We start from the raw sequence: 71,403 nt of genomic DNA, 5'->3' as shown, positions 1-71,403 counted from the left end.
TGCAGACAGACCCCTCTCGTCCTTTGAGGGTAGAGAGAGCGTGAGATGCCCAGGAGAAGAAAACCCACAGCTGAAAAAGACAGACCTGCAGTGCCTCAGCGTCCTAAACGATCTGGCCCGGTCCTGCTGGCTCTGCCAGGGCGCTCCTGCTTCTCCCGGAGCTCGCTAGAATGGTGGCATCTCACCCTCCACCCCAGACCGGCTGAATCCTGATTTTCATTTTAATAAAATTCCCAGGTGATACCCTGCACATTAAAGTCTGAGAAACGTCGCTCTAGAAAATCCATATGGCCAAACGCCTTGCCCAGAGAATTATGAATACGTACAGCAAAACCCTATTATCGTCAATTCCAAGGGGCAAAGAAATAATCCATCTTTAAGTGGGGAAAATAGCACAGGATGTCAGCCCTGAAACTGGGTCGCCTTTGTGGGGACTTTGAGACTTGAATTCTGCAAGGAGGGATCGGGGAAGGTAGACGCAGTAGAACTTGCTCTGTACGTGCGTGTGCCTGTTCCCTGGACCCTGAGCCGCCTCTCCAGTGCGAGTTACGGCCCACAGCACCGTCTCAAGCCCGCGGGGACCCGTGAGGGAGCCCGAGGCCGGGCTGGGCCGCCGACCGCACACGCAGACGAGCCCCGTCCCCCGGGGAGCACAGCTGTTTTTGAGGACTCCCCCAAACAAGGCCCCTTACCGGACACTGTGGAAGGGCTGTGGCCGCCGCGTAGCTGTAGGAAGACCCTGTTTCCGGCGGGTGAGTCCTGAAGCCCTAGCTTTGTAGCTGCCGTTCCTCCCGGCCCCAGGTGCCCGGGCCGCGGGCAAGCAGGACACGGTCGTGCAGGGAGGGGCAGCAGGCTGGAGCAAGGCCCCGAGCGCAGGATGGGTGTGATGTGCCCTGGAAACAGGACTGCAGGGGTCAGAAGGACCAGCTCGAGGAAGAAAGGCCTGGAATGCAGGGGCGTCCAGGGAGCCGTGCGGGTCCTGCTCAGCTCGAGGGCAGGCCCCAGGGGCCACCGGGGTCGGGGAGGAGGGAGACCGCCGCAACGTAGAGGAAGTCTGGGGGAGCCCAGGCTGAGGAGGGGGAGCCGCTGCGGGCGCCGGGGGTCTGGATGAGACGGGCGGGGAGAGCACTGTTCTGCCGCTTGCAGACGTGGCCACGGAGAGCGGAGCTGCTGCCCAGGCCTGACACGGGCTGGACCTCCCCGGGGTCCTACGGCTGTCCCCTGGCCACCCCGACCCTGGAGGCCAAGAGCACAGTTCACAGGACACGGCGCTCACCTCTCCCCCAGCAGGCTATGAACAAGCCTGGTGTTGTCTTCCCAGATGCAGGGGTGGTGTCGGGGGGGTGGGGGTTGGGACGGGGGAGCAGGGCTGCCTCCACTGTCAGGTCTCCACAGGGAGTGCCCTGCTTCCGAGGCATCTGGGGAGCCTGTCAGTTAAGTGTCTGACTTTTTTTTTTAAAGATTTTATGTATTTATTTGACAGAGAGAGATCACAAGTAGGCAGAGAGAGAGGAGGAAGCAGGCTCCCGGCCGAGCAGAGAGTCCGATGCGGGGCTCCATCCCAGGACCCCTGGAATCACGACCGGAGCTGAAGGCAGAGGCTTTAACCACTGAGCCACCCAGGAGCCCAGGTGTCTGACTTTTGGTTTCGGCTCAGGTCGTGATCTCAGGGTGGTGAGATCCAGCCCCACATCGGGCTCTCTGCTCAGCGGGGAGCCTGCTTCCCCCTCTCTCTCTGCCTGCCTCTCTGCCTACTTGTGATCTCTGTCTGTCAAATAAATAAATTTTAAAAATTTTTAAAAATAAAATAAAAGACAAGAAGGAAAGCCCCCTGCTTCGCCGCAGAGCAGGGCGAGCACCGCAGGAGCCAAGCGTGGGGAAACCAGCCTCTTGCCATGCCTTGCAGTGCCACACATGCTCGCAAGGGCACAGGGAGACACAGACACAGGCGCAGACACACACGTGGGTACGTCCCTCACACGGCATGGCGACTCTGCTCGCAGCCCGGCCCCAGCCCTCCCTAGCACCGACCTGGGACATTTGACCTTCCAGAAAAAATCAGAGAACTCCAGTCTGACGGCCAGCCATGCAGACGGGTGGGGCATGCGGGGACGGGGGAGGCCACCAGGAGCTCCCAGAGCATCCGAAATCCTCAGGGCAGCACCACATCTGTTCGTCTGTGGGTCTCAAAATACAAGACTGAGCTGGTTTAGTGCCCCAGTCCGGAGGAAAGAGGAAATCCAACTTCACTCCGCTAGAGCAAGGGCCCGGTGGGACCAGACCCCATGGAGCCCAGGAGGCATGAGGTGGGTGGTCAGAGCGGCTGACGCTCTGGGCACCGGCAGACGGTGTCAGACCCAGGCCGTACTGGCGTGCCGCCCCTCGCAGATGCCGCCGCTCAGCACTTGTCGCTGAGGCTGGGGGAGCCTCGGCCCCGCGCGCCTACCACACGGCGGGACAGCAGCTGCCTCTCGGGGGGAGGGGACGAGTGAAAGCGCGATGCCACGCGGTCAGTGCTGCAATGGGGTCTCCTGATGGACCAGGGAGGGGTCCGTGGACCTGAGCACAGGGCGAGGAGGTCCCGGCAGGGAAATTCCAGAGCCTTCCCCAAGGAGGGGACGGTCCTATCTAAACCCCGGTCTTCCCGTCTCTGATTTCAAAAGGCCGAACCAAACGCCACGAGTTCTGTAAGGAGGAGTTCTTCCCACCGTAAGACACGATAGAATCACAACACTCCAATTATCTCTGCCTTCTCTGAGGGCACCAGGCGAGGGTTACCTCGGCATATGCTTTTATAGACCCTTCCTGGCCTTAGAAGAACAAAGATAATTTTAGCTGATTTTAATAAGGAAAGAAAAACATAACTAGCGTGGATTACTGCTGCTCCCTTTCACCTTTTGCCAAGATCGACTTGAACGCGCGCGAAAGAAACATGTTGCTGTTTGCAGGAAATGCGCCTTAGCTGCTTTCTCCTTGAAAATCTCTTTATCAGTTAAGAACGGGAAATGCCGAGACGACTGGAACTAAGGCTCTGAAAGGATCACGGGGTTCGCGGAGACCCTGATTGGCAGGAAGCAGCAACACAGACATAATTGGGTGCACCGGAGTTGGTGGCACTCGTAAATTTCGCGGTACTCCTCGCGCGGTGGCATTAAATGAAGTCGGGTTATGTGGGGCACGAGGCTTCGATCAGAGTCGTTGTCGCTGAACTAAAACCTTGTTTCCTGCCCCACCCCCGCTCTGTTCTCCTGAGGACGGCGTCCCCAACTCCCCAGGTACCCGAGCACTTGGCACCCTTAGTGCCGCTCTGGGCATGGGGAGGGGGACTTTGCAGGGGAAGGCGGGCCCCCCCCAGGCCATTCCCACCGTGAGCCTCCCAGGAACACCACTGCACGCATGAAGAAGGGGGCCACGAACCACATTTGGAACGGGTGAGTTTCTGAGGCAGCTGTGGTGCTAATTAGTCACAACGTGATGCTGGAATCTTAATTAACCAACCACTTGAGGCTACAAGCCCCCCCACGCCATCAGGACGGGAGCCACGGAGATGGGGACCTTGAAGCCTGGTGAGACTTCACTTCTTGAAGAAGAGAGAAATGCGTTTTGGTGGGGAGAAGGCCGGCTCCCTCGTATTGGGTTGCGCCAAGGAAATGCCCAACACATTGCACCGCTGCCTACTGGGGCTGTGCTCAGGGGAGACGCACACACGGAAAAAACAGAAACAAATATTCTTGGTAGGAAATCGGGAAAACACAGAGTCAAGTGTTGAAAACTGAACAAAACAAGAGATCTGGTTAATAACCATCGTGGGGGGTAGCGACTTCTGTTTTGTGTTTGTTTTTTGTTTTTTCTTCATTTCCCAGAGAGAACGTAGACCACAGCTTGGTTCTGCTAACATGTAGGTCGTTTTGTGGGGCTAATTTCAGCGGGCTATTAGCATTTCTAATTTTTCCGCATGCTTTACAATAATTTCACTGAGAGAACATAATCTCTGATTTTCTAACGTTCAGCTCCTTTTCTGGGCTCACGAAGGGACGGTTAAACCCAAGTGTGACCCTTACAAGAAAGGGAGCTCAGGGTCGCAGGGGCTGGGCGAGCAGCCCAGGAGGAACAGTTCAGGAGTGAAGAGATTTTCATGGAATCATGGACGTCAGAGCATTAATTTCCAGCTGGAGCGAGAACCCAGCAGCACCTGTTACAGCCCTTGGGATGGCAAGTGACCCACCCCGAACTCCAAGGCAATTTACTGGGAAGTCTCCACACCACTCGGGCTTGGCTCGGCGGGGCCGGGGTGCTCAGACTCCGGGGACTTCTTCAGGCTCCATGCCAAAACCCCCCGCCCATGGCTCTGGGCTTCCCACAGCAACACAGTGACACCCCACCCCTTCTCGGTGCTTCTCCCATGGGAGAGAGAAGCTCTCCCTTTGGGTCTTTCCAGCAGGTGTGGAGGACGCTTCCTCCCGAGCACCGCAGTGCCGGCTCCTGGCTTCTCCCAGCTCTTCCGTCGCCATCGCCACGGCTCAGGGTGGGCGTAGCTCTGCTCTCCCCGGAGGTGGGCTGTGCCCGTCCCTCCCAGACCCTCTCAACGCAAACTCTGGGTTTTGCTGCCGAGGAAGGAGGCACTGACACTGGAGGGTCCGCCCACAGAGCTCCCCGTCTTCAGAACACTTCAGGGGCACATACGTGAAACTCGCTTACTTTCGTTTTGGTCACTTGATTTCCTCCTCCACCTTCTCCTTCCAGACTCGGGAAGAAGGAAAGAGCGTGGGAGAGGTCCTGTGGCTCCCTGGATGGCCTCTGCCCGGCCGCCCTGGACCCCCCACCCCCGCCCCGGGGCAGGAAGTAAGCCCCGCCCAGTGAGGGAGGGAGGCCTGCGGAGGAAGCGGGAGCGCCTGGCCGCCACGCCCGGGCCCATGATGCCCTGGGGCACCCTTGTTCCCCGCCGGTGCTTCACGGTCCCCTCCAAGTTAGATCTGTGCTGGTCCTGAGGCTCGCAGAGCGGACGGTGAAGAGGACACGTCTGGTTGGCAGGCCCCACCCTGATGCTTGCGAGCTGGAAGGCCTGGTAAACTCACGCAAAGGCCCCGTGCCTCAGCTTCCCCACCTGTAAAGTGTGCTAACAATAGTGGCCTCTTCGTACTCTCTGCTTCAACCTGGCAGAGTGAGGTCTGTTGAACGTTGGCTCTCATGGGGATAGGGGTCCAGAAGTCCTGTGAGTCACAGGCAGTAGAAAATCTGATACTTCCTATAAAATCAGGTCCCCAGAACATACCTCTCACACCCGGCGGGCATCGAGGACTCAGGGATCCGAGGGCCTCCAGCCGTAGCTTCCCCCCACACCCTGGAAAGCAATACCAGTGTCCTAACTTAGGGAACGTCTTCTGTATGAGCGCCTAGACCACATCCAAGAAGAGACACCTGCCTTAAGTAACACAGCCGGCCTGCGAACCGCGCAGGGGTGAGGGGCGCGGACGGCCGTGCAGGCAAAAATCCATGTTAGTGGTTGGCCCGCTGCGGACCAGAAGCCTTACCGATAACAGAAACACAAAAGGCAGCTACCGAGTTTTGTAGGTTGTGTGCCGTTGCGGCTGTGTTCCTGCGATAGCGCGAGCTGGCGGGAAGAGAAGGGGACGAGGGTCACAGGAAGGAGACGACGCATGTCAGTGCTGTTCTGGAGCAGCTTGGCGCGCACGTGGACCCGCACAGTGAAAGCCCAGTCGTTCCAGCGTCACCGTGGCCGCCTGTGGAGGACAGGCTGGAAGGGCGGGAGCTGGAGGTCAGAGGCCGGGCGGGCGAGGAGGGGACACAGGACACCGCCACGGACGGACCAAGAACCCGCGTCTGACACACGGAAGAAGCCCAAGTGCAAACACGCCCACAAAGCGGCCAGCGGCAGAAGGGGCCTTCCGGAAGATGCAGACGGGACGCGGAGCGCAGGGCGGAAATGGCATCAGGGTCTCGTGTGTTTCCAGGAAGAGCAGCTTTTAGAAGAACCACCCGCCGCCCTGCACCCCATGGCGGCGAGAGACTTGCTCTGTCCGCGGGCACACCTGGCGGCTGCCTGTCCCCGGCGGGGTCCGGGCTGCAGAAGGACAAGTGGGCTGGGGGCGGGTCCCTCCTGGTACCATGAGGGTCAGGGGGGTGGGCATCTTAGGGCCACGCCAGTCCTCCTGCCCGGACGCCAAGCAGACCACGGACTTGGGGAGCAGCCCCAATGTCTGAGGGGGGCTGTGTGCGCAAGAGGGAGTCTGTGGCTCCCATACGGGGGGACCTGGGGCCCCACAGGAGGCTGAGCTCGTGGACTTCTGGGCCCAAACGACTGGGCCAGACCACCAACCCCAGAAGCAGGAGGGAGGGGTGTGGCCACGGCCGCTGGCCTGGCACGGACAGGTCGCTGCTGTCCAGGGCTGTAGTAGGACACCATTTCTCCGTAGATGTCACTTTTCAGTGGAGTCGTGCTCACCCCAGCTCAAGGAGAGATTTGTGCTGGGTGATGTGTTAAGGGCCAGATTTTAGGTAAATCTCTCTCACCCTTCCTAAGTCGGATGCCCACCTTAGCCCAACAAATGAACCCGAGAGCTTCTAATATCACCAAGGCAGCAGCAGGTGCTGAAATACAGAGTCAAAAAGCTTTGTATTTTTAGACATTAACTTGTCTTGGATCTGGAATCTGAACACCAGGAAATGAACATCATTCTAAGGCTTTACTAGCATGAAGTAAAAGATACTTAGCAACGGGCTCCTGCTGTTTCCTCTTGTTTGAGGGATTAAAAAGAGCGAGAAAAGTAATATGAACTGGAGAAAATCAGAGGGGGCTCTTCGAGATGGGGCAGAGGAGAGCCCAACATCTCTATTCCTACGATTTTTTTAAAAGTACCAGTGCATGAGGGGGACGGAGGGTCTGGAGGTGTTCGTGTAGGACTGTGAAAAGGAAAGAGAGAGAGAGGTCTTCCTTTGTCTGCTCTTGGAATGGTGAAGGTGAACCCACCTACGGGCCATACACCACATTTGTTGACTGCGTGAATGAAGTCAGGTCCCCCCCATCTAGCAGGAGACCAGTCTCCAAAGCCAGTGAGAGACCTAGTGAATCAGCGTATGCCGAGGCTAATTCACGCACTACAATCTAAGCATCCATGACCCCCTCCACCGCTTCCGGGGCTGCTCCTGGGCGCAAGTGACAGTCGCGGGAGTGGGAGGAGTGGCTCACCCGCTGGGTGCACACGGACACAGGTAAGGCAGGACGCAGGCCTTTCCCGATGGGACGTCCCAGCCTTTCTGCCTCAGTCCATTGCACTTTTTACAGAAGCGCAGCTTGTGATCTGCCAAACTGACCTCAGGCCCAGTAAAGGTCCACAGCCCCGTTTTGAAAGCAGAGCGACCGAGGAAGATCACAGCCCCCCTGGTGGCAAGCACGAGGGCTGGGGTCCCAGCGCTGTGCGGGACTCCAGCCGCCGTTCTCTGAAGCAGGGAGAGGGAAGGCATGGCAAGGGATGTGGGTTGAGAGTTCCTGCCCGGGGGAAGGCCGTGACCCTCCGGCCCTCGCTGCGTGTCCAGGCGCAGGTGACATTGCCACAGCCACTGGGTCGGAAGCCAGACCGGGCCCTGGAGGCCGCTGCCGCCTGCCTCCCCGGTCATCTCGGAGGGTGGCCTGAGTTACACCCCACCGGAGAGAGAATTCCCTCTCACCCGAGAGAGGACACCGTCACGTGGCCCTGTGTAGCCTCAGGAGCAGGTCTCAGGGAGGGTCGGGCAGGAGGAGGCTTTGGAAGGAGGTGGACTCTGGGGCAGTGGACAAGCTTGAGGAGGCAAGGCCTCTGGGGGACGAGAGCAGCCCTGTCGGGCCGGAGCCCGCCCGCCCCACCGGGCACACAGCAGGTGCTCCACAGTGGGACAAATGGGCAGGTTCTGCAGGGCTCAGTGGGGAGGGATGAGTACACTGCCGGACAGGTTCCCCCAGATCCCCGAGCCCTGGAGCTCTCTCTCTCACCCCTCCGCCCACACCCCCCCCCCCAGCCTGCATGCCCACTGCCCCAAGTGGCTGCTTCTCCTGCCTTTGAAGCCAAAGTGGGGAGCCCTGCAGGCCTGGCGGGGGCTGCAGCTTCAAAGGGCCTGGCACTCTGGGATTTCCCGGGAGTGTGAGGCCCAGGGGTGGGGGGCTGCTGGGGAAACTCCGGGGGACACGGGGGGTTCCCCGGGGCAGCTCCAGGCTTCCTCAGGCACCATCAGGCGGTGGCCCATCCCAGGGCCATCCCAGGAAGGCTGGGGCATAAGGAGCAGGACAGGCCCCCACGCCGCGGTCAGTCAGTCATTCCTGGAACCCACCGTCCCTTCTCCTGGCCCCTGACTGGGCCTCTCGGATACCCCCCCTCAGCCTCCACCATGTGTGGCTCCACATCACCTTCAGGAACAGAGAAGTCATGGTCGTGCTGAGGGTGGCCCGCGGCTAGGTGTTGGGGCAGCATCTCTGTCCCATGGCTCTGGGCTCATTGTCTCCATGGGCCCATCAAGCCTTGGGAAGCCATCGCAGAAGGTCACAGACTTATGTCCTGCTATGGGGGTTCGCTTCCTCCCGCAGCTGGCTTTGTGCCGGGGTCAGCCAGGAGAGCCAGGGGGTGAGCCTGCCAAGCCCAAAGGCCAAGGTTTAGGGACCCTGGGGTGACCCCTGTGTCCAGGGAACAGACCAAGGCACACTATGTCCACAGCACGACTCCGCGTCACACAGGTCTCGCAGGTGGGGAGGGCGTGGCCACCTTCAGCGAACTGTGTCCGGGCTCCGCTGAAAGTCCTCTGAACTCCGCCATCTCATAATGAAAGGCACCTCCCAGGACACAGGTGGCGTACAACAGAGGGCGTCTGAAACCAGAAGGTTCTGGGTCTGCTCTGTCTCCCTACCGTCTGAGCGATTCGGGCGTGTTCCCTGAGCCTCTGCTCTGTCCCCGCCCGCACTCCCCAGGTCATTTGGAGCCCAGATGGGATGTGGATAAGAAAGCATCCCTCGGCTTTGGAGGTTTGTCTACGAGGCAGGAGGACCTGGGTCATGGGAGCTTGAGAAGGCTGTGCCACGTCGGGGCCAGGCCTCAGTTGACCTGCTGAGTGTCAGGAATGGGGGCTCAAAGCCGGTTAAATGCAGGACCCAGAGAAGAGGACCATTCACGGCGAGCAGAGCCTCTCTCCTTGCCTGATATTCTCATCATTTCTTCTTTGCTGGCTGGAAATGGCTCCTCTTCAACAAGGAAGCAGAGCTGAGCTCCTTGGGGAAAGGAGGCATTTCTTGAGGGAAGGAGCCCGTCTGTCCTGGCCCTCAGCTCCCCTGGGCCTCATGGTGGTCCCCAGAGCCCACCCTCACGGGACAGAGCCCGGGGAGGCCACAGGGACAGGCCGGCAGGAGAAGACCCAGAAGAGAACCATTTGAAAAACCGGACGGGGCAAGTAGAGAAACAGGAGCAACGGGGGTCATGGCTCCAAACCGAGCACGGGGTCTGTGCCTCCTCCTGCCCAGCCCCTCTGCACAGCCCAAGCCACCTGAAGCATTGCCCACCATCCGCCTGTCCCAACGGTCACTGTCCAAGCCGGCAGAGCCATCCCTGATGCAGCCAGCCTCCCCTGCCCCATCCCTCCCCACCAGAAGCCTGGCCTGAAACCCCATGGACCCCTGCTCTCTGCCACCATCGTGTCTGTGGAGGGCACCCCGGGCATTCTGGGAGGCGGACCCCACAGCCACACGATATCTTGCCCACTGCAAGTGCCCAAGACAGCTTGGGAAACTAAGGTAAGAGAGGCCTCTGCTCAGTTTCTGCGGCATCGAGAGGGTTCCTGAGCCCTGGCTCCAGCCAAGGAGGGGCTGTGCTAAGCATTTCACACTCACTGTCCCACGGTGCTGTCGTCCCATTTCACAGACGAGCAGCTGAGGCCAGCTGGCAGGCAGGAGACTGGCATCCCCGCCGAGGCTGCCTCTGCTCTTGGGGGCCATCCTCACAGCCCTGAGCAAATGCCTGGAAAGCCCCACAGAATCAAGGAGGCTTGTGGATGGCCAGCACTTTTGTACCTGCTGTCCCCGGTGCTCCAGTGCATTGGAAGAGCGAAACATTGCGCTTCCCCGGTGTAACGAAATACGGCGTGAGCGCAGGGAGCAAAGACCACTGACAACGTGGGCAGAGGGTTTTAGAAATGTGAAATCCCGGTGTTGGGAAGGACAGAGAGAAACAGGTGAATAATTTTTATTCACAATCTGGAGACCAACTAACAGTATATATAAAATACTTAAAATATTTGTAAACAATGGTTCGACAGTTCCTCTTATAGAAACTCATCCAGGATCCTAACTAAACAGAGGTACGGTGACAGAGCTGTTCATTGCGATGTTGCTGACAATAGCAGAGCCCTGAGATCCTTAATCTCTCAACAGTGGGGGGAAAGTGAACTATCACATGCGCTGCTAAGAAGGGTTTGCGATGATCTAGAACACTTGATAATTTAAGAAACGGAGGTGAGAAAATGAAATCACAAGATTGCACTGGGATCTCATTTAAAGTAGAATTCCTACTACATGCATTGTCCAATGTGTTTCTTGGTCGTGGATTACAGGTTGATTTTACTTTTTTCTTCTTCGATTGCCTTTCTTTTAGTTTAATTTTAATTTGCTAACTTTTCCACAGTGAAACTGTTTCATCCATCCATCCACCCATCCATCCGTTCACCCATGTAATAAATTTCCATTGTGGGGAGATGTTGGTCAAGGAGTACAAAGTTTCAATTGGACAGAATGAATGAGTTCCCCAGCATCTAATGTATAACAATGTGGCTACAGTTAATAACATTGTAGCGTGTCCTTGAAATCTGCAGAGGACAGTTTAATTATCACCACCAAGAAAGGAAGGAAGGAAGGGAAAGAGAAAGACAGAGATAAAGGGAAGGGAAGAGAAGAGGCAACGGTAGCAAATGAAGAGATGGCTGTGAATCTGTTTTCTCTACACATTGAACACACATATCAAACCATCACACTGTGCACCTTTAATACATACACCATTTTTTGGAGCCTGAGCCCCAAAGCTCTGCCATTTTAAGGTTACTTTTCTCCAACCCCAGAAGGAGTGTGCACATTCGCTATGTACCCCGCACATAGCATTCGACATTGTCTCTGCAAGTCTATAAGCCTCCAGAGGGTGGTCTCCCCTAGCAAGACCAGACCCCTGCTCGCCCTGGCTGTGGTCTCTAGATCATCTTTAATTGTCAATTTAGCCTAACAAAGCTGGAAAAATAATAAATTTCCATTGTGACAAGCCACTGAGACATCGAGTTCTTTGCAAGAGCTGGCTAGTGGCGTCCTCATCAGCCACACGGGTCCACACTCACCACGGTGCCCATCACCGGACCGGCTCCGAGAGCCAGAGAAACAGACTCACCCGCTACATGTCATGCAATCGGAGTAGGACCCCGGCTCTCAGGCATTGTCGTGAACGCAGGAGCAAAATGACATGTCCAACCCCAGCTGGCTGGAAGTGTGGCTGGAACTAATAACCAGTAAAATCTATTAGGCTGGAAACGAGAACTCGGAGAAATAAATCAGGTGCTAATTATGGGCTGCCGAGAGCGGGGAGCAGAGCCTCCCCGGCGGGTGCGAGCCCCGCCTGGCTGCTCACCTTTGCGAGGAGCCCGCCCGTCCTACCTGTGGGTCCTGTCTTCCTCGTGACACCGTCATCTTAATTATGGAGAGAGGACTTGGAGTTTCCTTGAAATAGAAATGAATGTGTCCTATCTAATTATGAAACGCAAGAACGGTTCGACCCTTTCTCAAAACCATTAATACTCAGAGGGAGAAAGTGCTGCTGTCTTTTATTAATTCTGACTTCATTGGTGAAATTGGAGCCAAGTATCCGGACAAGGAGAGAGCAGTATTAATGCCAAACAGTATTAATGAAAGTCACTGAGACCGTCCCCAGCATCCCAGGTGAGGGCCAGCCCGGACTAAAATGACCGTGGCTTTTAGATCTGGACTCTCAAACTTAGTATCAATCCTGTGACTAAAAATAATAAAAAAGAATATTAAGAGCAACAGACAGCTTTTATTAAGTAATTCCTGTGCTGAACACAGTAGGCTAAGGATTCTGTGTGTTATCTGGTCTATGCTGAGGACCACCAGCAGGTGGGTTTCAGAATTCCCACGGTGCAGACCACGAACCCGAGTCGGCGAGGGGTTGAATAACTTGTCTAAACAGCGCAGCAGATGCAAGATGTGACCCAAGAGCTGTCTGATGCCAAGTGCGTTTTGAATCTGCAAGCAGAGGCGGGCTGTGCACATCCCCCTCGTGCGGTGGACGTGAGGACTGGGGCTGCTTTGCTGGCCATCCCAGCAGTGCCGTCTCCGTCCCCTTGCTGTGGACCTCAGGCAGCTCTCCCTGCTGCCCTGGCCCCTGGGTGGCCCCTTCTCCTGTGTGTCTCTTTCTGGCTCATCCACACCTTTCAGCAGAGACACAGACGTCAGAGGCCCCGCTCCCTGAAACAGGGGCACGAGGTGGCCTGTTTGCCTCCTACTAGCTCTGTGGTCCGTGTGTCTCCTCTAAACATCAGAGGCAGGAAACTGGTGCCCTGATCAGCCTCTGCCACTGGCTTTCTGGGTCTGAGGACAGTTTCTTGAGAGTCTCCAAACCAAGGGTCTCCTCAGGTCGGATGTATTAGGGTCTGCACCGAGCCCCGGCCCTCTTCCACATAGACCACAAGTTTTCATTCTAGAACGAAACTACTAGTGTTCCAGGACCAGTGCTGGCCTGGCCAGGTGCCTATGCTTGATACTTCCTTATTGACCTGACACCCATCTGCCTGTCAGTACCTGTCTGTCTAGCTGGGCAGCCGCCTGAGGAAGGCAATTCTTTCTAGCAGCTTCCTTGTGGCTAGGCTGTTCTGAGATCATCAGTCTCCACTCCAGGGCCGGGAGAGGCAAGGCTAAGACGTGTTGAGTCGCAGTGAACCACGTCCCATGATGCGTCTTCTGCATGTACCAACCACGAGTGGTCTAGCTTGCCGTGCACTCTGGGTTTTCTAACTGACTTCACGAACTGGCTCCAGGGGCAGCTGTAGGGGCAGTGCGAAACACAAGGGCAGAAATCACGAGATACATGGAGTTCCCACCAGCGACTCGAACTGCTCCTCACTCCCACCCTCAAGGAGAAAAAAGTAAAATAAATGTTCGGAACGTGCCCTCCAGAAACAAATGCTTTGAACAAGGAATCCTCACTCAGCTCAAGTCTGCCGAGAGCAGGCTGTCCAGGGCCCTGGAGGAGACCGCCGAAGGCAGGTCAGCTGTTCTAGAATGTCCGCAGTGGGGCCACGTGGAACCCCGCCTCCGACCCCCCGCGGGCAAACCAGCCCCAGGATCGTCCTCCTGGCCTCGCTCTCTGGTGCACATTTCATCCGTGCTCGCCGTGCCCTGGCAGAAGGTACGGGAAGGCTCGCCCTCAGCAGGCCGGTTCCAGAGGGAAGACAACACAAGTCCCGTCCAGAGGCGATGGTCACTCTGGCCACCACTCACGATGTGGCCCATCCCAAGGCTCCCTGCACCCCCACCTCTGGCTTCTGCACCCAACAAGCATCCCGGGTCACAGCCACCATGACCCCCGTGAGTACTTGCGTGGGACTTGGTGGGGGGCTCCCCCCAAGTTACAGGCCATCAACAGATGGACGTAATCAGGGAGAAAAGTGCATTTTCACCGGGAGAGTTTTGAAAGGAGGTGGGAAGGCCCTCCCTGAAAAGCGGAGATTTGTCCGTTGCAGTGTCACTCCAAACCTTCCTGAGGCCTGGCTGGCCGCCCCCACCCAGAGGACAGTTTGTCTGTCCCTACACCCATAAAGCCTGCCTTGAAGGTCTCCAGCAGAAGGAGCTCCCACACCCCGGGGCTGTGCGGCTGCCAGAGGGGGCAGGGCACTGGAGGAGAACATGGGGAGACACCACAGCCCCAGGGTTCCTGCCTCCTGGGCCGCGTCCCGAGCTTTGAGCTGAGTGACCTTGGGGCCTGACTTCCCATCAAGCAGGGCAGGGTGGAGGATCCCACGGCCAAACAAGCCACCAGGGACAGGCCACTTCGGGACCCTCGAAGAGCATGTGGTCCCCTGGGAGCCGGGATAAACGCTCCTTTTGGCTTTGGGGCTCGACCACTATCCACCATGACTGTATTCCCTTCTCCAGGCACTTCGTCCTGAATCACGACCAACCACGACTGTGTAATCCGAACTCCAGCTTCCCACTGCCTTCCGCAGGCTCCTTCCACGAGCTCCTTCCTTGAGCTGCCCAGAGCCACACTGGACCCACGTCTGCTCCTCTGGGAGGAGAGAGGAGCTCTAACGACGCAGGACAGTTTCAGTCCCCAAATTCAAAGTGCTTGCCTCCAGATGCATTAGGGAAAGGTTTTAGTTTTTCTCCCCCCCCCTCCATAAGGAACATAGTTAATTTATATAATTAAACCAAAAAGAAAAGAACACTCCCGACCCCCCAAAAAACAAAATCGCCATTGTCGAAACACCCTCCTATGTACACAAACCGTGTGTGAGACGCTGCTCTCACGATTTTAACGCAGCATTCTCTCCAGGGACAGGTCTCCGTTCCTCCCACTGCCTTTGTTAAACCGGGCTGTGGACAAGGACCCTCACGTGCGCCCATCTAAGCCTCTCCTCTCCTCTGTCCGGGGAAATCCACGATGTTCAGGCACCACTGGGCTGCCCTCTAGACCAGGCCTCTGCAGGCATCGGGCCCCTCCTGGTTCCGGGGCGATGGGCGCCTGGGAAGAACCCAGAATCCCCACAGCTTCAGGCAGGAGGCTGAGGAGGGTACGGGCAGGGGCAGCAGAGGCCTGGCGGGGCCGGAGGGACAGGAGACGAGCTCCTGGGAGGGACAGCACGTCAAGCTTCCCTTGCACTTGCCCCAGAAACCGTCTCCAGATTGCACAGGGAGGGAATCCACCAGCCGCTCAGTCGCGCGAGTCCCGCCCACACGTCGGCACGTTCGCGCCGTGACTGGGAACGTGAAGTCGGCAGATGCCTGCCATTAGGCTGCTCATTTCAGACGCTCGGCATGGGGAAAGCTTCTTTTTGCTTGATAACATCTCGAAATGAAGTGCTTTTGGAAAACTATAAAACGTTCGTTTTCTTTTCACTGTTTTGGGTCTGGCTAGCTCCGGGATTCTGTGTCCACACAGGTTGGGATCTTTCTCTCTGGCAATTAGATGTGGGATCCAGACCAGACAGCCTCCGGGAAGCCGCTCTAGAACCAGGAGAGGGACTGTCTGGATGAGTCCCCGGCCCCGCCTTCCCTGGGTCTGGCCATGGCTGTTGGTAGGGAAAAGAGACTCAGGCGGATTTCTCAGACCCTTCCTTCCTCATTCACAGGCGACCCCACCACTAAGCACAGCTGCCTGTCCTTGCCTCACCGCCCACCCGCCCGCGGCAGGTCCGAGGGGCGCACCTTGCTGAAAGAGGCATCCCGAGCCTAGCTCCCGAGAATGATTCTTGGGACCAAGGTGTGGGTTTGCCAACTCGAGTGGGTGCTGAGACTCAGCACGTGGCCAGCAGAGCAGATGGGACTCTGGCTGGACGTGGGAGCCAGGGTGCCCGTGCTCTGTAAGAGAGGTTGAGGGTAGGTCTGGGTCCAGGTGGACTCAGGGCCACGTCTGACATCCACACGCCAGCAAGCTATAGAGCCTGGAGGGTTCTGTCCAGGCAAGTAACAACCCCTGGGAGCAGGAGAGGCAAGTCTATCACAAGAAGCCCCGCAGATGTAACCCAGAGAGGACCCCGGGTTCCGAGGGGTCCTAGCATGGCAGGTCCCACCTCCTTGTTCTTTTAAGTCCTAGGACAAGTGAGCCCTGCGTCCCCATCGAGGGCATGAGGAGCCTGGGGCTCCGAGCTAAGTGTAGTCAGCCAAACTTCTCGCAGCTTGAGCAGGGTGCGTGCGGTCCGAGGGGCTGTCTCTGTTCCCACCACACGGGCTAACCTAGTGACCTGCCCACTCCTGGCTCAGGGCACCAGTGTCCTGGGATAAAGCTGCGGAAATGTATCATCTCACGGCTCTGGAGGCCAGAGTCCCTCCCGTGAGGGCTCCTTCCCGCCTCCTCCAGCTTCTGGCTGCTGGCCACGCTTGGTGCCCTTGGCCCGTAGACCCATCCGTCCCGTCTCTGCCTCCATCCCCGGGGGGCGTCCCCCTGTGTGCATTTGTCCCTGTGTCCCCTCCTCTGACAGAATCCCAGCCCCACCGGATCAGGACCCCCTGCCCCAGATGACCTCATCCTGGTTCCACGTGTCTCATTCACAGAAGTGGAGTCACCGCCCTGACGTGGCTTCTGGGGGGACACGAGCCCGTCCCCCGCAGGCACAAGACAGATCTTCAGCTCGAGCTAAGCCTCGGACCCTGGGGCGCATCTCCAAAACAGAGGCCAAAACCCAGCTCAGCCACTGGAGTTCCTGGCGGGATACGGTCCGCGGGGGCAAGAGGAGGGTGTTGTCACGGAGTGCGGGCTGGACAGGGCAAGGGCCCAGCGCAGGAACCCAGCGCGGGGCTGACCACGCCAAGCAAGGAGCCGTCCACGCGGCTGCTCCCGAGCTCTGCTCGTCTGGGTCAAGGATGTATGTCTGTGGCCAAGGAAGATCCCAGAGTCAAGGAGAGCCCCGGTCTCCTCCGCGTCCTGCAGACATGACGAGCAAGCATGTGGGGCCGAGGCAGATGCCTTCTTCTAGTTTTTAAAGTCTACCACCACCCACTCACTAGTTGTGGATGCCAGTGAATTGCAAACTTAAGAAACTATTTAATTTCATCCTGAATTTGTTCCAAGAAACGGCATCCTCCCACAGACGCGTGGACATGTCTTGGGGGGAGCGGAGGGAGGCGCTCCCGGGCGACGTTGGCCCCATCTTGCAGAAGCCGGATGCTCCCCTCTTCCGCTGCGTGGTTTCCAGGTGCCTTTCTTTAAGGGAGTGGATTCAAGACCGTGATCGCTTCTTCAAGTGCTTATGGCTTTCATCGCTCAGACATTATTGGGAGATACTGATTTTCCCATAATGCTAAAGCAAACCTTCGGCTTTATGTTTGCCTAACAGAACACTTATTTCTCAGTAGTTTGCTCCCCGTGGTGTAAGCCAGACCCTTTATTTGGCTTCTTAAAGTCCAGGAGCTTTGGAGACACTCATTCCTCAAATGGCCTCTGGTGAAAGCTCTTTTCCGCCTTCACGAGCGATGATCACAGCCCAAAGCTGGTATTTGCCAGACACGGAGCGGGATCTCGCGAGCCCCTGAGGCAGTCCAGACCTTGAGGAGCTGAAGGAAGTACCTACCGTCCCCCAGGAAGCAAGCTCTAATGCAAAACCATTTTCTGTTACATCAATCCGAAATGAAGGGTCCTCGCTGGACAGGCCGGGACGTACTAACTGATGGCGGGAGCCCACGCGCGGCACACACAAAGCAGGGAGACGCCGTCCACGTGGAAAACTGAGTTACCCGAAAGCAATTTGTTTTCCAATTGAAAGTTTCCGTTTTCTCCCAGGAGCCACGGCGGGCGTGGGACAGGGTGATCAAGAAAAGTAGAAGCACCTGAAATTTGTTTTTACTCCAGCTCATAAAATGAGTCACTGCTGTGATTTAATAAAGGAGTGGGTTCTGATACGCAACGTGTATACCGAAGACAGCCCAGGTGAAGGGGGTGTTCTTCCCACTTTTGACAAGAAGACAAGGGGGTTTGGGAAGCGACAGTAAGTATTTGAAGGTTCTGTGTTTAATTTCATGCAACTTGAAATATTATTTACCTATGGTTGTCTCTCGACGGCAGATGGATTCTCTTCACCTTTTCTCTGTGTTCTGACCATGAATAATGGACATTAAATGTTCAGTTTTTAAAATTTACCCTAAAACCATGTCACTTATTCGTTAATGAGGCAGGAAAGTGGGGATAAAAACGTCCTCAGTAAGTTAAATCGTGAACGATAGGACACATCACAGTAGACCCAGTCACAGTCCCCTAGAGAGAAGGAAGGGGTCCGTGGCCAGCGAGGGCCACACGTGAGCCCGGGAATGAGGTCTGGCTCCTGTCCACCCTTGCAGGATGCCGCCGAGGCCTCCCTGAGCCGTGAGGAGGGTGACCATTGCCTCCGGGCCACCTGCCGCTCCGGCTGGGAAGGAGTTTGAGAAGAAGACAGACGGCGACAGTGCGCTGTGCCCTGTAGAGTGGGGGGAGCGCACTCCTGACCCCTAGACGCCCTCAAGAAGGCGGCCCAGGGGAACGACCATGTCAGGTCGTCTGACGGCAGGGAGGTTCCCGGCCTACCTGGGAGCAGTGTCCCGGGGAGGAGGGCAGAGAGAGTGGCGCTGTGGTCAGATCAGGCTGCGGGGACCCACATCCTAGCCCTCTCCTCCATCTGTCTGTCCAGCCATCCGCCTCTCAGCAGGCGAACCTGGAGGTCATCCACTGGTCTGCCTTGGCTATGTTCTGCCCCCAGCCCCAGCAAGATGGCTGGCGAATGCCACACCTCACCTTTCCAGCATATACGCCCCGAGTCTCACACGTGGGCAGTTTCCAGTCAGAGTCGGACGCAACGTCTGTCCTATAGACTCTGCCCTCCGTGGGCTGTTGGGGCCCGTCAGGGTTCATTGAAAGCGAGCGAACAGCAGAAGAAAAAGCCTCCTTCCAAACGATGAACATTGTAATTTGTCAGGGCCTCCACAGGGAGAAATAGCCACAAAACTGTGTCTTTCTACCTCAAAGGGATGTTTTCTAGGACCGCGGTAAGACGGAGTCTTGGCCGTTAGCGGGTTGGCCCACAGGTGAATCGGGCCGTGCGTGCGGTGGTCGCTCCAGAGCTGAGCGCACACAGGCTTACCCGGGCGCAGGCCTCCTGTTGCCACAGCAACCCGCACGTGTGCAAGTAGGTGTGTACACACACACACACACACACACACCCCAACCCTGCAGGGGCTCCTTGTCCGAAGCACTGGGGATCCTGCCCGACAGGAGTAGCAAACATTCTCCTGCACCTCCGTGCCCGTGAACGCGGCCCCCTCCAGCACCACGCGCGGAGCCGACCTCGGCGGGACCCTGCAAGCCTGGGTGTCTGCGGGCCGCGGGGCCCCAGATCTTCAGTGAGAACGATTTCCTTTGACGTGGAAAGGAGACGAGAGTCTCAGAGGCAGGTTCTCCCACTCCCACGATCAAGGAGGAAACACGTTCCCCAGGGAAGGCTCGGAGAACGGCTTCCCCCGGGGAGCGGTGCTGCCGGCCTCCGTGGGCTGTGCACGCCCGCGTTAATGAGTGGGTTGTTAGATGTCGTCATCGGTGATGGGGGACCCGAAGGGGATTAACTGTGCTTAAGTCTGAGGCTGCTCAGCACCAAAACACCCCGAAAGGTAAGATTCCACCGAATTAACATGAACTTGGAGAGAATTACACGCGTGACAAAATAAAGCTATGACGGTCTGAAGCCGGCCGGGCCCGGAAGCTGGACGCGAGAGCCGCTGACGCCCGCCTGCCACTCCCTCGCCCGGAAGCATCTAGAGAAAGCACATTCTGGGAACTCGAGACCCCGGGGGAGATGCCGGGGCCACTGCAATGTGGGGCTGCCCTGACCACTCCGTCTCTCTGCGAGCTTTCCCAGTTATCAAACGGCCAGTGAGTAACTCGGCGGTGAGCCCGACTGCCAGCCGTCGGGGAAGACCAGGACCCTCCGCCACCCTGGCCTCCACTCCTGCTTTCCTTCTGTGGTGCATCTCCCTGCTAGACCAAAGGTACGGAGAGATCACCGGGGAGCTGGAATTCCCTTCTGGAAGCAAGTCGTCAAAAGGTCTGAATCACCGGGGGCTCACACCCCTCTGATGGCATCGGCCGCGGCGGCTCACTGCTTAAAAGAGGAGCCTGTAATTCAGAAAATCCCCGCATCCGGCAGGATGGGCGGCTTTACGCTAAGCGCCGTTTTAAACAAGAATGAGAGGCAAACCGTCAGTTCCAAAGGAATGAAGGCAACTGGCAAGCCTTGCTCACGAATTACCCCTAATTGTCACTAACGGCGAAGAGTTGTTATGTGCCCTTTATCCTGGAAAGAATGTCAGAGACCGAGAGGAATGGGCAAAAAGCAGAAAACCAAACAAGGAGGCCCAAATATTTTGCATTCCCCAGAGTGGCCGTCTCCTGAGCAGACAAAGCCCGGGAAGTTGTTTTTGAACAAGGACGGAAGAGGTGCCTCCGTGCACGGGGACCCCGAGACGCTGACAGCCCACAGCACCAACGCTGGAAACACGGGATTCCTGTTGCTCACGCAAGCCTGGCTTCATGTCTTCACAGAAAATCCAGAGACCTGGGTAGGAATACTGAAGACGAGAGGAAGCGTAGAGGTTCTTTAGCACATCAGCTACTCACGATTCTGCCCCGATCGCTTAGGGTTTCTGGGTGTTTCCTTCACCGTAAAGAAGGTAAGATGCAGAGAGCCCTGTGCATGGTCACGGGCCCCTGGAGGTGTTTACTGAGTCCAAACTCCTTTCCTCCAACCCCCCACTCAGGGTCAGCTCCCCCACCCTCTGCCGGATTTGCTGCTTTTGACACGGTGAGTCACACAGAATTCCAGCCATGGGTCCCCAGGGTCACCACAGGCTAGAGGAATCTTCTTAACTTGCTGGTTTGAACAAAACCGCATGATATCCCACCTGCTGGGGGAGGTAAGGGGCCCGTGTGCCAGTCCAGCTCTGCCAAGCATGTAACAGGACGAGAAAGGAGACACATGGTCAAGGCCTGTGCCACGTTGCGTGCTAGGACCCGTGCACGCGTTTGTGATGAACATGTTACAGGTCTAGTGTTACAGATGATGACGTGGACATTCTAAGAGCGTCCAGGCAGCTAGTGAGTGCTGGACCTGGGGTGAGAACCCGTGTTACAGCCCACAGGGCACTTGCCCCTGGCCACATGGTCATACAGATTTCAGCAAAAGCCTGCGTGCGGCCCGAGTAACTGCTCCAGCGTGACAGCACGTGAGGATAGGAGTGCTGTAAACGTCGCAGATCTACGATTTCATACACGCACATACATATATACACACATATGCGTGTGTGTTGAATCAAGTATGTTGAAGTTTTAAATGTACATGCATTTGTATATTTCTATATAGGAGGCCAAACGTCTGTATTAGAAGTCAGTAGCGTCGGGCCTGTTTCCCCCTATCTGTAGTTCTCCGGGAACTGTGCCACCAAATGATGTACGGATGAGCTTCTGGCCCATCACCAAGAAATAACCTACTTTTATCCTTGAGAATATCAAGGGACAAATGAGCTGACTCACACAGAGTAGCCCGGAAGGCCCACTCCCAAAGGTCTTTTGTGAGCCCAGTAGGGACCCCAGGGACAGTTCCCACCAGACACACAGCAGCAGCTGGGCCCAAGCAGACGTCTGGCCTCAGGGCTCCTCCAGGTCAGATTGGGAGTCGGGGCCCAGACCCAGGGCCAATAGTCCCAGCCCTCGGTGGGACGCTGGGCCGAGCTCTTTCCATCTCCGGCAGCCAGTGTTCCCATCTGAGAAATCTCTTCCGTCTTCCCCAAGTCTGAAACCCTGTGGTTGAAGACCACAAGTTTTAATTGCCTCAAATATCCAGATTTGAACCTGGGATCTGCACACCGCAAGGTGACCGGATAAAATACAAAATGCCCAGCATGAGCATATCCAAAACAATATTCAGGACATGCTAAAAACAAAAAAGATGGATTCATTGTTTATCTGACATTCAAACTCACCCAGGCACGCTGGCTTTGTAATTGCTAAGTCTGGCAAACCTCCCTGGGCCAAAATCCAACCCGCTGCTTGTTTTTTAAATAAAGTTTTATTGGGACACGGCCATGGGCATTCTGTACAGGTCGTCTACGCTGCTTTTGCCCCAGGACAGCAGAACTGAGTAGTTGCAACACAGACTCTTCACCTGCAGAGCCTAAAGTACTTACTTCTCATCCTTCCTACACACACACGTTTTCCGACCCCTAATTTAGATCATGTGTCTCACGTGCAGAACTGACCCAAACGCAGTAATTGTAGCCCGTGACGCACAACTCGACCTGTTAACAGGGCCTCTATGTGCTTACCTGCTATTTAATGGGATCCTTCCCCCGACAAACAGAGGATAAACTCCTGATGCTATGATCTTTACAACACTGGAATGTTCCAAGTCCCGAATACAGCACCTGCACAGTTGATCGGTAAGGTCATGCCTTCATAACACGTGCTCCTCGGGAGCCTGGGACCTGCGCAAGGGTGACATAACACGTGTGGGCCTAGGGCTGTAGGCGTAGGGCCTACAAGAAACCTAACAGATCGCAAGTCTAGAAGCCGGCCCTACCCACTTTCAGCTGGTTCGGAAGGGGGTTACGGTGGTGCAATACAGGATGCCACATCCAAGATGATGCTCTTTCTTGGTAACAAAATAAAGTCCTCAGGTAAGTTCCCAGCAAGGACTGGCCAGTTGGTAACTTTGTCCAATTTGGCAAATATCGTTCATAGGCAAAGCATGACACATTAACTTTCCATGACTCCGGGGGAAAGTCTGCTCCGTCTCTCGGAGGCTGAGGCCAAACACAGCGTCCTAGGCCGGGAGCATGTGTTCTCCCCCATCCTGCCCTCAATCCTCAACGGAGACCGCTCTCAAGGCGCCCTCAAGGCCGCCCACGCACTTCACACAGAGACCCCACGAGGAGCCTTATGCTTCCATTCCAAAGGGAGGGTGGGGGTCCCTTCTGAGTCTCACAAAGGAAGCAAGAAGCGGCCGTCTCTCCAGGGGACAAGTGCACCGGGGGGGCGAGGACGGGATGAGAGAGGACCCTCAGAATGGGGGCGAGGGAAAGAAGCCCTGACGACACGGCCTCTCCTTCCCTCACCCCCGGGTGGCTCTGGGTGTCACCGGAGCACGAACATGCGGGCCCTGCGGTGGAGCGCCCGCACCGGGGAACGGCTTTCCGAGAGCCAACACGTGCCTGACCCGTGCTAAAGCAGCGTGAATCTCCCTCGAGTGCCCGTCCAGACTGGCCTCCTGGCCGAGCTCCAGCCTGGGTGCGGGGACACTGTGCCACCTCCACAGGAGCCGCAGCCAGACGGCCATCCCCGGCCTGCCGGGAGGGGCAGGAGCTGTGGGATGCCTGCAGGGCCCCAAGAAGCCATCCCGGCTCCGACACTATTTACTCCAAATTTCTTTTTCCTCTACTTTTTCAGTCCTACGTTATTCCAATTGCAAGAAATTCAAATCTACAAGGTCATTCTTAGGCAGAAAATGATGGGCCATTAACTCTCTTTAGAGCTGTGTCTCCGCTGTAGGGAAGAATGCTTGAGGCTTGCGCTGTCTCTAATGTAAAACGACTCTTCACACCATTTTCAAGAACAGGACTGTTGGAGAAACTCCCCCCGCGCATGCCCTACCTTTGCTATTTCACACTCAAGTGTGGACGTTTGCTTAGTCAACAGTGGCCTAGGTGGGAGTCTTTGGACTCAAGTGTTATATTTATTTTCTCTAAATAGCACACAGAGCACACCATGGAGTCTCTGTTCTTTCTTCAGGCCCCCTCAAAGGCCCGTTGATGGCACCAAGAAGACACAGCATTCTTGTTACTTCCGTTTCTCGAGACAAAGTGTCAAGAAAACTGGACTGGGAGTCAGAAAGCCCCTCTCTGCCACGGCTATGTGACCTCTGGACGAGTATTCAGAGAGGTCTGTGACCTTCGGCAGGTTACTTCCCCCCTTGGTCACTCTTTTCTCATTTATACAACAAGGAGCTTGAGCTACAGCTGGGACGGCCAGGCCCGCTTGACTAGGACCTCGACAGGCCAGAGACATTTTCCATAGTTGTGTGGAGCAAAGTCTTTGTGTAACTGGGCAGGTGCTGTCCCTGGGCTCCAGGAGCCCCCTGCAGACTAGCATTCTGGACGGCCGCGGGACAGAGGATGGAGGAGTAGGTGCCCGGCCTCTCCCCCTCCGACGGTCAATCACAATTACATGAACAGAAACAGCTTTCATTGTGTGCGTGCAGATTTCGTTAAGACGCAAGGTCAGAGTCACCAGGTATGAGGTGGGGCCCTGAACTCTGCATTTCTAAGATGCTCTTAGGAGAGGCTGGTCCATGGATCGCACTCCTGGGTAGCAGGGTTCTCCGCACAAGACGGCGCTGCTGCAAGGGCATCTGGTTTGGGTCCTGGAACAGCCACCTTGTGCCTTTTGAAACAATTCGCTTCCATTGATCTGAGGAAGGAAGGCAAGATCATGGGCTCACACGTCCTGATTTGCTCTGCTCCAAAGCAATCTCCACCAGCCACCCCTCAGAAGGGGGTCTGCTGGCATCTGGGGACAGGCAAGGGGGGGGGGAGGGTGAACCGCTCCATCTTCATAATTGCCTGGGTAACATGATGTGCTCCTTTCAGGGTCCAGGGGACAGCCAGAGCCAGCTATCAGGACACAATCTAGTGGCTCTTGCTAATGGAGCACCCGTTCCTCCAGCATTTAGCACACTTCCAAGGGCGCCTCAGGAAGCCAGTTCTAACCCACAAGGCTCCACGGGTCCTCATGTTCCCGCCTCCTTTGAGACATCTTGAGCCCCCAAGTGAAAAATCCTGGGTTGCCCCTTGGGCTTTCCCACAGAGAACTCCTAGCCGGCTAGGGGCTGGCTACGGCCAACAGATCCCCCAGCTTCATTGACATTTAAGGCAAAGAATGAGTCTTGAGTCTCGTCTGTTTACTCGGGCTTGTACCTGGGTATTGAAGCCACCAGGAGGGAGGGCCCCTTGGGAGGACTTAAAATGTGTCAACGTGTCTTCTTGTTGGTCTTAAAAGGTGTGATTGAGTTCAAGAGGTAGAAGCAGCTGAACCAAATCCTATCTGGAAATGGAAAATCATTTTCTCAAAACTCCTAATCGTCATTTAAGAACTTGCAGTATGTCTGTCGCTATGCTGGCCACCATTTCCATTTGGTCCTAAGTGATCTTTTGTTGCAAGAAAGGTCCAGAAGTCATTGAAAGAAATGTTCCACATCTAGGGCTGTCAGATAAAACTGAGGATGCCCAGCTGAATCTGAATTTCCCACATATTGCCTAGGACAAACTTAGTAAAAAAAATCATTATTTATCTGAAATTCAGGTGTAACTGGGGGATCTCACATTTTTATTTTCTAAATCCCTGATTTCTAATCCCTAATCTAAGCAACGTGTTTACTTTCAGTCTGGAATCCAGAAAGCTCCTCCGTTTGAGGTGGGCTGGGAAGGCAATCACTGTGGTGAGTCCCCCAACAGCGAACACTAGAAAGGCAAGAAGCTTTGACTTGAAACTTCTGTTTAGCATCTACACATATGTCTCTGTTTGGAAGTACTAAGAAAACCTTAAAGTGTAAATATCTTTATTTAAATTACTCACTTCTTCAACATTGAGAAAAGCAATTATCTAAAAATAGAAGGAAAGTGGGTTTTGTGGAAATAGAAAATACTCTCTGCTCTACAGACAACAAAGTGTATGTGGGTTTTAAATCATACTTTTTGCCGTCAGCCAGCGCCGTCTACCTCCCCACGCTGATCGACCCAGTCGCACAAGCCCAAGCCCTAACAGCCGTCTGGACCCTGACCACCCATTCTCTTCCCCGTCCGGTCGTCCCTGCTCTCGGGGACTCTGCCCGTTAGCACCCCTCAGGTTCACCGCCCTCTTCAAGGCCTAGCCACTCTCGCTGCTTTGGCGTGAGCCCTCATCAGTTCTGGTCTGGATTCTCGCTGTGGACCTGCCCGTCTCCTTTTAGTTTGTCTTTAATCTATCCTCTACCTGTGACGGAGTGATCTCGGCAAAACACTGACCCTGTGCCACACCTGTCCAGCTCGGTCTTCCACGGGGTCCGCCTCCGCTGACCTTTCCCACATCTCCCACCACATCCCTACACGTGTTTCTTGGCTTGATCAGGTCAAACTCCTGTAGTTCCCTAAACACATATTTACACACGACTCCGTACCTCTTGCCCAGACAATGCCTTCTCCTGGGGCAACTTCTCTTTCATCTTTGCCCAAGTCACTCATGTTGGTCCTTCAGGTCCTGGTGAACCCCACATCAACTTAGCTGTGCCTCCTCTGGGTTCCTGGCTGTACCCAGCCATGATTCTTAACACACTGTGGTCAAACGCTGCCTCCTCCACGGTCATCTCCCTGAGTACAGGATCGTGACTGACTCACTGTTACAGCCTCTGTACCATACTTTAGTACTTAACATACAGGAGAGGCTACATAAGCATGTTTTTGTGACAATGCAGCATTGGGTACCCCCCCCACACACACGTGTGAAATAATCATGCCAATTTTTAATAGCATACCCAAGGTCATTCACTCATTCATTCATTCATTCAGAACCTTTGGTTCAACGCTGACCATGAGCCAAGCACAACGCCACCAAGAAGAAGATAGATGTAAAAAGATAGACCCCCGTCCTCAAGTACACGGAGGCACACCCCAGTTAGTGTTTGGGTGATTGAGTGGGACATAGCACTTGGCCATACAAGAAAGACATATCCGACTGAATCTTTTTCCTTTAAGAAATACCATATAAAGCATAGTGAAATATCCAATTAGTTGCTTTAAAGTTATTTAATTTTTTGTTTGTTTATATATTCAAAACTGGTCCTGCTTAATTATTAACCTTTTCATATGAGTTGTCTCCAGATGACTTAATCATTTCCAAAATCCAAGTATACCTTCAGAAGATGAAGATTTGCCAATGTTGAGGCTAATCCAAAGAAATGCCAAAGTCAATTCCAAAAGAGCCGTTCCAAGAGTAAGCATTTGCCCACTTGCTAAAACACGGGGTAAGCATATGGCTTACCCAGGGGACCCTGTAAAAGACACAGCATCCATTTGGAGGGTAATTTCCGTATTTGTTAAAAAGTCAGTCCCAGGACATCACTTAACCCCATGGTACATTTTGGAGGAACACAGCTTCATCTGACTCATCTAGGAAGATGTATCCCATTCAGATCAACGAGTTTCGGTGAGTACCTGCTCTGTGTCCCTGAGTAGCACTGGGGTGCACCACAGAAGGGAGGCCACGTACACTTCAGGCTCTTGCATTCTCCTTAGGGAAAGAAAGCAAGATACTGAAACGACTCACCAACAAAATAGGACATGACGCCCACAGAGAAAGCAGTGGAGGGAAAGTCCCTTGGAGAGTCCGTTTTTGAGATGGAGAGGTAGAGCCCAATGTTCAGATAGGATGGCCAGCTGACTTCAGGCTACGACTTCAAGGACCCAGGGTCTTCAAGGCTGCTCTGACCACCCCAAAACCTCTCCCAGGGCACTGGTGTAGGATCATTCACTGGACCTTAAAAGAGCGAAAATATGCTACTTTTTCCTCGAGATGTGTAAATAGAGGTGGGCGTTGGCGCTCAGGAGCCCTAAATTCTACTCCATGTTTTACTGCAACATTTGGGCTAATTAACTGAGATATTATGAAACTCCAACAAGATAAAAGATCTGAAATGCTTTACAAAGTTAAAATGTTCTGTGTTGATCCCAAGAAGAGTAGCCTGTAAGGCCCTGAGCCTGAACTGAACGAGTCAGACAAAGTCACTTGCAGGGAGGTCGAGTTGTTGGCGGAGACATGAGGCAGGTAAGACTCAAGGAGCAGGAGAGGCTGACCTGGAGGCCGTCTGAGGATGAGAGGCTCAGGAAGGCTTTTCGGTGACCAGAAGGTGGCTTGAGGGTGCAGGGGGTTTGCAGGAAGGCCCTGGTCCCTACACAAATAGGGACCTTGGGTTTCAGCAGAGGCTGGAGAGACACATGACTCATTTCATCAGCATCTCAGCTGTGCCCAGCCCCATTCTTCACCAATTTGCTGCCCCTGAATCTGACTGGGGTGCAGGAGGATGGGGTTCCAGACCCAGCAGTGCCATGAGGATCCCAGAGAAGCTTCAGATCATTCATGCCTGTAAGGTATTAAAGGTATCTTCCTACTTTAATTCATATTTTCCTACCTTGAATTGCTGGGAGCCCAAAGAGATGCAGGGCTTCCCCCGACATCCCAGCACAAGACCCTTCACCCTCACATTTCAAAGATCTGGCCCTAACCCGATGTGAACCCCTTCTGCAGCAGGCAAGGCTGAGAACAGCGACATGCTGTGGCCCCGGGACCGCGACATGCTGTGGCCCCGGGACCGCGACATGCTGTGGCCCCCGGGACAGCGACATGCTGTGGCCCCCGGGACAGCGACATGCTGTGGCCCCGGGACAGCGACATGCTGTGGCCCCCGGGACAGCGACATGCTGTGGCCCCCGGGACAGCGACATGCTGTGGCCCCCGGGACCGGTGAATGGAGTCTGCCTCCAGCGTGGGCCCTTCCTTCCCCTCCCATGGCCCCCGTGTCCAGGACTGTAGGAGCTCAGGCTCTATCTCCCTCCTCCTCTTCCTTCAGAATACCTTCCTGACTAGCCCGCGTGCTAAAAGGAAACTGATCAAGTCGCATCAGCATGTACATGACAAATGACAACTTAATAAATTGTGTCTCCAAACGATATTTTAGTAGAGACTAATCCCTTTATCCGTACAAGTACAACAGCAACAAGGAGCTTCTCGGGCACTTGGCACAACAGTGCAGGGGATGTTTTGAAGAGAGAATCTTCTCTGAGCACACCTGAGTCATCTGACAGCCAGCCACACGTCCTCCGCCAAGCCCGCCATGCCTGCAAGGCTCTTCTGCAGCCGCGAGCTCCTGGAGGAGCCCGTGCGCACGCGTGTTTGGCTCCCTCCCTACTCTGATGTCTAGGTCAGAGCCAAAGCAGCTCTCACCCGAAGAACACCTTCCCACGGATGGAAGGTGATGGAAGGGCATTTAAGTGCTCTGGAGGACAGGGGATAGGCTGGGAATGCAACCCTTTGAGGACTCTTGCCTTTCTTGTCGGTTTCTGCATTTCACATATGAGGACATCAGGGTCCCCAGAGAGAAAATCTTTCCCCTGCCTTTGGAGAAGAGGGAAACAGGGCTTCATCCCATCCCGAAGCCTCTGAGCAGCCAACTAAATCCCCAATTAGCAATTCAAACGGATTCATTTGCACTCTTCCCTGCTACTGAGCAGGCTGGGAGCATCTGATTTTTGCGGCCACTTAAAGGGAACCAGCTGGATTTCCACAGAAGAAGATGACCTTCTAGAGGTTTTCGCCTGCCTCCCCCCCAATATAGCTGGGTTGCACACTGAATCAGTGTTAAGCCGAGAAAATTCCAGAGACAGCCCGGAGTCGGACGTCTCACGTTCCAGATGAGACCACTGAGGCCAGAGGGAGAGCTGACCTTCCCGCGGCCACATGACCGGTAGCACAGCCTGTGAGGACCCGGACAGGACTTCCCATGAAAATTCTGTTCCCCTTTCCAGTGCTCTGATAGAAGAGATCACGTTAGCTGTACTTTACCCTCTAAGAGAATTTTAGAGCTGTTATATTTTTTAAATGAACTTTTCATTTTGAAATTCTTTCGGATTTATAGAAAAGTTACAGAAATAACCCAAAAAGTTCCAATGTCCCTCTCACCCAGCTTCCCCCAAATGTGACCCTCGATACCTGGGTCAAAACCAGACATGAGCCACATTGGTTCTAGCAACAGACGCTTTACAAATTTCACTTGTTTTCGCCCCAACGTCCTCATTCTGTTCCCAGATCTGACACAGGATTCCCAAGGCCGTTATGTCTCGGTGTCTTGAAGCCTATAAACAGGACGAGACCCTCCCTGCCCAAAGCCACTTCACACCTTTGCTGTATTCGCGTAGGTGGCTGGCGACTAATTAGCAGATTCATTCATCAGGATCCAAGACCCACTTATTAATCACAGCGACCGTTCGTTTCAAGAAAGCTGCTCTGATGGTGTTCGTGCCCGTTACTGGAAGGCCGTGCGTCTGGATTTCCCGTACCCTGCTTATCCTACCACGGGCAGCAGTCACGGGCAATGCGTTGTACACTGAGACTTTCGACGAAGGCAAGAGATCGAACCAGGGAGAACAGCGCTGTTTCACAACAGAGCCATAAACAGAGCCCTGAATCTCCTCACTGTTCTTTCTGGGTGCAGTGAGGAAAGAACAAAGAGACAGAACCACGTGAAGACGTACGTATTTGCTGAGGCTCATTCGTGGTTTCCTGTACTCATTAGGCCAGTTAGAGCGCCTGACATGATCCTCAAGGATCTACGGTCTATTTTGACATGACGTCTGGGATACAAAAATACATTTGCAAATTCAAAGGTAATTTTTTGTGCATTTCAGTAACACCACGGTGGAGGATCTTTCTCACACAGAATTGCTCTTAGCAGCAACAAGCCATGTGAACAACAACAACAAATGTCTCTCTGGCAGCACTGATATGAAGAAATAAGTATAGAGTTTGGTACTCCACAGGGGACCACTGATGAGCGATGCTTATAGGGTCCTCCCCAGTCACACCAAATTGTGGCTGCTCACCTCTCCTCAGGTTCATGCTGTGGGAGGTGCAGGACGTAGGTCAGAACAAAGGATGTTCAGTGAAAAATGCTGGCACTACCAAGAAGGGGCATCTGTGGGAGCCGACCAGGGAGGGGAGTTACAGGGCCACTGTCACACGCATCACGATCCAGCAGCATTAAGTATGACTTCAGATGGGAAGACTTCCAATAACGTCCCAAGGGCTGTTTTAAAACACAAGTGTGGCCTCCACTGGTAGAAAAACCCCACACAGATAACCCAAGACAGGCAGGCAGCTGAGGAAGGACCTCTTCTACTCTGTGCCAAGGACTGGTTTGTACTGGTACAAAGTCTTCTGCAGATGTACAGTTCAGATGGGTTTCACATCTGTATTTCACATCTGTATCATTCGAAAGGACCTTAAAGACCACCCAGCCCAACCTCTTGGTCAGGACACCAGCCCATTAGATAATCTGCTGACCTCCACATAAAATGCCCCCTCATCTTCTCATTCCATCAATTGACATTTTTTCTCAAGAAATATTTATTAATCATCTTCAACGCACTTGCAGTAAGTATAAGATTTGGTCATATATATATATATATATATATATATATATATATATTTTGCCCAAATACATATACATTCCATATACATTCCATAAGTCAGGCTAGGACTGTAATTATTTCCTGGGAGGGCCAAACCACCAGCATTTCTTATTTCTCCCAGCCGTGTGTTGCAGAAATTGTATCCCAGGCAAGAGCAGCTGAGAGATCTGGGGATCTCCTCTACCCAGGAGTTCAAAAGCTCTTGCTTGAGTGCAACATACCAAGACCATGGACCCCAACCACCCTTAGCACCCCAGCACACTTATAGGGCAGAGATTCCATTCCAAGAGAGGCAAGCCAACGCTCCTACCCAGTGCCCTGCTTGTAAAGCAGGGATGTCACTCAAAAGAAGCAGGTCACTCTCCCCGCCCCTAGTTCCAGAGAGGGGATGCAAAAGTTTCACCCAGGAAGTAAGATGCCTCAGGAACAGAGAGCCCTGTAGCTCTTTCCAAGGAAACTGACTTTATTTGGAATGGATCATGAGGAAGATCAACCTACAGGTGTTGTCAAAAGTGACAGAGATTTTGGTCATAAGAAATTAAGAAGAGGCTGGTACCTTCATGAATACAAGCTGAACTACAGGCCAGCTAATAGTTACCAGAGAAAACCAGTAAGAGAGATAGCCAAGAGCCTCCCTGGGACTAGATCAAGACTCAGAGACAGGACCCAAATACTCACCCAGCAAAGGGGCATGAATTTAATCGAACCTGACTGTGGCAGTTTATGCCCAGGGGCATTGTCAGAAGCAATAGACCAATGAGCCAGCATCAGTGGAGGCTATCAGCTGAGTGTGATACCAACAGAGGAAGACAACGTAACAGAACAGAGAAAGAGACAGTCAGAGAGAGCCCTGCTAAAACCACTGTCATCCTAGGGTGACTGAACACGTGCCCAAGACTGTGCCCTCTGGGGAGTGACATGCGAGGTGGCACACTGTGAGCCAAGTCCCCAAACAAATAAACAAACAAATAATAACAGACCTTGCAGATGGAAGCATCAGCACCCAGAGTTGCTAAAATATAGGACCTAATATGTCCAGTTTTCAACAAAAAAATCACAAGACGTGCAAAGAAACAGGAAAGTGTGACCCATATATAAAGAAAGTCAGGCAACAGAAACTTTTTGAAAGGGCTCAGTTGTCATACCTAACAAAGACTTCAAAGCAGCTATTATATGTTCAAAGAGCTAAAGGAAACTATGCTTAAAGAAGTAAAAGGAGGCACAATGACAATGTCTCATCAAGAAGAGAATTTCAATAAAGAAATCGAAATGATAAAAAAACAACAAATGGAAATTCTGGAATGGAAAACTATATAACAAGCGCAATGAAAAGTTCACTGGAAGGGTTCAACAGTAAATTTGAGCTGGCAGAAGGAAGAATTGGTGAACTTGAAGGAAGATGGATAGACATGTATGCAATCTTAAGAGAAAAAAATTAATGGAGCCTTACAGAAATGTCAAATAAACATGACACACCAACATATGCATAATGGGGGCACCAAAAGGAGAGAAGTAACACCAGGGAGCAGCAAAAATATTCAAAGAAATAGTGGCTGAAAACATCCCCAAATCAATGGAAAATATTAATCTATACATCCAAGAAACTCATCAGTTTCAAGTAGAATATATGCAAAGAGTGCCACACAGATGCATCCTAGTGAAAATGTTGAAAGACAAAGAAAATCTTGAAATTAGCAAGAGAGAAATGACTCATCACTTACAAGGGAATGCTAGTAAGATTTACAGCTAACTTCTCATTAGAAACAATGAAGGCCACAAGGCAGTGGATGATGTATTCAAGGTGCTGAACGAAAAAGCTATCAAGCAAGGCTCTTATATCTAGAAAGACTATCTCTGAGAATAAGAAGGTGAAATAGACATTTCCAGATAAACAAAAACAGATGGATCTGTTGCTAGTAGACCCACCTTACAAAAAATGCTAAAAGAAGTTCTTCAGACTGGAAGCAAGTGACACCAGATGGTAATTTGAATTCACACACACACAAGAGTGCTGGTAAAGGTAATTATGTAAGTAATTATAAAAGACAGTATAATTACATATATCTTCTCCTTTCTTCTCTTAGCCAATTTAAAAAGCAATTATATAAAATAATATGATATAATCATATTGTTGGGACTGTGACATAACTATGTAATATATTTGACAATACACACAGGAGGTGAGTGGTGGTAAAGTTATATTAAAGTAAGAAAATAACACCAGATGGCAACTTGAATCTGTAGGAATAAATTAAGAGAACAAGAAATGATAAGATTAATATAACGAACATCAAAAATATGTATTTGCTCTCCTTTCTTCTACCAGCTTTCTAAAAAAGATATACAACTATATAAAGTAATAATTATAACAATGCACTGTTAAGTTTGTAACATCCATAAATGCAATATGTATAATGGGGGGGGCTCTGTAGGAGTAACATCTCAGTATCTCCCTGAATTTTTTGTATAAATCTGAAGTTGATTCCAACTTAAGATATATACTGTGAGCCCTACAGCTACCACTAAGAAAATAATTAAAAATATATGGATGTTCAAGGCAACTGATGAATAACTGAACTCTACCTCTGAAACTAACATTAATTAATTGAATTTAAATAAAATAAAATTTTACAAATAAATAAAAATAAAATAAGTCTCTTGTAGGTAAATAAAATATATGGTGAGACTCACTACAGAAATACAAAGCTATACTAGCAAATAGCACTTAGAGCAAAAGCAAGCACTAACATAGAAATAGAGGAACAAAAAGGACACAGCGATATAGGAAAAAATCAAATGGTAGACACAAATATAAACATATCACTACTAACACTAACTGAAAGGATTGACAATATAATCAAAAGATGGATTGTTAAACTGAACTGAAAAACAAAAATCTAACTAAGTGTTCTTCACACAAGAGGTGCATATAGATTCAAAGATCCAAACAGGTTAAAAGTAAAGGGATGGGAAAATACCCACTATGCAAACAATAATTGCAAGAACCTGGGGTAGCTTTACTAACGTCAACCCAAACACATTAAAATTTTAAAATGTTACCAGACATAAAGATGGACGTTTTGTAATGATGAATAGGTCAATCCATCCAGAAGTATAGGAGTTTACAATGTGCACGCACCTATCAGCAGAGCCCAAAAGCACATGAAACAAAAACTAACAGAATGGAAGCTAGAAATAGAAAATTCCACAATAGTTGGAAACTTTGCTAATCCACTTTTAAGAATGGACAGAACAACAAGGCAGATCGACAGGCAAACAGAAGACTTGAACTTCACGGTAACTCATGAGGCCCTAACAGGGGCCTATGAGGTGTACAAAAAGAACAGAATACACTTTCTTTTCAGGCACATTCTCGAAGACGGATGGTGTACCAGAGCATAAAGCCAGACCAGATAAATGCTAAAGGATATAAATCATACAAAATATGTCCAGCAACATCAATGGGATAAAATGAAAAATCAATAACAGAAAGAAATGTGGTAAATTTAAAATTATGTGGAGATTAAGCAACATATTCTAAGTAACAAGTGAGCAAAATAAGAAATCCCAAGGGAAATTAGAAAACACTTTGATGTGACTGAAAGTAAAAAACTTAATGTACCAAAATTTATGGGATGCAGCTAAAGCAATACTTAGAGGGAAATTTATAGCTGTAGCTACCTATATTTTAAAAAAAGAAGGTATTAATGATAACCTATATTTCCACAATAGGACACTAGAAAAAGAAGAGAAAATGAAACCTAAAGTAAATCAAGAAGGAAATCATAAAGATATATCAGAAATAAAGAATAGAAAAACAATAGAGAAAATTAGGAAAACCAAAAGTTAATTCTTTATAAAGATCAATAAAGTTGACAAACTGTTGGCTAGGAGACTTAAATTATTAAAATGAGGAGTAAAAGAGGGACATATCTACCAATCTTGTGGAAATAAAAAGTATTATCAGATAGTGCTCTGGGGGGTACCTGTATGACTCAGTTAAGCATCGGCCATTGGCTCAGGTCATGATCCTAGGATCCTGGGATTGAGCCCCATACTTCTCCCTCTGCCTCTCCCCTATCCCCCTTCATTCATGCTGTCTCTCTCAAAAAAAAAATAAATAAAATAAATAAAATCTTTTTTGAAGAAAAGGTAGTGCTATGAACAATTACATGAGAACAAATTAGATAATTGAGACAAATTGGACAAATTACTATAAGGAACTATCAGAACTTCCTCAAGAAGAAACAAAAAATCTAAATAGTCCTACAACAAGTAAAGAGATATCTTTAGTAGTTTTAAAACATCCAGCAAAGAAAAGTCCAGGACCAGGTGTACCCGATGACTCATTTGGTTAAGTGTCCAACTCTTGATTTTGGCTCAGTTCGTGATCTCAGGGCCGTGAGATGGAGCCCTGAGCCTTTAGAGCACCCTCTCTCTCTAAAAACCATCCAGGACCAGATGACATCACTAGTGAATTCTAGTGAATATTTCTTAAAGAATTCATATCAATTATTTATGAACTATTCAAAAAAATATTGTTTCAAAGTTTATTTCAAAAATCTTCTCAAACTCAACACACACGAAATAGGCAAACATATCAAAAAATGGGAAGAAGATATGAACAGACACTTCTCCAATCAAGACATACAAATGGCTATCAGACACATGAAAAAATGTTCATCATCATTAGCCCTCAGGGAAATTCAAATTAAAACCACATTGAGGGGGCGCCTGGGTGGCTCAGTGGGTTAAGCCGCTGTGTTCGGCTCAGGTCATGATCTCAGAGTCCCGGGATCAAGTCCCGCATCGGGCTCTCTGCTCAGCAGGGAGCCTGCTTCCCTCTCTCTCTCTCTGGCTGCCTCTCCGTCTACTTGTGATTTCTCTCTGTCAAATTAATAAATAAAATCTTAAAAAAAAAAAAACCCACATTGAGATACCACCTTACACCAGTTAGAATGGCCAAAATTAGCAAGACAGGAAACAGCGTGTGTTGGAGAGGATGTGGAGAAAGGGGAACCCTCTTACACTGTTGGTGGGAATGCAAGTTGGTGCAGCCTCTTTGTAGAACAGTGTGGAGATTCCTCAAGAAATTAAAAATAGAACTTCCCTATGACCCTGCAATTGCACTCCTGGGTATTTACCCCAAAGATACAGATGTAGTGAACAGAAGGGCCATCTGTACCCCAATGTTCATAGCAGCAATGGCCACAGTCGCCAAACTGTGGAAAGAACCAATATGCCCTTCAACGGACGAATGGATAAGGAAGATGAGGTCCATATACACTATGGAGTATGATGCCTCCATCAGAAAGGACAATACCCAACTTTTGTAGCAACATGGACAGGACTGGAGGAGATTATGCTGAGTGAAATAAGTCAAGCAGAGAGAGTCAATTATCATATGGTTTCACTTATGTGTGGAGCATAACAAATAGCATGGAGGACATGGGGAGTTAGAGAGGTGAAGGGAGTTGGGGGAAATTGGAAGGGGAGGTGAACCATGAGAGACTATGGACTCTGAAAAACAACCTGAGGGGTTTGAAGTGACTGGGGAGTGGGAGGTCGGGGAATCAGGTGGTGGGTATTAGAGAGGGCACAGATTGCATGGAGCACTGGGTGTGGTGCAAAAATAATGAATACTGTTTTTCTGAAAATAAGTAAATTGAAAAAAAATTATTCTATGTGGCTAATATCACTCTAATACCAAAACAGACAAAGAAATCATAGAAAACAAAACTATAGGTAAAGAAGGGGAGGGAGAAAGGGAGCGAGCGAGCGAGTAAAGGCTTGAAACTATCTTTTTGGAATAGTTTGGAAAGAGACTATCATTTTTCACAGATGCCATGCCCTTGTATGCAGAAAATCTTAATGAATCCACTAAAGAAAGTATTAAAAGTTATTAAAAAATTCCAATATGGATCATTACATTGGTAGTTAATATACACAATAGGTTTTCAAACTTATTTCTCCATTGTCTTAAACACTAATTAAAACTTTTTATTATTAAAAAATAAAATGGGGACGCCTGGGTGGCTCAGTGGGTTAAAGCCTCTGCCTTCGGCTCAGATCATGTCCCGGGGTCCTGGGATCGAGCCCCACATCGGGCTCTCTGCTCTGTGGGGAGCCTGCTTCCTCCTCTCTCTCTGCCTGCCTCTCTGCCTACTTGTGATCTCTCTCTCTCTCTCTCTCTGTCAAATCAATAAATAAAATCTTTAAAAAAAAATCTACTGTCCTCTAGCAATGAACAAGGAATAAAGTACTTAGAAAAACATGTAACGGAAGAAGTACATAATTCCTACTCCCCAAACTCTAAAACATTGTCAAAGGAGATTAAGGACTTAAAAAATGAAAAGTCATCACAGCCATTGGTTGGAAGACCTAATTTTGTTAAAATGACGACACCCCCCAAACTGGTCTGCAGAGTCAACACATTCCTGTAAGTATCACAGGTGCCTTTTTCTTATAGAGATTGATGTGCTAATCCTGAAAAGCATTAGGATTTTTGGACCCATACTGGGGTCCTGAAATGGACCCCAATGGTCTAGACGGCCTTGAGAAAGAATAAAGTTGGAAAAGTCACACTTCCTCACTTCAGTAACCAAGGCAGTGTGGGCCTGGCACACGGCGTATAGTGGATCAATGAAACGGAATCCAGGGTCCAGAAGCAAACGCTCGCAGCCGTGCTCAGTAAACGTTCCACAAGAATCTGGAGTTCCACAGGGAATGAGACGTCTTCCCAACCCACGGTGCTGGGCGAATGGGACCGCCACCTACAAAGAAGACGGACGCGGACCCCTGACTCCCAGATACAAAAATGAGCTCAACATGGGTCCCGCACGCAGCGGTAAAAGCTAAGGTCAGAAGCCGGGTCAGAACGCTGCTGGAAGCGAGCCGGCGCGGGGCGGTGGGGGCCGCCTCCCCAGCCACGGCACAACGTCCCGTGGGCCTCAGAGCTTCACCGGTGGAGCACACTCCATCCACGGCTGCGCCACGTCAGGCGGCGAGCGAGCATGTTTCTAAGCCACCGTCGGCGAGATGGCCACAGAGGGACAAGCCGTCACTGAATGGAGGGGGTGTAGTGTCCCCCCACATGCGTCAAACAAACACCCCAAGGCAGAAGCCACCCTCGCGCATGTCCCCCAGCCAGCCCAGGGGTGTGGGATGCTCCGCAATCCTGACATGACGTTGCCTCCCTGACTTGGCTGGCTATGGAACAGCCCTGCCTCGGTTTCCCGGGTTGTCCAACAGGGACAGCCAATCCAGCGTCACGGGGCCCGCAGAGCGCTGTGGGGCTCGGGCAGACAACACGCGCTGACTGACGGCTGTGTGTGTCCAGGCTGGTGGACCAGCTGGCCTGCGGGCCTGTCCACCTTTCCTGCACCCTGAGTGGTGCTCATCGGAGACACAGAGCACAAGGGACGTGGGAGCAGCTCCTCCGGTCCCTCGTTAGGGAGGAGGAGCCCAGGGCGTGGAGGGGACGGCGGCACCCGTGACCCCGAGAGGCCAGCCTTCTGGGCACTGTCAGAATGGGTGACCGGCAGAGACCAGGGGCCCAGGAAGCAGCTTTGAAGTCAGCCGTGCCCGCGGCTCCCAGGCTTCTTCCTGGCGCCGAGCCGTGCTCTGGCTCTCCAGCCTGCCAAGGAAGAGAGTCTTGCCAAGGCAGTTGCATAAATAACATGGCCACGCTTTGTACAGAGCCGGTCCTCAGTCCGGGAGCCTGGAGGATGCGGCACAGGGTCCTGGCTCCTCCATGGCATGAGCCCTTGGCGGCCACAGCTCTGAGCCTGCACACAAGCTTGCGTCTGGCTGACCAAGAATAACAGCTATGAACCTTGAGGGCAGCAAGCAGCCGGGGGGCTTGGGAGTCTCCACCTGCCCCATGTAGGGGCTGCAGGAAACCGCTTCTCAGGGCCCGTGTCAGATCCGAGTTCTCTCCGCCCTCGCCCCCAGAGGCCAGTGTGAGGTGTGCGTGCACCTGTCTGGCCGTCGTGCCTTCCGGAGAGCTGATAAAGACGGATGATGGGTGGCCTGCAGCCGTGCCCCCCCCCCCCCAGGCACGGCTGTCTGTCTGCCCCGTGGATGGCAGTGTCCCTCTGCCTGGACCTGGGGTCGGCCCTTGACCTCACAGCTGCTGGTCTCTGCTGGGGCCGAGGTTGGCACCCCTCCCCCCGCGATTGCACTGGAACCAGTGGCTGCTGCGTTTTGCTGACATGACCACAGAAAGTTCCTAAAACTGAAAAGTACCGGGACAGCAGAGCTCACCCTGACTCCCCCCTTCCTAGTGAACTCATCCTTTGGAACAGAAAGCTGACTTTGGTCAATGGCATTTTTGGTTTCAGAATCTTTTTCAGGAGGGAGAGAGACCAGCCAGGCCTCACATCCCTGGCGAGCCTCAGCTGGTGGTTAGAGCCCCTGCTCATGGGGCTGCGTCTCCGACACAGGGCCCTGAGACGCTTGTCCAGGATGTAGGGGAGGTGGTGTTCCGGGAGCGGTCCTGGAGACACGGGTTCTGCAGGGCTGGCTCTCTGCGGAACGGGTGCACCCCGGTTCCTAGAAACCACTCGCCCCATACGCTATCCTGGCGGTCTGCAGGCTCCAGCGGGCGCCCGGCGGCTCTCAGACTCCGGAGCAGGACAAGGACCCTCCTGCCAGCCCCTTCTCTCCCACAGGTGGGGAGGACGGGCACCGCGAGCGGAGCCCTGGGAAAGCTCTGACGCTGATCCTGACCCCTTGTTCGGTGCACGTGCCCGAAGGGTTTGGCACTGGGCGTGCTTCTTATAAATCTAAATGATCTATTTGGGCAGGAATGAACCAATAAAAATGTGCCTGCCTTGGCGAGGAAGTGTCTTTGCTTTAGGAAGAGAAAGGAAATAATCCTGTTCCTAAAGTAAAGTGGGATGGGTGATGCTTTTTGATAAGAACATTCATAAGATGAGTAAGAACACGTTTTCTAAGTGCAGGGATCTTTCACAGGAGGTCATGTGAGAGGCACGAAGGGCTGGGGGACTTGCCGCTGCGGGAGTCGCTGTGGGCCTGAGCAGGACCAGAAGTGCCCGGGCGGAGGGGAGGGGTCGCCCTCCCACCCCACAGCGTTTAGGACCTCGAAGGGGCGCTCGCTATCATGCACTGGGGACACTGTGCAAAGCACTGACACAAATGAGCTCAGGTAGCCCGAACCAGCAGCTGCAAAGCCGAGCGTTACCGCCCCCATTTCGCAGAGGGGAAATCAAGGCTCAGCGTCGTTACCTCCTTGTCCCAGGCTGTACAGTCGGCCGGAGCCGGGCTGAGGCTCAAACCCAGGTCTGTGGGATCCCACAGACCATGGCTTTCCCCCGCTGCTGTACTGGTCCCGCACAGGCTTATCTCTGTATTGATTATGAGTTACCTCGGGGTTTACGTAGCGTTTTATGTCCTGAAAAACACACGTCTGTTGTTCACATGCAAACCTGCACACAAGGGTTCCTGGTGGCTTCATCTGCAGTGGCCCCAAACTGGGAACAACCAGGACGTCCCTCAACGGGTCATGGTTAAACAGGCCGTGGTCCAGCCACACCGGGGAGTCCTGCTCCGCAATCAGACGACTGACCCACAGGACCCCCTGGAGGGGTAAACATGATTCCAAGGAGGGTGCGACCCACGGCGGGTGTGACCGAGGCTCGCCCTGCACCGTGCTCCCAAGGGCGACGCTGGCCCAGGGCCCTGCACCACGCGGGACAGCTGAGAGCCGTGTGCAGACGTACAGTATAAGGTCGGCACGCTTCTCACCCCGGGTGCGAGCCCCGTGCGGGCCTCCCATGCCCATCTCCCTCGTCCCGGACATACAAGCTGCTGGATTCACGCCGTCCAGCTTAGAAACGTGCTCACGTTCTGTTTCACACTCTGAGTCTGGCTGGAGTCCTTCACGCGGTGACGGCAGAGGGCCACATCCTGCAGCCTCGCCTGGATTCCCAGCCAGCCCGCTCCCTGAGCCCCAGGCTTCTGTGTCAGAAATCTGTCCCTGACATAAACAGACGAGAACGGGGCAGTGCGCGGGGAGGGCTGGGGGCAGGGTGGTCCCCGAGTTCAGCCTGGCCCTCGCAGGAGACACTTCTGTGGATACACACGGGGCTCCCGGGGCGGGCCGGGGCCAGACTCTTCTCCGCCAGGTGGAAAACGTGATGAACTTGGGAGTCATGGTCCTGGACCTAAGCTGGGGACACAGCAGCACCCACAGGCAGAGGGACACCAGCCCTGGGTGCCAAGACCATCACCCTGCCCTCCTCTCCACGGCCTTCCCCTGCACTCAGAGCTGACTCCAGCTAGGGTAAAGCCAATAGGAAACCACTGGAAGGTTCTGGAAGTGAGGGAGAAGGCCCCTCCCTTGGCACTCAGCCAGGAACAGACAGGCAAGAGGAAGACTGATTCTCGGGAGCTATCCCAGGCCTGTTGACCCCCCGGAGGTCTTGGGGCCTCGGTGACTCTCGGGCTCAGAGGGCCCCTGGCGGACTTGAGTCAGGTCCACCCGCCGCCATAGCCCGGAGAAGACGCGGCGGCCGGGCGGCCCCATGCTCAGGACCATCTGCGGGAAGACGCGCACCCGGGGCCTGCAGGACGGGAGGGCGCCCGCCCTCGGGGAGCCCCAGGGCGGGGCACAGGCGGCAGGACTTCACGGCAAACACCAGGGTGCAGGTGAGAGCCCCGCTTGGCGAGAGGCAAGGTGTAATTTAGGCAAAAAGCATTTTAATAAATGATTGTGTGAAAGAAGACAGAGCCCTTAATCCACTATACCGCTTCCCTGGGAAGGCTGGAGGCTGGCGTTGTGAGCCCCCGGCCCCTCCTCGGGAAGCCGCAGAGAAAAACGCAGGTGGAGGAGTGCAGGCAGGCGCCGCAGGGACCCTCGCCTCTCTGGGAGGCCAGAGGGTGACAGATGGTCTCCCACTGGGCAGAGGAAACCAGAGACACACACCGAGGAGGAAGAGAGGGCGGAAACGGTGGAGTGCGGGGCCGAGCGTCCTCCTCGTCGACCGACCGGATGGAGAGCTGGTCCGGCTGGTGGAGCCCCGTGACCTCCTGCCCGGGGAGGGGGAGTCCAGATGAGCGCCCGTGCACCCCGCTCTCCCGCTGTCTGGCCTGACGTCTGCCCTGCTCCCCGTGCTCCTCCGCACGTCCCCCCGACTGAGAGAAAGCCTCCCACCCCTGCTCGGACAGAAGGAGGATCCCGGCCCGCATGCCATGGACCAGGCTGTCCCGTCACGTGGGGGCTGGGAACGAGGGGACGGGTTGTCCCAAGTTCTGCAGCCTCTGCTGCAGGGCAGGGGGTCAGCAGCCTTCTAGGCTCCTCCGGTGCTGCGAACAGTCAGTAGGTGGCCACATGGAGGGGCAGGAGAAGCAGGAACCACGTTTCAGTCCGAGCACGGAGGCGCTGGAGGCAGGGTCCGGTCCGTTTTTGAAGTCCAGCAGATAGGAAAACCAGAGCTGGGCAGTGTCCGTGCCCGGCGCCCCCAGCCAGGCGGACAGCGAGGCCGGAGCCGAGAGCAGGACATCGGGCCTGCCTCCCCCTCCCCATTGTTCTAGGGCCATGCCCCCCCGCCCAGCCCTCGAAGCCCCTTGCAGCGAGGCTCACCAGAGCCCGAAGAGACCCCGTGTTCCCACTCTCCCAGGGGACACCGGCCCCGCTGGGGGGGCGGGGGCTTCCGGCTCTGCCGCTGGGAGCCGCCCTTCCTGGCTGCCCTCAGATCCGGCCCCCCCCCCCGCGGATCAGCCCCCGCCCGCTGCTGAGTCAAGTTCAAACCTTGTCCCAGCTGCCGGGGCCACTTTCATGTGGCTTCTGTCTAACCTGGAAACACCTCCCTCCGCATTGTCTCTGTGTTTGTGGACTGTTTCTGAAGTCACCTTTGCAAACCCTGGTACCTAGGAAAGTACATACTTCATGTGCCGCCGCCGCCGCCGCACACGGGATTCCTGCGAGGGCCCGGCCCGGCTGGCCGGCAGAGCGCGGGCCGGGAGCGGACACCGGGCCTGACTGGAGCCGGAACCGGCCGGCCCTCGGCATCCGTGTGACCACGTGCGCTGTGGCCTCGCCTCCTTTAAAGCTCACGTCGCCCCGGGAACCAGCTTGACCCGGAGGGAGAAGAGAGCTGATTCTGGGAGGCTCGGCGCCTTGGGAACCAGAGCCTGCCCCTGCGCTGGGGGCCGGCCGACCGCCACGCGCCGGGCCTTCTGGTCCTCAAGCCACGGCCCTGGCCGGTCGGGGGCTCCACTGTCAGAAGAGGAGCAGGGGGTTCCCTGCGGACAGAGCCCTTGCTGCCCGCGCGGCCGGGCGCCCGAGAACCTGCTAGCGGGTTCTTCCCGGCAGCGGGGCTGGTGGGGTGCCCGGCCGCCCCAAATTCCTCCCCAGATGCGGGAGACGCTGCCGCTTGCGTGTCCGCCTGTGTGCGGGAGACACAGCGGCTGCCGCCTCACCCCAGCCCACGCGGTCCCGGGCTTTCTTCTTCCCGCCGCCCGCCTCCGACCCTTCCCTCTGACGGATTTAAATGATGCTTCACAGGTGACAGGTTGCACTTGTGGTTTTGAAAAGAAATCACTTTTTGTGAAGAGCTACCTTTCTTGGCATAAAATAATTGGAAAGTACCACGGATATCTCAATAAAACACATCAAAAGTAACTTTCTCTGGCTTGTTTTGACACGTCCACTTGTGGTTTCTGTCAACTTTAGCTAAACATCAGGTTTTCTCAGACAGAACAAACCATTAAAATATTCAACAGAAAAAGCAAATAGATATAATTCCTTTTCTGTTTGCCTATTTTCAAATAAAAGGCAACACTGAAAGGAGCGGCCAGCCCAACTCAAAGCACATTTTTCTGATTCATACATTCGCCATAATTATTTGCATAGGATTTAAATGTCTAAGCCCTGGGTTTTACCGATTCTTTTTTTTAAATGTTGCATTGTGAAGGCGAAACATACTGAGCCGGTTTCGTGTTTACAAAGGATTGTCCGGTTCTGTAGAGTCTGATAAAAGTCAGAAGAAACTTGTGCAGGTTTGAGATTAGACCACTGGCGTGGGGGCTGGAGAGAAACCCTGTCCCGGGAGAGACGGGCAGGACCGAGCGTGTGAGCCCAGGTCAGTCTGCTTGATGCTTCCCCGGGGGAGCAGCACAGACCCTGCTCGGACGCGACCGTGAGAGCAGCACCCCAGGGGAGGGGACAGGCGGCGAGCTTCTGCCCCAGTGTGGCCTCGAGTCTCTGGGCAGCCAAGGCAAAACAAAAGCTCGCCCAGCAGTCTCCTGTTCATCTTCTAACTAAAAGAAAATTACAAATTTATCTCGAAACGCAAAACAAAACAAAAACCAGTAATTTTCCCAGAGGGATCCATGGGTGGGAGCCTGTGGCCAGAGTTCCAGGGGCCACACGGAGCAGTGCCTTCAAGGAGGGCTCGGAAGCGAGCAGGAACAAAGCCCTGCCCGTGCTTTGAAAAGGCAGTAGCCACAGGCTGTTGTTTAAGTTGTTTATAAACCAAGGGAGACGTGGCCTGAAGAGGCTGAGTCCACGTCGCGCACGGTCTCCCACTGCACGAGTGTGCACACCAGAGCCTTCGTCCCCCGTCCTCAGAGCAGCTCCTGCCGGAGCCGCTGCCAAGAGGACTGTGGGCTTGTCCCCTGGGCTGGACGCGCTCCCGGCTTCCTCCTCCTCGTAGCACCACGAGGCCGCGCCCGGCATCGTCTCCATTTTGCAAATGCGCAACCTGAGGCAGAGAAAACAGCCTCCCAAAGGTCAGACAGAGAGTCACCGAGCCCAAACCGGTGCCCAGGGCATCCAAAGCCAGTGGGCATCCAAAGCCAGCAGGTGAGTGTGCTGCCCTCACTGCATCCTCGACCGAACTTCCATGCAGTAGAAACACACCCAAACTGCCCTCTTCTGAGTCCTGGCTTCGTGCCTGAGTTTTTCTGGGGCACCATGTTGTGCTGGGCTGGGCCCGCAGCCGCGAGCTGGAGAGGAAGCCGCCGCGTTTGTGTCCGGTCCTGGTGGAGAGTGTCGGGAGTTGCTTTCGACAAACGCTTCGTCTTGCTCTGCACGAGGGCTGGGATCTGTCTGGGGCACAAGCCTGGTAGGGCTGCTCTTGCCCTCAAGGAGCTCACAGTCCCCCCAGACAGCAAGCAGCAAGCGGGTGAAGCGGGCTGAAGCTGGGCTCCTGGGGGAGCACACGGTGGGCGGAGGGGAGAGGCGGCCCGAGGCGCACTGCCGGCGGGCCAGGGCTCGGGCGGGCTGGGTCCACAGACCCTGAGAAGCCTTAGGGCCAGCGGGTGAGGAGAAGGCCTAAGGGCAGGGACTCAGGAGGAACACAAGCAAAGAAGAAAGATGTGCAGACACAAATTTTAGCTCAGTCTCGGGCAGGGCGAGGCCGCATCGGGGCAGGACCAGCGAGCACAGGACGGGAGCTGCCACCCCAGAAACAAGGACAAGGGGACCCGACGGAGTCCGAGGGTGACTCCGGGATTTGGAGACTCCATGCATATGCGGCAGAGATGGAGAGAAAGACCAAGAGAGATGGAGAGACAACACGGAGACAGAGACAGAGATGGAGAGACAGACACGGAGACAGACACAGAGAGGGAAGCCCGGGACAGGTCCCAGCAGGCTGGCGAAGGCAGAGAACAGAGCGGCTGGCCTTGGAGGGGGTGCCCAGGATGGCAGGGAGAGGTTAGGGCGCGAAGGACTAAATTAAGTGGGACATGCCCACGGGAACCAGGTGAAAATGCAGGTGAGCTGGGTCTTGCCTGGGTCCAGTCCTCAGCGGGGCTGACCGTGGCCACCAGCCCGCCCAGGAGGGATCCGAGAGCAGATCCTCCCTCTGGGCCTCAGGAGGAGGACAGATGGGCATCTGGACCTCAGACCCTTGGCCTGGGACGCTATGTGCAGGTAAGTGTCCATTGTTGGGGTGCCCCGTACACGGCACTCAGGACCGAAGCTCTAGGAAGCCAACCCCGGGTCCTGGTCGCCCACGGGCATGGGCAGGAGAGAGGCTCCGGGAACGCTGCTCCTGCCGCTGCAGGGACGCTGCTGGGCGAGGTGACGGAGGCGAGAACTCGGGGCTGCTGTGGAGATGGTCGCCATGGAAACCAGACTCCCGGCTCCAGCAAAGGAAGAGTTGGGGGTCCTCGGCCAGAGGCCGGGGCTTCCAGCAGAAACCCACCTTCCAACACTGGGCAGGATGGAGGCACACTTTAGGGTAGAGACAGCTGAGTCCTTATGTAACAGCAAACCCGAGGACACACGAGTGGGCGAAGTCACCCAGCTGCGCCCCCACAGCCCGGCGAGCTAATCTGCAGGAGAGCCTAATTTGAGAACAGCCGGTGCGTGGCGGCAGATGCCTTCCAGCCACAAAAATCCTTCTTGAGATGTCACTGATGCTGTGCTGCTCCTCCAGGCCGAACCAGCCAGTGGGTCCCTTGACTCCAGGAGGCCCCTAATGATGGGCCATGTGCAGCATCAGAGGGGCTGATGGCCGTCCGCGCCTCCCACGACACGTGGGGACAGAGACACAGCGGCGCTGGAGCAGTGGGTGTGATCCCGGCCGCCCTCCAGCCTTGCCCCGCCGGCAGCCAGGAGCACGAAGCAGATGTGCAGGGCGGCCAGAAGGCAGGAGCTCCCGGAGGCTGTAGGAGGTACCAACAGCCGAGGGCCATCGGTCCTACTAGGAAGGCTGGTCAGCGTCCTTCAGACCAGTCAGTCCTGGCCACGGTATGTCCCCAGCAGTGGTCTGAGACGTATAACAGGAAGGCTTTCCTGGGGGTAGGGGGGGTGGTTCTAGGTGTCGGCGGGTCAAATCGGACACTGTTGCTAGAGCCACGACCCCCACAGCCTTAAGCAGATCTCGGTGGCATCCATGAGCGCCGGCTGTCCCGCTCTCCCGAAGGGCGGGCCGTTCATCTGGACACCTCCCACCCCATGTGGCCCCACCCAAAAGCCCAGAGACTCCTCCCAGCTGGACAGCCTGTCTCCTTCCTCGGTTCCTAGCACTCAGCCCCGGGTTTGGACTGGAGTGCTCCCTCCCAAGCTCTGTGAGCGAGAGGGAACACTGTGTCCTTGGGACCCCGGAGCCCAGCACCAGCAGGCACTGGGGGACCTCGGTGTGCATGAAGGATGGGCTCCAGCTTCTCCCACAGACCATTGCTGGGACCACGCCGGAGTCGGGAGGGTCAGCCTGACTCCGGCCGGCCAGGCAGGGGAGCAGGGCTCGGGCGACAGGCAGAAGAGCTCGTTTGTTCTCTGCGTTTGGACTCTTCTCAGTCAAATTCTGTGTGAGTAGATGATTTTAGTTGGGTCCTTTCCGCTTGGGTTGTGTGGGGGATACATGCGTGAGCTTCGACTCGTCACCGCAACATACAAAGTGCTAGAAAAAAGACGGGGCATAGCTAAACCGAAGCTAAGAATAGAATCTCATCTATGCGGGCTGATTATACTTGGAGCAAGAGTGATAATTAGAGATATTTTGAAGGAAAAAAAAGAGCTCAAAAGTGAAGATAATTGGAAGATTTACTTCTCCTCGCTCCTCGATAGGAGAGAATGAGATCTTTAATTACACTAATAGGAAAACAATGATGGATTGTCCCAAATACATCCCTGTTGGTTTGGGGAGGCTCGTGGTCTGTGCACCAGGCCATCCGTGTCATCCTGTCAGACCCGCAGACGGCTTTCACAAAAGCAACAGACCCTACGTGACCCGCTGGTGGTCTGCGGGGACGACGCTGGTCCCATTACTGCGCGGGGGATCGGCGATCGCTGGCCGCTGGCAGCCCGAGAGGAGAAACCCCCTAGAGGGAGGTGTGGGAACATACGGACGGGATTGCAAGGAGCCCCGGGGACCTCCAACCCTGTCCGCCACCTCATGGGCTCGCAGGAAGTCAGTGGGATGCCTCGGTGGCTCCCCCGCTCCCTCTCGGGCAGGGCTCTCACCTCGTCCGGCTCCGACACCCTGGGGCTATGACCGTTATCCTGGCCTCGTGTTTGCAGGCGCATTTTTCCCTCCAAACTCACTGGGAGGCGGCTTCTCAGAGAAGAGACCGTGGCAAGCAGACGTGCTGGGGACGGGGTCCCTGTCCGGCCCCTCAAGGGCTGTCCCGCTTCCCTCAGGCCCCATCCCCATGCTGTGAGAACTGGTGCCCCCGGCTCCACCCGCGCCACGTCCCAGTGTCTGGCAGCAGCTTCACCCCAGAAGACACGATCAGTCCTGGGGCGTCGTGACCAGAGGCCCAGGGCAGTGGAAGCAGAAGTCCCTCTGTGGGTACAGACCCCCCAATGCCGGCTTCCCAACGAGTGGCTCCCTCGCACAGACACACTCTGGCCTGAGAGGGGTGAATGGAGACCATAGTCGTCAACGTGGTAGGGAGGCCTTCACCATCTGGACACGTGGCCTTCCACGGCTGTCCCCGGCTGTCCCTGGCTGTCCCTGGCTGTCCCCGGCTGTCATGCCTTCTGAGCCTCCGGAGTCCCCAGACTGCTGGTGGCTCCTGGGTATCCAGGGGTCTCAGGGCAGACACCCTCGTCACAGCATGAACCTCGTTGTGTGGCGAGCCCCTGCCTACCCAGCTGTTGCGCAGCAGACCCGGTCCTGGAGAGCCGGCGTCCTCCCCGGCCACGTGGCATTCCCTGGCGTGTTCCGTCAGTGCCGGGAGTGCAGGATGCGTGCCGTGTCATGAAGAGCTCTCCAGGGACCCGGTGCGGACCGTGGGGAGCATCGTCAAGCATCGTCCAGGCCCTGGGGTGAAAAATAAGGGAGAGAGAGGACAAAGGGCCGCGCACCTTCCGTGCCGGGCGCAGGGCCGCAGGTTCCCTGAGCCACGACAAGGGGGAGGCCACGGACTCCTGCTCCCTGATCTTGGTCCTGTGGAGAGCTGGGGCGTTGGTAGAACCTGAGCGTCAGGCCACATTTCGGAGTATCCAGGCCCTCCTGCGGGGCTCTGATTCCCGCCCGCTGGGGCAGGACACTGTGATGGGGATCAGCCTGGATCCCGGGATGTCCCGGGTTACACAGACCAGCCCCAACCCAAGAGGACAAGCTGCAGCAGACAGTTGTCCCCAGACCCCCACACACCCGCACTCCCTCCGCCCAGTCCGGCCTTGTCCTGGGACGCCTCTGGTGGCTTTGGCCTGCTGACCCGTGGGTCACAGATGGCAGTGAGCCCCCAAAAGCTATTGGCATTGGTCGTCTCCCAGTGAGGGAAGAACATGGTGCTGCTTCTGAGCACTTGGGACTTTAATACTCGGGATTTCAATCCCAGCAGCTCTGGGATTGAAAGTGCAGACCAAAGGGGCAGCCCCTTCCAGAATGTTCTGCAGCCGTGCCTGCATCGGTCAACCTCTGCTGCGCTAATGTGCCCACACAGAGCCAGGGTGGACGTCAGCAAAAAAACTTCTTTTCAGCTCTTGAGGTGAACTCATCTCCTGGGGGTAACTTCGGGGGTTCTGTGGGTGAGGCTGGGGTTGGCTGGGGATGGCCCTGCCCCGTGCCTCCCCTTGAAGAGGCTACCCCTGGCAGGTCCCCCCAGCCGGGGCCAAAGGACAAGAGCACAGCAGTGGAGAAAGCATGTGCATGACCAGCTCAGGGGTGGGGAGCATGCCAAGGTCACCGGAAGGATGGCTGTAGGGGCCGGTGACACAGGGGACCCTGGGAGTCTGCTAAGAAACCCCCCCTCCACGGCATCCGTCCGAGGGGCAGCAGCACACCTGCCAACGGCTCACGCCGACAACCTCACAAGCCGCTTCTTCCCGCTTTTCTGCTCCGTCCTCACGTCTCTGCTCCCCTTCTTGGGCGCCCGACCTGACCCGCCAGCCAGAATTACTCCCCGGGGGTCTGTCTTCTATTTTTCATCCGTTTCACCCCCCCTGGCTCTCGGGACAGGTCATTTCCCATCCTCTTAGGGGTGCTCCATGGACATCTCCCCACAAGAATGGAGTCCTGCAGGGGCTGCGTCCTTCCCAGGGAGACCGACCACACGACCTGCCCGCGAAGCCCCGGCGGACCTCCCTGACCCGCAGGGACGCACCCCACTCCCTCCCCAGCACCTCCGAGCCTTCATCACATCTGCTTGTTGTTTTTCACTGGTTCGTCATCCACCACCACCTCCTTCAGGGATGTGCCGTGCGCGGCCCTGTGGACCCAGAGTCTCGTGAGCCTCCGTCCCGGCTCCCAGTGCCCCGGGTTCTCTTGGGGGAGCTTGACCGACCGACTGGTCCTCAGTGTCCACTTCCCCGTCTTCTGTGGACTCGGCCCCGTGGAGGACTCATAAACAAAACTCACACGTGGGCAGAGTGGCGGGATGTCCCGCATCTGGAGGAAGAGCAGACAAAAGAGGCAGAGTGGGGATGAGACGCCTCTACCCACGGACGCGGGGCGGCGACTTGAGGCTTCTCGCCGTTCGGCTCTCAAGGCTCAGGCGTTGGGCCGGGCCAAGCTCTCTGGAATTCAGGTGCCTTTCTGAGAGAACAGCTCGGGCGTCGCAGTCACAAGGACGGCCAGCCTTCAGCCCTGCCGCCCGGCGAGGCGGAAGCCGCCACCCAGGAACGTGCACCGAGCACACACGGCGGCTGCAGAGGCGCTGGCCGCAGGTCGGGGTCAGCAAACCTCTGGGGAGGCCAGAAGGGATGGACAGCAACACCCAGAGCAGACATGTCTCATCTGGTGCGACAGAGCCTCGGACTCCGTTAGAAGTCGAAGTAGGTTTAGAACAGGCTCGTTTTACGTTTGGCTCTGAAGGATTCCCAGCCTCTCCCAGAACCCGTCTCCGCTGCCCTGCCCGCCCCACACCTCTCTCTGGGACTGCAGCCAAGGCAGAGCCCCCTTCCCCGGGCACCGAGCACACAGGGACCCCCGCATCCCGCTGTCAGCCTCCTGGGCCCTGGGGTCGCTCGTTCACGGGAGTGTGTCTTAGCCCTCCGCAGGACACCCAAACCGAGCATCTGCCTTCACCGGGCCGGTGGAGTGCGGCTGAGAAACCAGCCTGAAGGAGCCGGGCTCACTCCCGCGCCGCAGCCTCCGGTTCAAACCACGCCGGCAAGCCTCGCAGTGCCGTCCGGGCCTGCCAGACTGTCCCCAAGTGTCCTCTGGAACCAGATGGAGGAGGAGAGCAACGTGGCCACCCCGGGGCCTCCCTGTGGATGGTGCTGACCCTGTGCAGGGCACGAGGCCGTCGGGCGAGACAGAGGGGGCGAGCCACGGCCCCCGAGAAGCCAGAGCGTGTGCCCAACACCCGGCAAGGTGCCAGGCTCCCCGCAGCACGGCCGGCCCTGACAGAAGGTTTGCGCGCGTGCAGCCTGATTCCGGCCCAGACAGTAACGGGGACGTTTCCCCCGCAAGGCTGGGCTCCCGCAGCTCTATTCTGAGAAGGACTATTAAGGAGAAAAAGCGACCGGCTCAGCTTAGTCACCAGGAAATACCGCAGGCTCGCGCTCTAAGGGCTCAGGCTGCGGCGCGCTTCCCCCAAGACCAGAACCTTCCCCGACCCTCTCCAGAGGCCGCACCCACCCACGTCCCCCCATGTGCCGGGCCCTGCAACGCCTCCGGGGCCGGACTCCTCTGAAGACCCCCGCCCGGAGAAGCCAGAAAGGTGCCCCCAGCTTGGTCCCTGCTCCGGCACCTGCTAGTGCTGCCTTGGGCCGAGATTCCGCGTGGAACAGGGCGCCGGGACGGCCAGGGCGGTGCGAGCTGTGAGGTGGGCCGCCGCGGGGAGCGCCCAGCCCCGGGGAGCCGCTGCAGTTCCCGGGAGGCCCGCGGCCTCCGAAGGAAACCTGGTCTCCCAACTGTCAGGAAAGATCCAGACGACGTGAGGAGCAGGACGGGTGATGAGTTTAAGCAGATGCCCAGGCAGGGAGGCACGTTTCCTCCCGCATCTGGCTCTGGGTTTTATTTTTAGCCTGAAACACAGGCTTGCGTATGTCCTTGGGAGCTGGGGCAGGCTTTCCCCAGGGCCCGCCGTGGGATAGTCCGTCACCTCTCCAGCGGAGCTGCTGTTGGAGTCACCCAAGAGCTTCACCCCGGACATTCTGAGTCCAGGTCTCTGGGAGCAGGGCTCGGACACCAGACACCATGGCCCTGGGGCGGGCAGGACAGGGTACTCTAAACCGTCAGGGCAGTGAGACACCTGCGCCATTACCAAGCCAGGGAACAAGGACGTGTTTAAGTGTAAAGTGGCCAGGACACGGAAACAGAAAGCTGGACCTCCGGCCCCCTCCTCCCTGGGATTTTCCTCTCCCTCCCCACTAGATGTGGCAGACACCTGAGCCTTCTGCTGCCTCCTCTCCGGCGTGGCAGCTGGGAGGCTGAGACACCATGACTGCCGGGTCTCAGCGTGGACCTGTCACGTCACTCTCTTCCTGGTAAGCCCCCACCCCTTCCAAGAGTCCCCTGGCCCCAGTCTGCCTTCCCATGTGGCTGTGTTCAGTTTTCTCTTTCTCCATGTTCAGGACACACAAGACATACTGTTTTCCTCTGCCCCACACAAAGGCTCAGCTCTCCGGCAGCAACGCCCCTTCCTCACGCAGCAAGGATCGGCTGGGCGCCTCCTACGTGCGTGGCCGGGAAGAGGAGAGTCCCTGATCTCCAGAGGAGCACAGTCCGGTGGAAGGTCGGAGAGAGCTCACGGCGGGAGTGCCCAGAGCAGGAACCCGCCCCGGGTCTGGGGCACGATGCCTTCCTGACAGCAGCCGGGTTAGACCACCAGGAGGGGGGGCCACGGAAGAGCATTCCAGGCAGGAGGGGAAGGTCTGCCGAGGTCCAAAGCGGAGGCAACTGAGTAGACTTTCCAGCACGGGACTGTCTCGGAAGGCCATTCAGGGCATGGATAGCGTGTTCAGGCCTTGTCCTGAACACAGTAACCCAGGAGTGGAGTCGTGCTGTCCCGTGACCTCATGTGACATCGAGCGTCTGAGGTGTGACATTCTGAACCAAGAGGCACGGACACCAAGACATACATGCTGGGTGCCGAGGACCTAGGAAAGGATGTGCATAAAGCATCTCGATAATTGTTCCTGATGTGTTAAATTAAGCCTATTTTGAAAAGCCTGTCCTCAAATGATCCGCACAGCGGGTGGGGGCGGGTGCTGCTACAAGGCCCACAGCCCCCAGACAGGGCCCATGGCCCCTCTCCCTTCCCACGGCTGCCAGGCCATATAGTGCCTTTCCTCGACGCTGTACACGTCCAAGGGAACCAGACAAGTTTCTGGAAAGGGGCAGTACGGTATAGAAGTTCTGGACCAGAGAGGTTTTGGAAAGGTGCCAGGACAAGGACGGGAAGAGAGACCCGTCACAGAGTGGTCGTGGCCCGAGGATTCTTCCCCCAGGGACAGCGAGAGTGGGCAGCCCGCTCCCCATTGAGACTCCTCCAGGCCAGAGCCCCAGCCAGCCAAGGGTGAGCGCTCAGGTGCCATCCACCCCCTTCACACACGCCACACAGCACCACGCCAACACCTAGCCCGGGGCTGAAGTCAGCACGTAAACCCCTGCATAAGTTAAACATGGCTTAAAGTCACCGCAGACAAGCAAACCTCTCTGGGAAGCTTCCAGTAACCAGAAATGACCTGCCTTCTGGAACAGGGATTGCAAAAAGTAGTAGGTTCCTTCAAAGTAAATAAAAATATTCCTCATGTGGGGATCAGGGGACACATGGGAGGTTTGGGAACTGGAGGAGACACATAGTAGAGAGAGATGATAGCAATGGATGAGATACAGACAGACAGACAGTGAGAGATACATGAAAGATAGAGAGATGACAGATGACAGGTGGGCAAATAGACAGACAGACAAAGAGATTATAGGTCAATAGACAGACAGATCGATATAGATGATAGAGAGACAGATAGATATAGACAGACCCACAGGTAATAGACAGATAATAGACAGACCGATAGACAGACAGATAATAGAGAAATGATTGATAGATAAGTAGATATACAGATAGATAAATGGATAGAAGATTGATAGATATACAGATAGATGATAGATAGATATAGATGATAGATAGATAGATAGATAGATAGATATAGACAGACTGACAGGTGATAGATGAAAGACAGACAGACAGATAATAGAGAGATGATTGGTAGATAAGTAGATATACAGATAGATAAATGGATAGAAGATTGATAGATATACAGATAGATGATAGATAGATATAGATGATAGATAGATAGATTGATAGATACAGACAGACCGACAGATGATAGACAGATAGATGATAGATAGATATAGATGATAGATAGATAGATATAGACAGACTGACAGGTGATAGATGAAAGACAGACAGATGATAGAGAGATGTTTGGTAGATAAGTAGATATACAGATAGATAAGTGGATAGAAGATTGATAGATAGATAGACAGATAGATAGAGATAGACCAACAGATGACAGACAGCAAACAGATGATCGCGAGAAGATTGATACACTAGTAGATACACAGATGGGTCGACAGATGTTAGGTAGATAATAGCCGACAAACAGAAAGTAGAGAGATCATGGGTGGACAGACAGACAGATGATAGAGAGGTGACAGATAGTCACACAGCCGATAGACACACAGGCAGGCCGGCAGGTAGATGACAGCAGCAGACAGAGGGAGGAGCGGGACCCCGTGCAGGTCAACAACGCCAAGCCCTCGAGTGTGGCTCGAAGAACCCGAGTCCAAGCCCTACGCCCGAGGTACAAAATCAACATCGTCAAGATTATTAATTCTTGCCAGAAAACGAGAAACTTGCTATAACCCGTTTCCCCCGGAAGCAGCCTGGTCCAGGGCCGGAGCACATCGGGGAGGCTAAAGCACCAGAGTTCTCCATTGGCCTCGCCCCGGCAACCCCGTCGTCTCCACACACCAGGCTCTCCTCGCGGCAGGGTCCGGCCCGCAGACTGCAAGTGAGGCCGTCCCAGGCCCTGGGCCCTCCACTCGCGGGGCACTGCTTGCTCGCAGGATTTGTACGTCGCAAGCGGCTGCTTAGTCCTTATGACCTGCCGGAACAGGGTGTTCCTGAGAACGGGCTCACCCTTTGCTGGTGAGACCACCCTTCGGGGACCTCTTCAGGGCAAGTGTAACGCAGCACAGGACACCCACGTGAAAGCGACACGCGTGGCGGGGGTCCACCGGGAGAGGTGGTGGTGTGGGCGGGCTCAGCTAGGAAAGCCTGCCGGAGAAGGTGAAATTTGGGATGAGACTTCTTTGTCACTGGGAAAGGCCAACATAATGACACTCCAACGAGCCCCGTTAGGAGAGGGCACCCCTGTGTTTGCTTACTCCATGGGTGCTGTCAACTCAATTTATCCCAAATTCCAGCAAACAGAAGAACTAATAAAGATTATTTTCATCTACAGCTGTAGACCTATGTATGCGATGCTAATTGATGTTTATTAAGACATCTTTGGGGAAACAGAAAAACCCCAAAGGACCTTATTATCCAAAGAGTCAATTACTTCCAAATTGTTTGGATGTCAGGAGTGAGTTGGTACATTGTCGAGTCACATTCAGTCTGGCATTTGAGGAATAAATGAAGATGTTATGTGTCTGTTCACTCGGTTAATTATATTCCCATAAATCTACCCGTACAGAAAATCTGTGACTAGACAGTAATTTGCTTAGACTCGGTCTGCATATTAAATGATCATCTGCTTTTTTTTCCTCTTTGTTTCTGCTTTATTTCCCTTTTGTTTTCCTTATTCATATTCAGTTACTGCCTCGAGCATCTCCAAAAAACAGAAAGTTACTGTAATTAATTGCTAATAAGAAGTAATATGGATACAGACATCATGTAGGAAGTTAATCTTTTTAGCCTAATTCCACAGAATGTCCTCGGGAGCTTAATTCTATAGTCATTAGTCAGGCAATCATGTCAAAGGCAAATTCATTTCTAGCAAAATGGGAAAACAGATTATTTTAGATCCATGAAAAATAAGAAAAGGACTTTGCTCGAAATAGCTGACCTATCATAGATGTTTTTCTTTTTTTTGTTCAGAGTTTTTCGAAAACAAGGTATTACGTAAGGATGATATGACGGGTTGATTAGCCAACATTTGACGGGCACGGTACACGTCGGCAGCACTCAGTCCGCCGTTCTCAGCCCTTGCTGGGCTCGTGGTGTCGGACACACCGTCATCTTGATATACTGGATGGAGAACAGTTATGAGCTCTCACTACTGTCCCCAAACCCAAAAGGGTGGCACGTATTCCAACAAATGACCCAAAAATGGCTATCAATGCCTCCTACAAAAGGTAAATGGATTATTTACACAAACACTGTAATTGGCCGGGGGGATTTTCCAACGCCAGGCTTGTGAAGGAAAATAATCCTCGAATACCAATTTGACTTGGAAAAAGAGTTTCATAAAACGCCACGGAAGTTGCCTCAGCCATTGCATCCACTTTCGCGTGGCGATGGGTGTCCTGGAACGTGGGTGCCCAGCCCTAGATCACGCTGCGGCAGTCCCCCCGCGACGCCCACGTGTGTCAGACTCCCGGGTGGGAGGCGGCGGTGAGAACGCGTGGCCGCGGCAGCCCACGCCGTCCAGTCGTGTTTGGTATCCTGCTGTTGCCTTCTGCTCACCCCCCAAGGGCCGAGTTTCAACTGTGCCTAGTTTCGGTGTTTTTGTTTTTGTTTTTGTTTTTGTTTTAACAGTTCTGACTCTCTTGTAATAACATGAAAAATGGAAGTTCAACGTTGTGCCTTCACCGTTGTGGTTGGAAGTCGTTCTCCTGCATGGGGAGTGCTGCATGGGTCTTCCCACGTCACTCTTTCGACCTCTCCCTTTCTACAAAGGAGGCTGAACCCAAACAGGTAAACGGATTTATTCAGAGTTACCCCCCTGGAAAAGATGACAAGCAAGACTAGAATCCCATCCCCCAAAGCCCATGATAGTGATTTTTTCCCATTTTACCACTTTATCTCAGTTGTGTTTTAGAATGACGGGAAGTAGAGGGTTTGGCTCACTTCAATGGCTTCCGAGAAACTTCTCCTGAATGAAAGTTTAATTAAATTTAATTTATTTTTTTAAGATTTTGTTGGCTTATTTAGAGAGAGAGCACGAGCAGGGGGTGGGGAGAGAGGCAGAGGGAGAGAGAGAGAACCCCAAACAGACGTTGGGCTAAGCACAGAGCCCAGCGTGAGGCTCGATCCCAGGACACCAAGATCAGGACCTGAGCCGAAATCAGGAGGTGGCCACTCAACCAGCTGAGCCACTCCGACGCCCCGAGAATGAGTGCTTCATGCTAGAGCTCTCTCATGGCACGGGGTGGCCCATGAGTTAGACTCTCCTACAGCAGAAATAAGGCTCCAGTCCTCAGAAAGATCAGACACAGAACCGCCTCACGTCCAGTCATGCCCCTGGTAGCGGCTCCGTTCACAGTGGCCAAGAGACAGAGACACAGGAAGATGGATGCAGACGACGCACCGGCCTTCACAAGGACGGACATCCAGACACCTACTGAGACGTGGACTGACCTTGAGGACACGGGGCTCCGGGAGGTAAGGCAGCCGCCACGGGACAGATACTGCGGGACCCCACTTGTGTGCGTCCTCTGGAGCTCCCAAACCACAGAGACAGGACACTGAGGGGGTGCCGGGAGCTGGGGGAGGGGGACAGTTTTGGCTTCACAGGATGAACAGATCTGGAGAAGATTCCCACGGCATCGTGACCCCAACGGGAGCGGACTTTACTCTTAAAGATGCTTATGTGTTTTTTTAACCCCAACTGTGGTATTTTTCAGAAGAACAAGCGTTCCTTGCACGTTGGGTCTGAACGTGCTGGGAGCACCGTCTGGCACAAGCTCTCCTGCGGGCCAGCGTGCCCAGGCGGGCGTCACGGCCTCTGCGGCCCCGTTTCCCGTCCGAGGTGGCCGCTGTGATGTCCAGCGAGGAAGGGCGGTGACACCCTGCCTCGTCTCAGGGGCCACCATGGGAAACACATTTGTCTCGTCTTCCTGGTTTCCAGATCCGCTAAGCAGACACGGGGTGTATTCAGCCGTGTCTCCCTCACGCAGCCGATCGAACAATGCAGGCGTCCCCGGCAAGGCCTTCGGACAGACGGCTGCGCTAGTTTCACGGAGGATATGTACTAGACCCCGGAATTGCTGTGTTTGGCAGGACAGACGTGTTTCTGGGCTCTTTTGGAATTTTTAGTCATTTACTGTCCATGTGGTGTCAGAATCAGGGCCCTTCTGAATTTTATTCAGTTCAATTTAGCTGTTTCTTCATAGTTCATCATTTTATGGTTACTTCTGAGTCGTCTTCAGGATAACATGCAAATAGACAATTTTAAGGGAACGCAGGGTGCCCTGTGTCAGCACGAGGCCTCCTTCTAGTTCGGGCGAGACACTGAGTTTCCACTAATTCGATTTTCATGTTTTCTGATTTTAGCCAGAGCTCCCGAGGGAGTTTCCATGGAGTCTTGGCTCTGTCTCTGCTCTCCCAGTCTCAGAGCTGGTGCCAGACTGGGGTCCTGGTGGTGCCCACTCCGGCTGCCCCCGTCCCCCAGGGCCTGCCGCTCCCCACCCCCAACCTCACCCCACGCTCAACGCCCACACCCTGTCGTCAACCCACACTGCCTGTCTTAGCACCCAAGCCCCTCGAGCTCCCTGACCATGAAGTGTCCTGGCATCGCCCCAAGCCCCCGCAGACCCTCACCGATGCTCCTCAGCCCTCAAGCCCCTCGCTCCCCAGAGCCCAGTTTAGATGCTCCTACGCATGTGCCCAAGGGAAACGAAAACCTACGTGCCCCCAGAGACGTACGTGAGTGTTCGTGGCACTGGGATTCACCATCGCCCCGGGCTGCGGACTCTCCGCTCGCCCCGTGATGCACGGGGAGGGGAGAGGCGGCACCTCCCTCCGACCCATCACGAGTCGGCGCTGCAGGGAATGAGCTGCGGACGTGCGCACCATCGCATGGGAAGCCCCGAAGCTCCCACAATAAAGCCAGACCCAGAAGATCACCGGGGGTTGGAGTCTATCGGGGCATCCAGGAGAGGCAATCGGTGCAGACAGAGAGCAGGCTCGTGGCTCGGGGGGCTGCGGGGAGGATGGGGAGCAGGTGCACGTGCAGAGCCGGGATCCGCGGAGGAGGCGTGAGCGTCCCAGAGCCGCGCTGCGGGCAGGTGCACACTGGCGTGTCTCACCACCGCCAGACCGCGCAGGTGAGACGCTGGACTTCAGGGCACACAGGTGCACCTTGATAAAACCTTTGCTCACGTCCGCTCCCCCAGCGGCCACCCTCCGCTCTGCAAACTCACCGACCGGCTGAAGGGTTTCTCGGCGTCTGTGCTTGTCTCTCCCTTTGGGGAGACCTTTTCTTCCCCTGAGCAAACCCTCCGAGACCCTGTCCTCGTTCTCCTGCCGGACTCGGTCACGCGGGGCCGACCTCACCTGTGGCTCAGGGCCCTTCGTGTTTCAGACCCACACGACCTCCCCAGACCGATTTCGTGCCTGTGGCGCACCCTCTGCCCGGTGAGCCGCCCACCGCCCGGGACAGCCTCTGCTCTGGCGCTTCCCCCAGGACCAGACCTTTTCGAAGGAAACAGGTCCCTCCTGAGCCCAGCTTGATCCCAAATTCCCTTCTCTGCCGTCCAGCCCAGTACCTGCCCTCCTCTGGCTTCTGGGAACACCCGGTCTCCTTGTGGGCTGTATCCCTGGTCCTCCAGGGAACGTGGACCGGCCCCAGGAAGCTCCCTCACCCCGGGCTTGGGCCGCAGAGGTCACCGGCCCCATCCCTGCCTTCTCCTGCCCGCCCTCCATAAGGTGCTCGGTGTGGGCTCACGCGGGCTGCCCCGAGCCCCTCCAAGGCGAGAAATTCACTGTCCTCTGAAGCAGCCCGTTCCAGTTTTGCAGCGCTCCGTCCCTAGAAGTTTCTCCCCCATCCTGACTGCCCCCTGTAATCTCCATGTCCCGGTCAGAATGAGCACCTGCTCCTTCCTCCAGGGTCTGTCCCGCGAGCACGCGCTCCTTCCTCCGGGGTCTGTCCCGCGAGCACGCGCTCCTTCCTCCGGGGTCAGTCCCACGAGCACCCGCTCCTTCCTCCGGGGTCTGTCCCGCGAGCACGCGCTCCTTCCTCCGGGGTCTGTCCCGCGAGCACGCGCTCCTTCCTCCGGGGTCTGTCCCACGAGCACGCACTCCTTCTTCCGGGGTCCATCTGGTCCCCCACCTTCTCTCCGCATAAACTCCAGATTCCCCACCATCCTGGCCACTCCCTACCCATGGGGCCCTGCTGTGCACGTTTCTACAATTACAAGGCTCGGCAGAAGCAAAGCCGCGTCCCCTGAGTCAGAAGGACTCAGAACCAAGCCACCCTATCCCCCCGTGGACCCCCGGGCATCTTCGGGGCTGCAGCCCGCGAGCAGTCAGCTGTTTGCAAGTGACCTGTGCGGGTGAGTCACGGAACTCGGTCACCTCTGCCTCTCCCTGCTGTTCAGCTACACCACCACGGGAGCGGGCTTTCTGGAGTCCCCAGACTCCAGCTTTCAGAACTTTCCATGCATTCCACGGGCTTGATTTCCACGCTGGGGAGATTCATCCCAGCCCCACCCAGCGAGCTCTCGTGTCTGCCGTGTGAGAACGTCCCAAGTCCGTCCTTGCCTGGCAAGTATGTGTCCCCCAAGAGCCGGGCGTGCTCCTTCTCACCCGCGGTCATGACTCGGCCAGCGGTCACTGGGTTTGGGCACAAACAACAGAACCCTGGGCTTCTGAGGATGTCAACAAGCGAATTGGTATTTGTCCCGTAAGAATGAGCCTGCAGAGAAGTGAGGTGAGCAACAGGGCCATCGGGACCTCTGTCATCCGCCGTCAGGACAGTCGCCTTGTCCTTGTGGACGCCTGCCGGCCTCACCCTGTTCCCCGGGGAGAGACGCGCTGAATGGGAAAGGGGACAGCTTCTCCCGGAGACGCTTTGCCTTTCATCTGAGGAAGGGGTGTCTACCCAGATGGTCCTGCCTACAAGCCATTTTAGAGAAGGGGGACTAGAAAGTCGTATGTTTGGCTAAACACAGTTGGCCAAGAAGTGCAGGATTTCATTCATAAAGAAGGGGCAGGATGTGCACATTCTGTGCGAGACGACACGTTCTGCTTGGGACCCAAAAGAAGTGTGGGATAGAAGGGAGCCCTAACCTGTGTCTGAGTCTCCTGGGGCCACCATTACAAACTACGTCACACCGGCGGCTTCAACAGCAGAAATGTCCTCCCAACTCAGAGGCTGAAGGTCTGACATCACCATGTGGGCCGGGCTTCTCCCTCCTGAAGCCTCTTTCCCTGGTGTGTGGACCCGTCTGGTCCTCCCTCCGTCGCCCCCAGGCTGTGCCTATGTCCTGGCCTCCTCTTCGGGCAAGGACACCCATCGGATCCGGTCAGCGCCCGTCCTGACGGCCTCGCTTCAGCTTCGTGATCTCTTCAAAGGCCCCAAATACAGTCACATTCAAGGTCATGGGGGTCAGGGTCCAACAACTGATTTTAGGAGGATGCAACTCAGCCCATAGTGACTGACCATGACCCGGTGGTCGTTCTGAAGACCCGAGAACTTATCCAGATGCGCTGAGCTGGGCACGTCCACAAACCACATTGATCCATTTTCTCCATCAGCGTATCTATGCGTTCACATTTGTTTTTTAAAATAACATGAAAAATCTTGACCCAATACGTTCCAAGCCTTACCCTGATCAAGTAATCCTTTTCAAACGTTATAAAGTAGGTCAAGTCGTTAATTATATGATTATATGATTACTTTTATACTTACGATCGAAATCTGGCATAACTAAAGCCAAGTTTACTTCACACAATGTGAAGTAGAAAACTATTAAGTGCCCAGAAAAATGGGCTTAATTTTCTACTAAATATAGGTACAGAAATGATTATAGCTGTGCCCTTGCCAGCTACAAATGGCCCTAGCTTTTATGATAAAATACGTCCCTGTTAATCATGTGAGACAGGTTGCTATAAGCCCGTGCTTCTGAACTCATGCTCTGGAAGATGACTGGCATCATTAGTAGGCAAAAGTTGAAGAAATGAAGAGTTTCTTATATAGCATTAAAAAAACAAAGAACAGAACAGAGCAGAGCAGAGGTGCCAAAGACTGAGACATACAGTGTTCCAAGGTTCCGGAAATACTTGGCTGCCTGACTTGCTCTTGTCATGTACCGGAGCTGCTCTCCCGTGGACTGATGGCCCCTTTCCTCAGGGCGTCCTGCACAACCATGAGGCAGAAAGAATCTTTGGGACTGAGAAAAGCTTCTCCCCCATTCTTCTTGGCACGGTGACAGGCGTGTCACAGGTCGCTGGTCTCCCCCAGGACTCCACCATAACCCTTCTGGTGGGGATTGAGCATTTGACCTCAACCCTGGAGGGGACACACAGGGGGCGGCTGGGGAGAAGGTAGAAGGACTAGATGACAGTGTCCTCTTGCCGGGCTGAGAAAAGAAAACAAGGAGTGAAATCTCAGCTCAAGCCGTGTGGCTGTTTTCCAGCGATACTTGGACGAAGAGAAACTTGGGTGAGCTCACAGCTCTGCTTCCGGCGCTGGAGCCCTCAAGACAGCACCACCTCCCGCATCCCGCACCCGGCACGTGTGAGGCCGAGCAAAACCTCGTTGAAGAGGCAGGGGTGGAAACGCGGCTCACACCCCATGCCGTTGGCCGACACCCCGTCTTGACAGAACTCACGGTCACGGCAGTGGGACGGACGGAACGCGAGGTTCGATCTGTGTTTGGGGTAGGGCTGCACGCGGTTGTTAAGGGGTTCGGGGGAGATGGGATTTAGGAGGAAGACAAATGTAGTCCAGGACCGAGCAGGTGGTAGGTGACCCAAAAGTGCTTCTTCAGGCCTCCCCGGAACACATCCACGTGTGAACGTCCAAGAGCTGCGTTTCCTCCGGTGAGGCTGGGCCCGTGCGCAGAGTGACGGAGCCAGCCAGCGTGTCCGGAGGCCCCCGTTTCGTCCAGAGGAGCCTCCTTGCAGAGCTGGATCAGCACAAGCGATCTTCATTTGGAACAAGTCTGGGTCACCCGCCAAGGGGTGTGGCCTAACCGAGGGGAACAGTGACACCAGCCCTGTTTCCAAGGAGAGAGGGAACCCCGAAGACACAGCCTCGAGGACACAATCCCAGCCTCGTCTGAAAAGGAAGAGGAAATGACAAACCGGGAGTCAGAACTTCTTGAGAAACTCGTCAAAAGAGGGAGGAAAAGTGGGCAAAAATGGAAAAAGAGAAACTAAAATTAATTTATTTAAGGGTTTCATGAAAAAATAGGTGTGATCATGAGGTTTAACACTTTTAATAAAGAGTCTTTGAATATCTGATCAGAGCTCTCTCTCACACGGCTCGCGCCATTTTGTCACAGAAGCCCCAGAGGCAGGACCAGCATCCGCGCTCCATCAGGCAGAGGAAGACGGCGCCACCAGTCACAGGCAGACCAGTGTGGACCAACAGGATGGCCCAGGTTCCAGACCTAAAGGTCTTTCTAGGAACATCTTAGACATGTTTTATATAAGGCAAAGACAGAACAAAGGGACGTGTTAAGCTCTCCTGTCCTTCACATAAAGAAGAAAGGCCACGTTCCGAGCATTTTGCAGGACCGTCGGGAGGAACGAAGAGAAAGAGGCGGTGCGTGTCTCCAAAGCCGGCGCGCCCGTTGTCGAGAGTCCGTGCTATGAAGCGCCTGACTCTCTTCCTCTCCGAGACCGAAACCCCACACCCGTTAAACCATGGCTCCCCTCCTCTCCTCCATTCCTGCCTGGCCCCCGGCAGCCACCTCATAAAAGTGGAATCGTACAGACTTTATCTTCTTGTGGCTGGATTACTTTTCCTCGTGTGAAGTCCTTCCATATTACAGCACGTGGCGAGGTTTTTCCCTTCTCAAGGCGGAATGATAGGCTACACAGCTTGTTCATCCACCTCTCCTTCAGACACTTGGCTGTGGCTTCCTCCTCTTGGCTGCGTGAACACCGGGGCACGACGTCGCTTCAAGTGTCTGTAATTCCTCTGGATGTGGAGTTGCTGGATCATACGGTCGTTCTTCTGGGAGCTGCTGTTCGGCTCTCGGTGGGACCTGCACCGTCATACAAAGGTTCCCTCTTCTCCACATCCCCACACTTACCTACCAGCTCTCCCAGACAAGCCACCCTAGTGGGCACGGGGGAACATCTCACTGCGCTTTCGACCTGCCTTTCCCTAACGACGAGCGATGCTGAGCGTCGTCCCTCGTGTCTGTCGGCCATCTGGACGTCATCGTCGGAGACACGCCTGTCCAAGCCCTTTGCCACTTCTTCGCCGGGTTATGTGGGGGTTTTGCTGTTGTTGTTCAGTGGTAGGAGTTCCTGGTCAACTCTGGATATTAGCTCCTCACCACATCTGTGAATTGCAATCACTCTCTCTTGTTGCAAAGCCTGCCTTTGCCCTCTGTCGATTGTGTGGTACACCAGTTTTGGGGTTTGATGTCATCTCCTTTGTTTATTTTTGGTTTTGGTGCCTGTGACTCTGGTGTCATAACCACGAAATCATTGTCAAATCCAGAGTCACGAAGCATTCCCCTGTGCTCTGTTACAGGAATTTTATAGTTTTAGGTCTTACATTGCGATCTTTAATCTGTTTTGAGTTAACTCTTGGGAAGGGGGTAAAAAGGGGTCCAAGTTCCTCTCTCGTGCGTCCACATTCCGTTTTCCCGGAGCCCCTTGTGGAAGAGACTGCTCCTTCCTCGTGGCACGGTCTTGGCTCCCCGCCAGAAGCGTTTGATTGCACGCAGAAGGATTTATTTCGGGCTCTCTATCCCGTTCCATCAGTCCGTGGGATGGTCTTTAAACCAGCGTCACACTGTTTCAGAAACTCGTAGTATGTTCTGAAACCAGAAAGTGTGAGTTCTCCAAGATCGTGTTGTCTGTTCTGGGCCCCTTGAGATTCCATGTGGGTTTTAGGATGGATTTTCTATTTCTGGAAAAAAAAAAAAAAGTTGCTGCCTGGAGGTGACATGTAAATCAGTGAGGTGGCCATGCTCTGCGTTCTTCGCCCAGAGCGCACGCGTGGAGAAACTGAGGCGCCGACAAGCCGAGCAACGTCAGGTTTGGAGCTTCAGACGCCATCCCAGCTCCCTCTGCAAAATCGCAACGACGGTAAAACGGGGATTTTCCCTCCCTCTTCTGCTGTCCTTGGTCAGGGTTAATCTAAACCACCGCTCCGTGGTATTTAATTGTTCCTTTTTAAGGAACGGGATTTACAGGTCATAAGAGCCGTAATAATCGCTTATTGTCAGCTCTCTTCAAAGTACAACCCTGAGGTCCCAGCCCAAGGCCAGAGCCTCTCGGGACCCAGACAAACTTCCACTCTGAAGACTGGCCAGGTGGTAACCAGACCCACCGATGCAGCAGAGATAAAGGATCACATTTTCCTGGAATTTTCAGGTACAGATAACGCAGTTGAACTAAACACGGAGGTAGGTAATGACAGGGAAACGGAGAGATAACCAACACGTCACGACACTTGTCATGGGGGTAAAACGGGAGAAAAATTAGATCTCAAGTGAGTCAGCGCCGAGGCACGGCTAAACACGTGTGTGTGGCAGCCTGTTCACGGGAGTCGCGTGGCTCGTGGCCCAGCGTCTCTGTCGAGGAACAGGTGCGGGTCTGGGTAGACGCTCCCGGTCCAGCTCCCAGGCCGCAGCCCAGAACGTCGGTGGGCAGATGGACACGACCACAGCAGCGACAGCATCAGGACCTCGAAGCCTGGTACCTGGTGACGTCGGTATGTCCCGCCGGACACTGCACAGCCACGACGAAGGCCTTCACGGGCGTGCCGCCACTCCGCGAGGTGGCCCTTCCACGTAGTGTGTCTGATGCCCCGACTGTCCTCTGCTGCCACACTCCCCATCCCCTTGGGGCTTGCACAGAAAGGGAGAGGGTCAAGGTGGGGGAGGAGCGTTTTTGACCGTTTCCCGCTGGTGCGTGTGGAGTGACGTTCTGGCCGAGGGACAAGAAGTCATTGCACTGAGGGGCGGCTGCAGGGCTCCGGGGGTTAAAGGCTCTGCCTTCGACTAGGGTCATGATCTCAGGGTCCTGGAACTGAGCTCTGGCATCAGGCTCTCTGCTCAGCGGGGAGCCTGCTTCCTCCTCTCTCTCTCTGCCTCTCTGCCTACTTGTGATCTCTGTCTGTCAAATAAATAAATAAAATCTTTATTTAAAAAAAAAAGAAGAAGAAATCATCGCACAGAGCAGCCCAGAAGCCAACACAGAACCAGGCCGTGTGTCTCCCCCGGGGCCCTTCAGAGACCTTGCACTGAGTGAGAGAGGAGCTGACCGGCCTCCCCTACCCCTCGGGTCCTACGTGGCTGCTGTCCTCTGGCAGCGGGCTGCATGGTGGGGGGCGCTGTCCCACCTGCCTCCCCCCCAGGGGAGAAATCTCCTGCCTCTCCAGACAGACGGACTCTCATTGGGCGGTAGCACCCATCACCTCGCACACAGGGGAGGGGAGTCACCAATGTGCTGAGGGGTTGGTGCCCAGAAGACTCTGGAAGTCAGAAGGGCCTCAGCCGCCAAGGGACAAGCCCAAAATGGCCGAGCATCCAGGGCCACTGGGGCAGAGCCTGGTGGGGAGGGGAGTGGCCCAAAGGAGGGGGAGCCTCCTAGCCTGGCCCCGGGTTGACAGTGGAGGCCCCAGCGAACACCAGCCCCTTTGTGACACAGCAGCTGCACGTGGCTTCTAACTCGTGAGGGACAGGGTCGGGGACAAAGCGAGACACGAGCGGGTGACCAGCAGAGAAGGGCACCCCTCTCCGTCTGCCCACGCCGTCACAAGGGCCAGCTCGGAAGCTCCCGGTCTAAACCCTCTCCAACATCCCTGGTGACTCGCAAACTCTGCATCTCCAATAAGGTCCATGAGGGCGAGTCCGAAAGCGTAAGGATCCCTCCTCCGCCGCGACGTGCCCTCAGTGTTCCGAATCGGCCAGGCCCCACGCACAGACACCTGGGCTGTCCGGCGGCCTCGGGCCGCTACGGAGTCGAACTGTCCCACTCAAGGAGGAGGGTTATGACCAGGCCTGCCTGCGGGGCTCAGGCGAGCTGGGTCTCCCGGGGGCTGCCCCCAGGACATGAGGGGTCTGGGTAGACTGCAGCCGCTTGGAACGCGCGGGCAGCGGAGCAACTCCAAAGCCACACTGAGCAGCCCAGAAGGTAAGGTGCCCCCCTGATGTCACGGGTCACTCGGGCTTCCTGGGTCCTAGAGCACATGAGGACCACCCGCAGTCAGAGTCTACCCTGTCTGCCTCACGAGGGCACAGCCCTGCCCTGCAGGTCTGGGAACCCCAGGCCAGGCCAGGCACAGGGAACCCAGGCACCAGGCCTGGGGGGAGTGGGGGCTGCGTACGGACAGGTGGCGTTCTCAGCAAGCCTGCTCAGAGATGTGCCCACGGCAGGACCCGGGAGCCTCCCCATTCTGCTCCAGCACGCTTCCCCCAGCCTCCATGGCCTGCTTTGCCTTTAAATACTCAAGTCCGGATGGAATCTGCTTGTTTCGGGGCACTTCCCAGCCTGGAGCACTTCCTCCTCTGGAGCACTTCCTCCTCGGGGAGCATTTCTTCATCTGGGAGCACTTCCCAGTCCGGAGCACTTCCGTGCAAGGCTCCTGCGGACTCTTGCCTGCCAGCAGCTCCTCCTCAGCACCCGGGCCTGTTCCCCCTCATGGAGCACCTGTCCCCACCTTCCTACATGGAGCCCCTGTCCACTGTCCCCCACCTGTGCCCTGGGACCCCACACAGGGCTGTGTCTTTAAAAATCATGTCTGTGTTCTCTGTTCTGATGGCTCCCAAATGCGGCACCTCCGCAGGACCTCCCCCGAGCTGCAGGCGGATGTCACCAAGGTCACCAAGTGCTGACGTCTTCACCTTCTCCCCAAAGCCTGCCCCCCAGGCTCGCCTGCCCCACCCTGCAGGTGCCCAGGCCTGGCCCCAGGCTTCTTCCTGGGGCTCTGCCCCCTGGAAACGCCCAAGCCACCTGCCCCGTCGGCACCCGGCCATGCCTCCATCATGCTGTGCCCAGATGACCGCAGCAGCCTATTAGCACAGCCACAGCATGACCAGCTGCCCGTCAGAGTATGAGGTTTCCTCCTCAAAACCCTCCAGGCTGCCTCACGTGGGTGAACACCCAGTCCTGACGGATTTCCCTGGCCACAGGGCCTACCCTCTCCAGTCATTTCACTTCAGCCTCGCCAGTCTCCTCGCTGTTCTACGACATGTCAGGCCCGCTCCTGCCACAGGCCCTTTGCACCTGCAGCTCCCCCGCCCACATGCGCTGCCGCACGTTTCCCTCCCTTACCTCCCTCCATCTGTTCTCCGTGCACCTTCATGAGACCTTCCCTCATCTCCCAGTTAAAGCCTCTCATTCCCTCACGGCCGCCCCGCTCTGTCCTTACGGTGCTCTCCGTGACCCTCACGTTTCTGTACCGCCTGTGTCTGCCGGTCCGGCAGGCTTCGCTCACTGCTCTGTCCCATGCACCTCAGACACAGTCGGGTGCTCAGAGCCCTCCACAGCTCCCAGCTGCCGAGTCGTCATCCCCCCAGAGCGCGGGTCCCTCCACTGGCCGGTGACTCCCAACTCCCGAAACTCTTCCTGCTCACCACCCTGGGTGTGGCTTGCAAGGTCCCCGCGTCTTTCTGCCTGGCCACGCCCACGCCTCTCTCCTCCCACTCGGCGCTTCCTCCGGAAAGCTGTCCCGGGCCCCCTCGCCTGCATTAAGTAGGACCCTCGCTCCTGAAAACACGCTGGGAACAGATGTCCACACCCGCCGCCACTCCTACTGACCTGCCTGCTCCTTGCCGGCTCTCATCCTGAACCTCGAGGTCGGGGCGAGGTCGTCATGGTCCCAGCACCTGGAACCCAGCGGCGTCGGGGAATGTTCACCGAGCGTATCGGGGTGTGTCTGTGGGGCTCGTTCACACAAGCGTGTAAGCCGCTGATTCCCTCTTTTCCCGCGAAGGCCACGACAGCAGAGGGACGGGAGAAGCCAGAGCCGTGTGTGCGAGCGGAGAGGCCCAGAGCCGTGTGTGCGAGCAGAGAAGCCAGAGCCGTGTGTGCGAGCGGAGAAGGGGCAGCCCCGGCTGGGGAGGGGGCCCCGCGGGCAGCCGCGCTCTGCACACTCCCCTCGGCTCTGGTTGAACACGGGAGAGGCACCTGAGGCAGCTTTTAACTGAAAAATCCCTAGAGGGTGGGCAGCTGGGCGGCTGGAGAGGCCAGACCAGGTAAGGACACCAATGCCGCTGTGCCCAGGACGCTCAAACCGCTCCGGGGACACCGCACAGGAGGCCACATCCCGGCTGCCCCCACACACACCCTGAATCTGGAGGCCACCACGGAGCATGCGGCGGAAACTCAGAGGTTTGTGGCGCGGCCCAGGGAGCCGCTCAGCACGAAGGACCGTCCAGCCCGGAGGCCCTCCCCGCGCCGCGGCGTCCTCCTCGGGCTTCCTCACTGACAGCAGAGGGGACCGCGATAAGTTTGCCCTCCAAGGCCAGACTCGCACTCTGTGAGCCAAGACCCCACAAGGTGAGCCGAGACCGCACGTGCGGACAAGGGTTCCCCCGGCCTGGGACGGTCAGACGTGGGGCGGCCGCCCACGAGGCCCGGCGCGCTCTTGTCACAGTCACGTTGCCATCGGCCTCTCCTCGTGCGGCCGAGCTCCCCGACACCCACCTGCTTAGAAGGGTTTGTACTGAATCCGTCTAACGACATCGCCCGTTTTCAGTTTGGGCAAGATCCGTCGGGACCCATGAAATCCCAGTGAGGGGGAAAGGCAAGAGAAGTGTGGGAAGTGGGAGCCGAGCCGGCGTCGCGACGGTCGAGCGTCGCGACGGTCGAGTGCGGGAGCCCGAGACACGGAGCGGGCGGCGCTCAAAGCCGGCTCAGAGGGTTCCGGCGCACACACGCCCGCTTCACACACACACACACATGGCCACGGCCACACACACCCGCATCTCTCACACACACACACACGGCCACGCACACCCGCGTCACACACACGGCTACACACACCCGCGTCTCTCACACACACACACGGCCACGCACACCCGCATCACATGCCGCCTGGCAACTTCCTTCCGCCGCGAACACGCTGCTTTGCCTATTTCACCCCCTCCGGCGTGCCTACCCCCGCCCGGACGTGAAGATTCACACGGCGCATCCGTGAGCCCCTGCCAATTACGTTATGTATTTCACAAGATAAACTCTTTTATGGAAACGGCCGTCCGCACGTGAGTCATAATGATCCGTGTGGATCTCTTCCAGGGAGCGGGAGCAAGGACAGTCACTGGTGATCTCAGGCCACGCGCTGGTTTCAGAGGCACCTTGAGGTGCTTGGAAGGCGAGCGTCCTCGGGGAGACGCGTGGGCGGGTGTGTTGGGGTGTGAGGGGCTGCCGGGAGAGGTTAAGGGGGTGAAGAGGGGGTTCTCTCCAATGAGGGCCGCACGATCCTCACCTCATTAGGTTCCTGCACGGTCTTGCATTTCTACAAGTGTCTCAAGGCAGAGGTGGCCTCACTCAACGCCAAGGAGACCCGGTGTCCCACACAGGATCGTCAGGGGCCTTTAGGAAACCCCAGTGAACTAGGCACACACGTGGTAGCTGAGAAGCAGGGCCATCCCTGGCACCCCTCGCCTGCCGGCGGCGGCGGCCATCAGCCCCAGCCAAACCCATCCCCAGAACCCCCGGCCTGCCCCCACGTCTCAGGGACCCCGACGCCACACAAGGCAGCTGTTAAGGTCCAGGGAGGCCCACGCCCATGCTGGCAGGAAGGGTGTTAGTTGTGTTTTCAAGGTTCGGCCCAATTATCCAATTGAGATGCCAGTGGTTTCGAGTTGCGAGAATGCCGTGACTGTGTTAACTGCTTGGCTCTACCTCCACGGGAAAATCGTCCGCGTCTTAGAAAGTTCCCGTCTTCTCCCTTTCTGGAGATTACTGCAAACCATCATTTTTATCAGAGGGTACGCTGCTACCTCAGTGACTCGGGTTTTGACACAAACGAGAGCTGCCCACACTGGGAGCCAGGAACTAAACGAGGCGCCGTGTTCTAGCGTGCTCTGTGGCCCGCCCTACACAGGGCCAGCCCACAGCGCAGCACACTCCCAGGATCCCTCGCGACGGCTCTCTGATCGGACAGCCGTCATTGTGATTCTCCCCCTGAAACCAGGGCCTGTTGAGGGGCACGGATTCACACATCCGGACCTACGTCCCAGGAGACAACATCCCCACATGGAATCCAAGCACCCATGTGCCAGTTTACTGGCAAGACGCGCTAATTTTCAGTGGGTTCAGACCCAGCAAACCACAGTTGCTGGCTGGGGCCCTGAGAATCTGAATTTTGAAGACCCCAGGAGATTCTGGGGCAAACCAAGCGCCGGGAGCTTCCA

This window comes from Mustela lutreola, chromosome 4, assembly GCF_030435805.1.
Source record: "Mustela lutreola isolate mMusLut2 chromosome 4, mMusLut2.pri, whole genome shotgun sequence".
NCBI classification, from domain to species: Eukaryota; Metazoa; Chordata; class Mammalia; order Carnivora; family Mustelidae; genus Mustela; species Mustela lutreola.
This window is presented reverse-complemented; position numbering follows the sequence as displayed.